The 72,089-nt window shown below is 43.5% G+C and overlaps 1 protein-coding gene across 1 annotated transcript; it reads right to left on the bottom strand.

Annotated features, from left to right (window-relative positions):
- Positions 1-15,564: 15,564 nt before the first annotated feature.
- Positions 15,565-61,384, bottom strand: LOC147445023 (uncharacterized). The gene is made up of 5 exons (XM_086527988.1): positions 61,003-61,384; positions 60,712-60,851; positions 60,028-60,339; positions 17,109-17,219; positions 15,565-16,314 (listed from the first exon to the last, which is right to left on the bottom strand). Exons 1-5 carry the CDS (start codon positions 61,244-61,246, stop codon positions 15,868-15,870), a joined length of 1,254 nt encoding a protein of 417 aa, XP_086384114.1. The 5' UTR covers positions 61,247-61,384; the 3' UTR covers positions 15,565-15,867.
- Positions 61,385-72,089: the final 10,705 nt, after the last annotated feature.

Here is a 72,089-nt window from a genome sequence, read left to right as displayed (position 1 = left end):
AAATCCTGGAGAGAGAGATCAATTCAAATGACTAGACGTCCAGAGGAACCATCTGACTCCAAAGAGGTATATTCAGATTCTAGTATACCAGCGCACACTAAAGAGGTCACTGGAGTTCAAAATGACAATTTAGAACTAACAAATCCGTCCTGGGATTATGCTGCGAAGTCAACCAAAAGGAAGGGAGGTGGCCCGAATTGGCTGCTTCCAGATGATCAAGAGATTCAAAGAGTGGAATTTGGGTTCTGAAGAAAGTCCTTGATTAATCAAGGTGAATAAGAATCTGAACCCAAAAATGAAGAAAAAGCCAGACTTATGTTCCAAAAATACAAAGGTGTATTTGCATGGTAACATACTGATTTGAAAGGTGTAGATCCAAAGGTTTGCCATCATAGAATACCTCTGAAGCCAGATGCCAGACCAGTACGTCTGCAGAGGTACAAAATGAATCTGAACTATGCTAAGAAGGTCAAAGAGGAAATTGACAACCTTCTAAAAGCCAAATTCATCACAGAAGTCGCCAACAGTGATTGGATATTCCCTATACTGGTCATACCAAAGAACAATGGAAAACTCAGAGTCTGTGTGGACTATCGAAAATTGAATGCTCAGATCATCAAAGATCCCTTTCCATTACCCTTTATTGATATGCTTCTTGATGAGATTGCACAGCATGATATGTATAGTTTTATGGATGGCTACAGTGGTTACAACCAGTTAAAGATTGCTCCTAAAGATAGGAGAAAAACCACTTTTATTACTGAATGGGGTGCATTCATGTATTTAGTCATGCCATTTGGTCTCTGCAATGCTACAGCAACATTCCAACGTTGCATGATGGAGATATTCAGTGAATTCTTGCACATATTTCTAGCTATATTTATGGATGACTTCACTGTATTCGCAACCAGGAGAAGCATCTACTATTTTTGGAGAAGTTTTTCAATGATGTCACGAGAAGAGGATCTGCTTGAATCCATTCAAGTCTATTTTTTTGTTCTGGAAGGGACAATTATTGGGACATATAGTGTCCAAAAATGGCATAGAGATGGCCAATGATAAAGTCCAGTGTGTCCAACAGGCCAAGGCACCCCGCACAGCGTCTGAATTGAGTTCATTCTTGGGGTTTGTTAATTTTTACAGAAGACTTATTCGCATGTTTGCTACAAAGACATTGACACCCTTCAGAATGGTGTATGGTACTAAAGTTGTGGTGCCTATTGAATTTGTCATTCCCAGTCTCAGAATGGCAGTTGAATATGGATTAGATTTTAATCATAATCCCAAACAAAGACTGGAGGAATTATTGCAGCTAGATGAGTTACGACAAAGAGCCATGCTAGAACAGGAGATTGTTCAGCAACACAAAAAGCACTGGTATGATAAAGGATAAAGGTTAGGGAGTTTCAGAAGGGTGATTTAGTTTTGCTATATCAGTCAAACCTGGGCCCTAAGAAACCAAATTTGAAGATCTCTTGGGTTGGTCCATTTGAAGTGGATTGGGTATTTTCAAATGGCACAGTGAGGCTGAAAGACTTATCTGGATTACTGCTACCAGGTGTTTATAATGGGGCCAAGATTAAGTTATATGATTCTAATGACAAGGAGACTTCTCAAGGTGATGATACTGGTATTCCAGGTACTGATGACCAGTAATTGTCAGATTCGATTGTTCTAAATCTTTTCCATGTCAACCCAGTATCAGAACCAGTAATGTCCCAGTATGACAAACCAATGCTAGTAACAGAGCCAGTGGAGTTTCAGAATCAGTACCAGTTTCTATGGGAAAAGGGTCAACTGGAATAAATGTGGTAATCATTAAGGCAATTATTGAACAGCATGGCCAATGTATGTGTGCCACGTCACCATCGGTGCACATAACTCTAGGAACGGTAAGTAGTCGAGATTTTATGGCATGTATCGTATAACAATGAGGCCTATGGACACTCTTCCTCACAAGTCTCTTGCACGACGACTACCTGTTGCCACGCACTCGCCATCGCCAAGCTCCGAGAACTCTTCACTCCAACCTGAAACCTCCTCGTCTCGACAGCTTCTATCGGTCCCTATCTGACACTACCTGATACACCTCGATGCGGGTTAGCATACACAAGTAAGTCTTCTTCCTCTACAGCTTCACAGTCATCGTAGAGTATGGGTCCCAAGAAAGTGTCAGAGAAGATACAGGACACAATGGGTGAGACTGCAGCAGTCATCGCTTCTATTCAGTCCTCCTTTACCACTCATTCCACACAACAAAATACACAGATATGTGTTTAATGATGAGCAGGCAGAATCGTTGTTGCAATTATGGGGTCTGCATATGGTAGTACAGGCTATGCGGTTTGACTTTGATGCAGATATTATTAAATAGGTCGTTGATTCTTTTGATGCTGATAAAGGCAGTGTCACTATTAACGGAATCAAAATAACAGTGACACTTGAAGCTGTTGCTAATGCCTTTAGATTACCTAATGAGAAAAAGCCCAGCACAGCATCTGCAGAACAGATCAGTCATGCTCTTAAGGAAGATGAGGAAGCTAAGAAGAAAAGGAAGGCTGGTGGGCAAGAGATTCCAGTAGCCGCACCTGGATGTTCCCTCAAACTACAGATTTATTGTAGAAGCTGTTAGCTTAAAAAACAATCCAACATATGTGTCTTAGAAATTGTTTGCAAGGCTGTTGGCAAAAGGCTAGATGATAAAGCCAAAATCAATCTTTGCCAAAATTTATCTCACAATGTTTTACAGTAGAGTGCCAAGCTGAAGTCATAGAGTGTATTCAAAGCTTGGTATGTCTGGCAGTTTTTGTACCGGGCTACTGCTCCAGAGGCCTTTCCCCAGGTGAAGCGGGCTTGAAGTTCTAGGCCTATTTCATTAACTGACAATGTGGAGTTATCTTCAGATGAAGAGGACCAAGGTAATCAATTGGCCGTCACTAGACAAAAAAGGAAGGTTGCACTCGCTGAGGCCAGTAGTTCAAAGAAACCCAAGATACTATAGAAAAGAATACTGCTCTACTGAAGAAACTTGAGATTCAAGTCCAGCCCCTGGCCACTGAAAAATCTTTCAAAGACCAGACTTCAGTGATGCCCAAAGAGCAGACTCAAACAGTAGTCAGCATTGAAACAAGCCAGCAGAAAGCAAGCACCGAACAGGTGGCAGCTAATACTGGCAACGGAAAGGGCCCAGCACTTGCCAACCCGGTCACCAAAACTCTTTTCAGTGAACTGGCTTTATCAGTAGCCAAAAAGGATCGGTTGTAACAATTGCAAAATAACCCTCTTAAGGGTAGATTGGTACTTCAAAAACCAGATTTGGCAGCGTTACCATATGTGGCTCCAGTCATGGTTTATGAGCCAGTTGAATCTAATGCAGCTACAGTAGTTGATGGCTGCTCAACGATCATCCAAGCATCATGGAACACTATTATGCATTCCTTAGGACAGATGATGGATGTATCAGCTTCCAGTGAAGAAGTGGCTAGGCTGAAAGCAGAACTAGAAAGCAATCGACATCAGGCTCACGAACTTCAGCAAAAAATGGCTGATCAATCTGTTAAGCATGCTATTGCTGAGAATCAGTCAACTCAAACAATTAAGGAGTTGCAAACAAAGATGCTGAAGCTGGAAACGAAAAATAGGTGAATGAATGAAGAGAAGGGGGCTGCCTTGAGAGATTCTGACGGATTGCAAACCATGTTATGAATGAAGCATGCAAAGTTCAAAGAACTGCTCAACACCCATAATGTGTTAAAGGATTCCATTGCAGAGAGATATATATACAATAACCTTGCTGATATCCTGAATCCTCAAGGAAATGTAACAATGAATATGGATAATTTGAAGGCACTCATTGAGACTATTCAGAGTGATTTGCAAGATAAGATAACGGGATATAATACAGCCTTGGTAAATTAGGCCATTATGGATTATATCAGTAAGCAAGATGATATTGAAGAGGAGTCTGAGCAGGAAGAAGAGCATGAGGAGGAAGAGGATGACAAGTCGGACGACAAGCGTGATGATGATGATTCTCCTCCTTCCCCACCCTCAGGCTCTAGAGCTGGAGGATCAACTGCAACTGGGGGAAGTGGACCCAAAAAAGGTAATCCGGGTACTGATCAGGACCAGCAAGACCAGTTGTCAGATGATCAGCAGTAGCAAGAAAGTGACCAGCACAATAAGGATGACTCTGGAGAACCTCTAGTACATCAGTCACAATATATTCCAGACAACAAAGGAAAAGCCAAAGCTGTCACTGAATCTTTTGAAGCTGATGCACACCACTCTTTATAGCTCATCACACTGAATAAGAGATTACGGCATCAACATGCTCATCACACTGAATAAGAGATTACGGCATCAACATGCTCATATTACTAGACAATACGTTGAGGATGACATGTTGATCTCTGATTTGGAATGCTTCCAAAGGCTATATGTAGGAGCCAGGGAGAATGGTTCAGCACTGGAAGTTGATTTCTTTTTATGATCAAGAGCTATGCCAACTACCTATTCATCCCAGCAATATTCAGCTACTAGAAAGGGTGTCTAAGTGGACATTGACTTCTGATGATATGATAGTCAATTCACATTGGTAGAGACAGTCTACTGCAGATCACCACTCTATAGCTATTGAATTGGATTTGCTGCTAGGAAACAGACCTACATACAGATGTATGAAGGAGGCCAGGAGTTAATTAAAATAACTATTGCTTCAGATGCAGATTGCCAGAGGTGTCTTGGATCAGAGGGTGTAGGCCATCATTGAAGATCGGCCTTCAAGTAGTAAAGGACCCCAAACCCAAATGTCAGTAGGAGAACAAGCAACTGCTCTCTGAAAAATCTTTCAGTTGGTCCGGATTACTAGAAAGATGATGATGCAGGAGAATCAAACTGCTCTCAATTTTTTGGAGTTTGTACCTGATTCTCTAGTACTCTTGTATGCTTTACCTGCCAAGGAGGTGGAACTGCCAAGATTCTTCCCATCCTTGTATCCTCAACATCCGGAACCTATAGATCGGCTCACTTATCTTAGCATCACTGATGGACTCCGTGTGAGCGGGTCACTATGGAATGGAAAGCCTGGCAATCACTTGTCAATAATGCCCTCAAAATGGACACAGTCATGGATCTACAAGGAGAAATGCAAAAGTTCAACCTCTGTATGGGTCAGTGGAAGATCCAGCTACGTGGATTAACGAAGATCACAAATCTGTTACTTCAACTAACTGTTGAGTCCTCCAAGATTCTTGAAAAGGATATCACTGCCAAACCAAGACTGGGACCACAATACAGAGAAATGGCAAAGATTCTCTTTGAAGCTAGAATGAAGACAAATCATCCACTCCCTCAAGGATGGATTCACACAACCTCGCATTGTCATAAACTGGCCAGAACCCGTCTAACTAAGGACAAACGCAGTTTATATGATCTCGACACCAAAACTTACAATGCCCTCACAACAATTTGAGATAACCACCAAAAGTGAGATCAACTTGATCAGGAGGCCATTTACAAACTTATTTAGAAGGACAATGATGAGGCAGCAAAGAAGAAGGGCAAGAGGAAGCAGGTTCAGTGGAAGGATACTGGGTAGTTCCATCTCACAATCAGATGATGGATTTTCCCAGCTATTCAGTAGGCATTGGAATCTCCTTGGATGGGTACCCTTGGAATTACAACTATATGGGTGTCAAGCACTCAACAAGCATGAAGTATGGTATAAAGCTAGCAATGCCAAAAGAGTACTATCATGAGGAACATCGGCCAACTCAGAAAACCAGAGGGGTTTTCTCACCAACAAATTAGAATCAGGCGGTGGATTTTTTTCTAGTCAGAAGGAAATTTTGGGTTATACCAAAATTCAAGAAAGGAGGGAAGGAGGTAGAAGGCAAGGATAGTCCCAGCAAGCAAGAATTTCTCCTTAGAAGGCCGACCAGCGGGAATTGCTACACCGACAGTAATTTGACAGTAATTTGGCAATAATTATAGTAGTTACTATAGTAACTCTATAAGCCTATAAATAGGACCCACACGGTGTGTCTCGGGGGCTTTTTGTCTTTTGGAAGTCATTTTAACTTTTGGATTACGAGCTCTTGCTTCTAGAATTATAGCTTCATAAGCTTTTGGCTTTCAACTCTGTAATCACTTACTCCTGTAATCAATTCTCAGACTTCATCTAAGTTTAAGCCTATTGTACACTGTACTGATTGTCTTACTACTCATCTGAACCTATAACACCATTCCCAGTCTTCCAGTCTGTGTCTTCCATTTCATTATATTTTTCCAGTTCAGTTCTATGTTCTAGTCCAAAACTTAATTCTAGTCCTTAATAATTGAACCCCCTAGATAATAAGTAGCTTTGAACTCTAACACTGGAATAGCTGTCTGAAGAGACCAGCTCCCATTCCACATCCACTTAGAGAACAACAATGAGAAGTACATCACCCTCATGCTTTACAAAGAATAACAATATGATACATAAGATGCATGGCAAGAACATGAACGAGTACGACTAGAAAAAGGTGCATCCAATTTACTGTCATGCAAAGTATGCACCAGTCATTTTGGCATACCTCTAGCCTGCTCATTCTCATCCCTTTCCTCATCAAGTACATCATGTACATTTGCATCATTAATAGGATGAACTGTAACATTTTCACAAACCCCCATAGACTGTACATTTGCCTCATTGAAATTTACATTCGTGATTCCACCACTGAAAACAGGCAACAAAGTGTCATAAATGTCATGAGCTTAGATTATTGTCTCTAGTACATGACAGCAAGGACTAAATAGAATCTTTCACAAACACACATCTCATGAGACCAAGAAATGCTTTGTTTGCGGATGATCCAACCTGTAACCTTTTCTTTTAGGACTATAACCAACAAAAATACATTTGAGAGCCTTATCATCCAATTTTCAGTGCATATGCCAAACAGTCAAAAAGACGCATGTGCTCAATAGAAGCCTTTCTATCATGCCATGTTTCATATGGATTCATAGATTGCAAAGCTTTTGTAGGACACCTGTTAAGTACATAAGTGGCACACATGATGGCCTCAAGCCAAAACGAATGCGGCAAAGCTTGACTTTTGACCATACATCGTGCCATTTCTGTAAGTGATCTATTTTTCCTCTCAGTAACACCATTTTGATGAAGTGTTTACGGCATTGTGCATTGGTGTTTTATCCCATGACTAGCCAAAAATACATTAAATTCATGATACATATACTCCCCCCCTCGATATGAATGGAGAGTGCCCAAAGTACATTTTGAGACATTTTCAGCCATAGCCAGAAAATGTTTGAAGCACATAAACACTTTGGACTTTGCTTTAAGCAAATACACCAATGCATGTTTGGAGTAATCATCCATGAAATTCATGATGTAAAGGTAATTTCCCAAGGACGGAGTTTGCATGGGCCCACAAACATCACTATGCACAAGCTGCAACCTGCATGTGGCCATAATTGAACCATCCTTTGGAAACTTTGAACACTGCATCTTACCCAAAATATAGCCTTCACAAACATGTTTAACATGTGCTTCAAGAGGCGGCAAAGAAGCAACCATATCAGATTTCTGCAAACGTAGCAAACTGGCAAAATTCATATGCCCAAAACATGCATGCAAAAGTTTTTCATCTAAAACATTCTTTGAATCCACAAGAGCATTTGCAAAATTCTACCCACCTTACATCCCACGACATAAAATGCCAGATGCAACAATTTCATCATCGAAACTGACATCATGTATTGTACATCTGTCATCCACAAATTTGACTACAAGACCAAGTCTAGCAAGTGCAGATATAGAAAAAAGATTCTTCTTGATCCTAGGTACATACTATGTATCAACAAGTGTGAAAGAACTGCCATTTGCAGTAGTAAGCATAATCTTTCCAAGTCCCTAGACCGGATAAGAGGCATTGTTGTCACAAGTGACACTATTCCCATGAAGAAGAAGAAGAAGAGAATTTTTAACGTCGTGGAAAACTATCCCAAGAGACCTCAAAGATCTATCCATGAGGGATAGACTCAAGAGAGGTAAACAAATCACAATGTGAGGTAATGTGCTTTGTAACACCACTATCAAAATACCACACATGTGAATCTATAGCAACTCACATGCATGCATCATGGACAGCAGGATCATAAGTACACTCTGCACTAAAATCCCACATTGCATCTACATCAACATCACAAGCTCCTTTCACAGAAGACTCTACAATAGTTGCACTTGTATTGGACACTGTACTTGATCCAGCCTCTTTCGCCTTCTATTTTGGACACTGCTTGATTAAGTGATCATTAGCTTTACAATAATGGCAACCAACATCTTCTTTTTGCCCTTATCACCAAAATTCCAAACGAAGTGCTGCCAGAAGCATTAGGTGTTGTTACCACCTTTTCTTTGAGCAGCAATAAAAGCCTATTCAACTGTTTAGCCATGTTTTCTCTAGAAAGTGACTCTTGCAATAGCAATTTGCATAATGCATCAATTTTAACAACCTCTGGATTTCCTTGGCTCATAAGTCTCCAAGTACTAGAAAAAGTCTGGTAAGAATCTGGTAAAGCATCAAGAATAGTCTGCACAAGGGAGCTCTCAAAAATGGCTTCCCCTACAAAAATAAGTTGCTCTTTTATATCCTTGACACCAGCAAGGAAAGTATCCATTTCATCTTCCTCATGCATAATTTTTTATTGCAACTCTTTACGCAGAAATGCAATTTTTGCTTCATTGCGACTTGCATAAAGACCAGCAATAATATCCCAAGCATGTTTTGTAGATTTTGCTAAACGAATATGAGAAGTAATTGTGCGCTTCACGAACAACACAATCAAAGCATGAGCCTGCACATCTTTTACATCCCAACGAGTTTGCTCAGCCCGCCGCCGCAGGCAAAACAGCTCTAGCAGCAGCAATCCTGCCACCAAATCTTGTAACGTCCTCAACATCGCCTACATCCCCAAAACCAGGGCGTACATCAATGCTCTGCACAATATTCCAAACGCCCTTTTCTACAAGGACATGCTGCATCCTATAAGCCCACATAGGGTAATTGTCCCCATCCATTCTATCCTCAACAGCACAAACATCTTAAACGCATCTATGTTGTCAGCCATGGCAAATGTTGCACCTGATGTGAAAAGTGCTCAAAAAGAGGAGAAACAAAGTGGGAACAACATGTGCTATATAGCACAAACCGTAGAATACTGTAAGGAACCTGTTATGCAAAAAATGACACTGAAAAAAATTATGCACAAAATGAGGAAATAGCCTGTGCAGTACTACCTGTAGTGGAAATGGAAGCCGAAATGAGCCCAAATAAAAATTTTGAGCAAACCATGCTCCATGAGCTCCCCCAAAGTATTTTTCAACCTGTTGATGCTTGCCAAAGCTCGCAAAAATTGAAGAAAGTGAGCACGCGTATGTTGGAGCTGTTGGCGATTAAGCCAGGGAGGATGCAACCTGCTCAAATACCAATTGTTGGAATTAGGGGGCAGGAAAACACACACAGCTTGGAGAAGACGAAGGAAGCTCAAGGCACACAACAGAGAGTTTTTCACTTAGTGTGCAATGGAAAGATAAGATAGCCCTAGAGTGATGGGCGTATATAGAATGCACTAGGGAAAAAACCTCCTAGTGAGGGAAAAAATTCCCTGGCGGTCCTAAATGTGTTCACACACATCACTACCACGTGTATATGGTAATGGTTGAGATTATGAAAGCTTGGGAGTGGTCATGTGGTTCAAGATCCTTCAAGAATATTATTTCTTATTCTTGTATTCATTGATATCAATATAAGAAAGCTTCTCCTTCTCCCATGTCTTCCACATTCTCTCTCTCTTCTTTCTGCGTTAGGAAATTCTCTATATTCTTATTTATTCACTATGAAGGTCGTGAGTTACATTTTAGAGAACCACATGTGTGCTACACTTAAAACCTAAAACAATTAAAAGGAGGCATCAATCCTAGCTTTCCAGAGGTTGTTGTGGAGATGGCCACACACTCGTTATCTTTGATTTTTCTATGTTGTATGCTTCAGATTGCTTCAGATTGCTTCCTCTTGGTTGCCTCTTTGTTGATGTTTTGTGCCCGCTACCTCTAATGCTAGCTTTGCTATCATAAGAGGTTTTGGGTGAGTTCTCATGAAGGTTTGACCTTCAATCACAAGAAGAGGGCTTGGAAATTGCAAAGAGGTGTGTGAACAACACCAACAAGCCATTCACATTTCCTTGTAAACTTGTTGATTTCTTGGAACGTCCATTCTCTTTATAATTGCCATGAATGACACAACTCTCCATGAGTTCCAAGAGCTCCGATGAGGAAAGGGCATTACTTCGACAATTGAAGGAGCAAGTTGAAGACTGCATCGAGAAGCGTGACATCTGCTAATCTTTGTGTGTGTGTGTGTGTGTGTGTGTGTGAGAGAGAGAGAGAGAGAGAGAATCTCATGAGGCGTCGTTTGAGTGTGTGTGTGTGTGTGAGAGAGAGAGAGAGAGAGAGAGAGAGAATCTCATGAGGCGTCATTTGAGACAAAGAAAGAGAGATAGATAGATTTTATTATCGTCCTCAAAGGTCAAATATGACCTGTGGGACCAAAGTTACATGTGATGTAGTATGTGTGTGGCTGATGAGTGGCTCTTGATGCTCCAAAATTGTGGCGATGAGAGTCGCAATGGAGAGCCCACATTGTGGTTTGGAGAGGAATGTGTTTAGGTCCAAGTCATGGCTAAAAATGTGAGGCAAGCAAGTTCGAATGTGACCAAAAGTTGAGCGCTCTAGTAGTGTGTGGTACTCATACTCTCGAACTTGTAGTGAGCATAATGTGCACATTCAATTTGACTCTTCTCCATTGCCCCAACACCGTGTCTCACATCGAAGGGAGTGGGAGCTAAGCTGAATGGCTGTGATAGTGCGTATCGCTGACATGGGGATAGGCTCAAGCATGTAAGTGTGAGTACGGTTTCCCCTTTCAGCCGAAGAACATGGTTTTGTAGTTGGGGGCAATATGGGTGGTGTAATGTATGAAGCATGACCCACCGCATTCCTCCCAAACCATAGTACATTGGCGTTGTAGAAAAGCTTCATTCACTTGAGGCATCATGTAGCAAGTGTAATGCATCCCATCTCTTAAACCACTTCTTTATGTCTTGCATCCATCACCTGCTCAAGATTTTCTTTTATGCGTCTTTTGAAATTTTTTGCTTGCTTTCCATGCAATTGTAGGAAGTCGATGTGAGGGGTTTTGACGCACACATCGACTTTATTAAAACTATTATTCTCTCTCTCTCTCTCTCTCTCTCTCTCTCTCTCTCTCTCTCTCTCTCTCTCTCTCTCTCTCTCCCCAAAAAAATGTGTTGATTTTTATCATTGTAAAATTCCTCAAGATGTACCGCAAGCTTGAAGCCCGAAAGGCAAGGGGGTAAAAAACTCCTCCTAAAAGTTAAATAAGGGGAGAAGAACAGCCTCTAAGAGTGGGACTTCTAAGCAAGTATCTCCTTTGGTGATAACAAAACAAAAGACAAGCAAGACCCAGTAGCATCTACAAGGAGATGCGGGCAAAGACAACTCTAGAGTAGGATTGAGTGTAAAGAGGCCACCATCCGACACCCTCTAGAAGAGAACCAACAAGGTAAGGTGTCACATCATCTATAGCATCAGGACCACAAAGCACATATGGCACCATGGACAGGTGTGTAGAACACATTGTATGCAGAGCTTGAGGGGGTGGAGACCATGCAGGATTTGAGAAAGCCTAGAGGACCTACCTCCCTCGCTTGTGTATACTCAAATGGTGAAATCGGTCCCCTAAAAGTTTTGTTAAGTATAATTGACCAAAAAAGGTATTTAACACACATGTATATGTTACAATACTTATAAGATTAGCGATTTGGATAGTAGTCGTACTAAATAAGAATCTATAGTTCTTAAAGACAATGTCAAAAATGTTGAACTTGAATAAACCCATATGGTATGGAATGCATGGCTTCATCTAAAAACACTTTGTATATGTTTTTGTGCTCAGCTTCTAATAGAGAGGTATAAAATCAAGTTTAGGAAGTTGTTACACCTGACATTAAAGTTTTAATTAAGGATAGATTAAGTCCTTTAGGCAGGAGAAAGTAAGGGACATTTGTTACCCTTACAAAATCATGTGTATAGAAACTCATGGTTATTGAATGGAAAACAAGTAAGATCTCAATGTAAGTCCCAACAGAAAGAGGTCACTTTACCTAGTGACACACTGTAAGGTGACATACAGAGCCTCTTCACTTGTTGATGAATTGGTGATAACCCAAAAGAAATTGGTACCATATGATTATGGAGTAAAGGAAGTTTTTTGGTTTGGAAACAAGTTAATGGGTAGAAGGCCAATGATGCCAAGCCAACAATAAATCAACCTTATGAGAAAATGTTCTAAATCTTTGAGGTCTCACTTGGAAAATGGTTTAAAGCTCTTTAAAGATAAGTAGACAACAATTACCTAAGAGGGGACATCATATTGTCCAACCAAGTAGTATGGGATACTTGGTTTATGTATTTTAGACACTAAGGTACCACACGTAATTGTTGTCACGAAGAAATCTTAAAGGTTAGAGACTGCCATTCAAAATATGACTAGAGTTCACAACAAGGAACTCAATAAAGAAACAAGGAGTTTGCGCTAGTAAACTCATGAGGGAACAAAGAGTTCTAATTGAGTTCAATGAAAGAGAGTTTTTCACCTTCTGATTTTTGCTTTTTAGGGGTCCAAGGATATTTATGAAGACGTAAACTTTTCTTCAAAGGGAGGCAATGTCACGTCATCTATTACATCGGGACCACAGAGAACATATGGCATGCACGAATAGGTGTGCAAAGCTCATTGTGCATGCAGAGTTTAAGGGTGGAGTACATGCGAGATTTGAGAAGGCCTAGACAGCCACAAAGATGTGTAGAGCACACCGTAGGCTGGGTCATGTCCGTCCAAGTGTGAACGACGAGGTCATGATTATAAGCATGGAACTCCTAAGGTTGGCTAAATAGTTTTAGGTGACGCTCCTATGTAGAGAGCTCCTCTAATAGCGCTCACATGAGAGCGTACGATGCATATGTATAAGAAGGAGACCAAAGCTGTCTAATTTTAAAAAGATGTGTCACTTTTACTTAACACTAGTCATGTAATTGGACATTCGTGTCATGAGACACTAAAGTGTCTTGTTTTCTTACCAAGTTCTGGCAAATTATTTGTCAAGCTAGAAACAAGGTTTTACACCTTGCTTCTACCATAGGTTGGTCATGAGGAAAAGAAAACATTGGACTTTTATCCATGTCAAAATACAAGCTCTATGGAGAAAATTATATAATTTTTAAGTTGTAAATTTTAAGAAATTTTTCAAGTTGTTTTGCCAAAAAAAGTCGTAAAATGCTTATATCTTTGTGTGGAGATCACCTTTTTTATGTTTGTAAAAGGCAAGTGTTAGTATTTAGTGTTACAAAACAACGAAATGCCCTTCAAGGGCTAGTTTCCAAGTCACTTGCAAGTTATAGACATAATTGCATACTAAAGCATGCGCTGAATGGAATTGGGGCTATTCTATTGCAGTTTGACAACTACAAATGACTTTATATGTTGAAACCAAGAAACTATATATTTTTTTGGCTCCCTAACTCAATTCAATTTCTTGCTTGAACCTTCCACAATAACATTGAAACCAGGTTTTAGGTGTTCTAATTGTGTTTGTACCATATACTTTTACACATTTAGTTAACCTATGTGAAAGTTTGACGCTATTTAAGTTTTTGAATACTTATGTCACAAGAATGAAAATATCAAAGTCTTCTCATGTGCAGTTCTGAATATTTGAAATGATCCAACATGCTACCTTGAGTCCTCAATGGAGAGGGTAAAAAATGTATCACATTCTTAAATTCGCAAATATATCAAAAACCAATTTTTCTTTGTATACAATGATATGCTTGACATGGCCATATCAAACACATAGAACTTCCCATTATTTTATATACTCTCAAGTAAAAAAAATTGCACTTGAAACTTACAATTATCTATAGCACAATTATGAAAAAATCACATACAATTTTCTACAAGGTCTCTTCATTTTTTCTTAAGCTTATAAAATCAATTTCTTCAAAGCATCAATTTGCAGTCTTACGTGGGTCCACTTGATGTGTGTAGTTCTTGATCATGCTAGCTTCTAGAATGCAAGGTTATATTTTTAAAAGACCCTGTGGATGACATAATTAAGCATATCAAAAGGGTTTTTTTAAATACACCGTCTGATGCAAGTAGCATTTAATAGTGTCCTGTTTTGGTACCAACTAGTGTTAAAAGGAAGAGTAGTTGCACTTGACAAGTGCTAATGCTTTTTGTGACATGAATACCAATTAATTAACTTGTTATGAAGAGGAAGCTAAGTTACATATAGCAAAGAGCTATTGGTAGCTTTGCTTTAATGGAAGGTGGGTAGAAAATCAACAAATTCATCAAGAAAAAAAACTTTATGTACGAACATAGAACACTTTAGCACACAAACTCCTCGAACTTAGGTAAAGATGAAATTAGAGGATGATTTTGTGATGTTAAAGAAAATCGGTCCATCGCAAAGCTAATATAATCCTTATCTATACTTTTCTTTTTCAAATCAAAGTACATAACCATGATTATCTCCCACTTTTCATACCGAAGGCCATGTATGAACTCAAATTGATTAACACAGATGTGTCCATTGCAACAGTTAAAAGTAGCCGACTGCACACTGGTTCAGAATTCAACAAAAGCATAGATTATGCTACCGAAGTGCAAATCCTCCTCCATTTAACAATCTATACAGTGGTTTGCACGGATGCTTACCGTACTCCACAGCTATTATTTCCATGGTGTTCTCCAATTTGAACTCCTATATGCAATGTTTCATTTCTCTCAATCTCAAGCATTGCTTTATGGATGCCACATTGGTTGCTTTGTCTTGTGCTTGTAATGCTTTAGTCGAGGCATCAAGAACGTTTGTAGGTCAAACCCGTCTTCTGCTGGTTGTGAAAATTGCAATTATCACCAAGACAATGGCAAGAAGACTATCTCTTTGAACACTAATAATCCTCCATGGGGGAAGTGTCGATCAACGAAGACGAACCAATATAAAGCTGTTACACGTTCACAACAACCAATAGTTTGCCTTGCAGCGAGTCACCCTTCCCTTCAATTCACATTAACAATCTGGCTTGCAACAAAAATGATTTGCACTATCATCATAAGATCCAGTAAGCTAAAGAGAATAATTTCCAATATTGCATCGCGACTTCAAAGACACCCTAACAAAACTGTGGCCCAAGGCAAATCTTCAGGAAGAAGAACAGAAGAAACTATAACCTTCGAAGTCGCAATTTCCCTTGAAGCTTAATATCAAATCACTCTCTTCAAAACTTCTTACATCTATAACCCTATTCCTAAAGTAAGGCGAGGCGCCAAAAACATTTCAAGGGTAAAAAGCCCTCCCAAAAAGTCTTTAGGCAGAGAGCTAGCCTTAAGGAATCCAAAAAAAAAAAACATATATGGTTGTGAAACAATTCCCTATAAAATAATATATATGGCCCACTTGCAGTGAAACTCGCTTCTTTTGAGGCTTAGAAGAAAACTACAGAAGCATATCACTCTCCTCATATTTCCGATGTACTATAGCCATTCTCGCCCACATTATTGTCATTTATACAGCTTTTGTGCCTCTCAAGTAATATTTCTACATGTATGAATTTACCCATTGAGCACAGACTCATCCTGATATTAAGTGATCGCAATATCAACTTTTGAGAGGTTTTACACATTTTGCTCTTGAATTTTTACCCCTGACGTATAATCAATCCAAAAATGCTGCTCTAGGTTTACCATCATTCAATGCATGGCTCTTTACATTGGTATCACTAACAGATTCTTCCATTTGAGTGGAACTTGACACTGGACTGCTGAGCCAGAAGTCCACTCTATGAGAGTCTCGATCTAAACTATTTGGCACAGAAGGGCTGGATTGAGTATTCGTTTGCCTTCTTGATTGTGCCAAGGACGTGTCCGAACGTTTAGTCTCCAAGCTGCTTCTTTCTGCACTGCCACTCCTTATACCCGTAACTTTATGTTGCAAGTTGCCATTGCTGTCCTTGGCCACCCTCTCTTGTCCACCCTGCTGTAATCCTACTCCTAGTAACTTACTTAAACCTGCTTTGCTGATCTTTTCCACTTTGTTTCTTGGTTTTTCTTTGACTAGTTTTCCAAGAGTCGAGATAAGCTCTAGCTGTTTGGTTTGATTTTCCTGAAAAATAACAAAATCCACAAAGCTGCAATGATTATCAATTATGTTACACTATTAAAGCAACACGACTGCAAACAAGGTTCTTTCTTCCTCGTTGTTTCCCAAAAAAGTAACCAGTGCCTCCCTTGATGATTGCTGATAAATTTCAAGGTTCTCTTGACCCTCTCAAGGAAAGTAGTAGTTTAAGATGAGGGCAAAGAAGAGGGGGGTGTTATGGAGGTAAATCAAGTGCATATAAAAATATGTTGTACTTGATAACCTTAAACCATCTCTTGCCTGCTTTGCATAGATCATGAATCGAAGGAGTCCCATTACAAATAGGCTATGGTAAAGAAAAGCCAGGCAAGGGTTTAAAGAACATTGCTGTTGAGCTCATAGTCAGAGTTACCAAAAGGAAAACTTCCCTAACAGCAAGCAAATCTCACGACAAGTATACGGGCCAGAAAGTCTCCGTTGCAGGAAGCCACCACAAGGCTAGAATACTTCGTTTCCGTTTTTTCTAAGACCATCCTGTTTCCTTTGTTTGAAGCGCCTAGTTTTAAGGCCCTTTAAGAAGGATGGGCTGGAGCTATTCTAACACCGCCTCTTTTGTTACATACTTTCATTTGTTACCAAGTGTAAATATGTTTACATATACATGGGTCATAATTTTCCTACAAGTGTTGTACTCTAAATTTGACCCCATCCCCAGCGTTTCTAGCAATGCAGTTACATGCATTTCTTTAGGCACACCCTTTACTTGGCAGAAACATTTCATGCCAAAGTCTTAGATTGGACTTTGCAATTAGTATTACCTGCATTCTGAGTAAAACATGATGCATCTCCTCCAGATTCTTTTCCAAAGAATCTTCTCGTGCAGCCAGAATGTTGACAGTTTCCGATGTCCTTTGAGCAAGTCCAGCTGTCTGCAGAAAATTCACCCAACCCGATGCTTAGCAATCCACATATAAAAAATCCTAGCACAGTTGCATAACATACTCCTTATGAAGAGATGGACGCAAAAAATTTGCATCTCTCTTGGAACTCAGTGCTCACCTATTGAAAGACACCTGAAGTAGCTGAAATTCAGAGAGAGATTTTTGTGCCAGCTTACATGCAACAAAGTTTTTTCCGAGAAAAAGATCCTTCTATTAGTTAATGAGACTGCCCATAGGGCTACAACCTCCTCTACAAGAGAGGACTACAACAATCATGATGGGGAGACTCTCCCAATGAAAAAACAACATATGTACAAGGAGGCTAGATCAGGGGATGGGAGGGAAGAGCCACACAGGTGGACGGTAGTGCCATCTGAGCACACCCTGGACCATGGTGAAAGTTGCTAAACTTGGAGAGCACAACAGAAGTTCACCTTTAACTGTAACCAGGCTCTAGGCGCACTGCATACCAGAACTGCACAACTGAAACTTGAACTGGGCAGAATAAATCGTGTGTGCATGCATTTTTGTGTTTGAATGCGTCCATGTGGTGGTTGGCGAAGCTATTTGTCTGATGTGAACACTCACTCATTGGACTCAATTAATTTTAGGGATTTTCCAATACTAATTGTTGTATGTCTTTCAAGTAGCCTTGGGAAGAATTACTAGAGAAGCATACAAAGCACTATGGCTGTCACTTTTGTATCCATCCAATCAGAGTTATTGATGCAATCTCAAGCTTGCTTTGTCAAACCACGGCATCTCTCATGCTGTATGTAATCGGAAGTGTACGCTTTCCACGTTGTGTTCTCGCCTAGCATCGGATGTAGATGGGGTATTATCCTGGCAAAGAGAAGGCGACCTCAAAGTAACGACGACACTGGCTAGGAATGTACCCTTTTCTACGACAAAGATCAAGATGTCGAAGTTTTCCTTGTTTCAAAGGTTCAAGATAAACTTGTCAGGACTCTGATGTTACTGTTTTCTCTTAAGATTCGGGATGTACGATTTTTTGAAGACCTTGTATTAGTCCCCCTAACACCAAGCAGCTGTAGAGACAAAGAGACAGGTGTGGCTGGACTGTAGGACGAGACAAATTGCCAAAGAAGAGAAATGCAATGCATGAATGTCAAAGCCATCGCTATCTTTTTCAAGTGTCGAGACTTCACACGTAGCGTTTTTCATGGTTTGATCTTTGAGAATCTGTTTGCAGGTGTACAAGGGAGTAGGAACAACAGCACGCATGAGCCTCTACAGGAGAAAAGCACTCTGAGACCGAGTTGTGTTCCAAGTCTCGAGACTTCACACGTAGCGTTTTTCATGGTTTGATCTTTGAGAATTTGTTTGCAGGTGTACAAGGGAGTAGGAGCAAACAGCAGGCATGAGCCTCTACAAGAGAAAAGCACTCTGAGGAACTAGAGCTAAATCAGTCCAAGGGTTTTGCACCCAAAGTTTGGGAGATCCACTGATCTGAGAATGGTAAGACTCTCGAGATTGGGATCAGGGAGCTGAGATTCCCAAGAAAGGATGTCAGGTGCAACGGAAGAGGGATTTTGCTCGGATCTAGTACTCCGCACACAAACACAAGGGACACTTTACTTCACTTGAAAGAACTGAACTGAACTGAAAGAAAGAGAGATGACGAGAGAGAGAAAAGAGACGACACAAGGATGTCGGGTCCCAACCCTCAAGGGCCCCCTTGCTCTGTTGCCAAAGCAAGTACTTTCTTTATTCTTGCACAATGTTGCTACAATGACTAAATCCTGAGATGCTGATGCTAATGGGTACTGACACTACTGATGCTAGGTATTGGGTACTAAGGTACTGAAGGGGTACTACGGGTTCTATGACTAAGACGGGGAGGTCGACGACGAGGTCTATGTCGAAGATGATGAAGTCGATGACGAGGTACTAAGGGTCTTTGTCGATGACGATGAAGTCGATGACGATGAAGTCGACGACGGTACTGTGTCGAAGACGGTGAAGTCGACGACAGTTCTGTGTCGAAGACGGTGATGTCGACGACGGGGTCTATGTCGAAGACGATGATGTCGATGACGGGTACTACTGGTCTATGTCGACGACGTTGATGTCGACGACGACGATGGTGACTGTGACGATGACAACGATGGTGTCGTCGTCAAGTCTGGGACTGCGATGACGATGACGAAGGTGTTGTCGTCAAGATAGGGATCTGCGATGACGATGACGAAGGTGTGGTCATCAAGATAGGGACTGCGATGACAATGACGATGTCAATGATGACGATGGTGTCGACGATGACGGCGTCAAGGCTGAAAACTGAAAGCGCTGGGCTGTCTGCTGAAAACTGAAAGCACCGGGCTGATATGGGCCTCCTTCTTCTTGAGAAAACGCTAGGGCTCCTACTGAGGCGTTGTCTGCTTGCTGGGGGCCTGCCTCCTTGTATCCTTGCTTCTTCAGCTTCTATTGAGTGCCCAATGGGTTTCTTTTATAGATCTTTAGCAATTTGCCCTACCTACTTTTCCAACAAACTTACAAAAAGAATTCCAAAAGTCACTTTTAATAAAATGACTTATAAGAGGTGGTTCACGCGGTAAAATGCCTGCAGGATGAAATGATTGTTCTTGTGCAAGAGAGGGTATGCTAGTGTGACTGGCCTGGACATGCACGTCCTGCTAGAGGCTCACAAAGGTGCCAGGCTCAATCCTAAGCTAAGACTCATGCTAGAATTTGGCAGAAGCGTGTCCACGTGGCGCAAGTGAAGTGCGCACATGACATCCCCCCCTGTTAAAAGTGAGGCACAACTGCCGAACTTCTATCTGTACTTTTGATGCTGACTGATGAATGCTTCTGATGCTGTGGACGCACAAACCAATGCAGATTCCTCCGAAACCAGGGACTGATGGTACTGTGGGTGATGTGGGTACTGCTGGCAATGCAAACACCGTGTAAGGGTCATTGTCTAGCCTTACTACGATTGCCGAATATCAGCCTGGGCTCTATACCAGATAGTGCTGACTCTACCTGCTGTAGCAAGAGCTGTTCCCCGAACACTGACTGTGGTGAAAACACTATCGGTGCTGATGGACGGAGGTGTGGTTCCGGAGTCCTTTCCAAAGGTTCAATGACGAGGGAAACGGATGCACGCTACATGCGATTGCGAATGCAAAAGAGGTTAGGGATCCTGTCTCCAACTCCTTCCATATCCGCATACAAGGCTAGGAGATCTTGGTACTCAAGATCTGGGTTCTCGTGTATCCGATGTCGATCTTCCTTCAAAGACATGGCAATGAAGATGGGATCTTGTAAGTCCATGGTCAGGACTCAAAGATTCTTCGGGGAAAAAAAACTGAGAGAGGTTCCTTGGGTTCTTTGGTTCAACATGGGTTCTTGAGGTTCTTGATTCTTCTAGGGTTCTTGAGTTCTTGAGGTTCTTGGTACTTGGGGTTCTTCTTTAGGTTCTTGATGGTTCTTCCCTTGAGTTCGCGAAGCCGAAGCACGCACAAAGCTCTCATACCAATGTCAGGTGCAGCGGAAGAGAATAAGGATTTTGCTCGGATCTAGTACTACGCACACAAACACAAGGGACGCTTTACTTCACTTGAAAGAATTGAACTAAACTGAAAGAAAGAGAGACGAAGAGAGAGAGAAAAGAGACGACACAAGGATGTCGGGTCCCAACCCTCAAGGGCCCCCCTTGCCAAAGCAAGTACTTTCTTTATTCTTGCACAATGCTGCTACAATGACTAAATGCTGAGATGCTGATGCTAATGGGTACTGACACTACTGAGTCTGGAGGTGAGATCCAGAGGCAAGAACCTTGGTTCTTGAAGATTTTGAGAAGGAACGAAGGTTCCTCGGAATAGGTTTTATGCCCTAGGAATAGGAAGTTGAGGCTTCTGAGTACCATCGAGTCTGATCTAGAACGAACGTGGTAATACGTTTGGTTCAAGTGCTTGTATAGACTTCTCCCCAATAATGAAGATACTTTTACCAGGGGGGGGGGGGGGGGAAGAGACCAGCCCATCTCCTGGTCTTAGTGCTCTCTCTCTCTCTCTCTCTCTCTCTCTCTCTCTCTCTCTCTCTCTCTCTCTCTCTCTCTCTCTCTCTCTCTCTCTCTCTCTCTCTCTCTCTCTCTCTCTCTCGTATATTTTATATATATATATATATATAAATATATTACTTGGCTTCCGTATAAAGCGATAAATTCTTTTATCGGAGTATATTACATATTGTTATGCGCTCCCATTTATGACAGGCTTCAAGCTTACAACTAAACGCTCCCCAGACCCCCGGTTTGCGTCGTTCACAGGTTCTATAACTAACATGAACACTCCTCTCAAGAAAGCCCAAGCCGAACATATTTAGACATTATTGAAAGCAATATCAAAACCAAGCAATCTCAAATCGGCACCAAACAAGTTCAAAACAAATCATTTCTATCTCAACCAACTTTTCAAACCGTAATGTCAAACAAGAGTATCTTAGAAGTTAATACAACTCAAACTTAAAATCATTCGAGGTTTGTTTCTATCACTCAAACTTTAAGGACGGCTGGCTTGTGGTTCTGCTACAAAGTGATGGTGCGATTCTGAATCTAGATGGTTACATCGTTCTTGTCGCGCCAAGGCATGGCCAAAAGAACGTCACAGTTGCCTAACTGCATGATGTAAAAATCCGCTTTGCCATGGTACCCTTGGATAGTGATTGGAAGAGCACCAATGAGAGGTACAACTTTTTGAGTTTGCCATGTGGTTAGCTCAACTTCAAGTTCTCCAACGAGTTGATCGTACTTAAAATTCATCTATTTCAAGAATTTTGGATGGATGAAATTCTCCATGGCTCTTGGTCAAAGAAGATAAGTTCCTTGAAGCCATTTATCTTTCCATAGGCTCTGCTAACTTCATTGGAACCTTCAAGAGCGATGCCATAAATGTCAGGAACAAGTCCCACCTCAGTTTTGGCTCTTTTTGCATGTGGTTGTGCCGGAGGCGTATCCCCTTTAGTAGGATACTTATTGTAAATGTGTCTCATCTAGAAACATTCAAAGCATCGGCCTTCTTGTAGTAGGGTGTCTTGTTGTGGCGCTGAGTCTTGCCGATTGAGTCGAGTTGTCACGAGAATCCCGAGAATTTGTTCGTTGTGGTCGAGGATTCTAAGTGTTAGTCGTTTGCTCTTCCGTAACAAACTCCAATTTTCTTTCATAAATTTGTAACCAACCGCAGCATGGTCCATCACTTCTTGTATAGTAGATACTTGTTTAGATAGACAATATTCCTGTAGGGGTGATGGCAGCCCCATTTCAATATTTCTTTATTATTTCACTTCGCAAAGTACAACTCCCAAGGGCTCCACTCTCTCTGAGACTTTGGGGATGAGATGGCTAGATTGAATGATTGAAGCACAGTGTTCAATGTGAACTAAGTGTGATTTTGTGAACTCGATGCTCTCTGAATGTACTATCTTGTGGGGATGGTCAAGGGCATGGTTTGCTTGAAATGTGAAAGAAAATGATATGAAATCTGATAGTAACCAGATTTAGTAGATCGAGACATCCGTGGAAAGATCAACACGGTCTAGATGATATTAGTAAATAGTTACAATGATCATGATTTGTATCTAAGATTGTAATAGACTTGGACACTCCAAGCCCGAAATCTACACCAACACACGTGAGAGAAACTGGAACAACTAAACAGAACAAAAATTTGAGGGAGAAAGAAGAGGAGAGACGACACGGCAAGGCAGAGTTCCGCACCCAGACGCACTCGCCCCAAAGATTAGCGCCACTTCTCGGTTTTTCTTTATCATATGCTTCTCAAAGTACAATATCGGAGTGTCCTCTTGTCAGCGCTCCCGCGCAAAACTGAGCAAAAGTGAGGCCATGGGCAGACTTATAAAGGCCCTTGGCCAAACACAAAAACAGTTACATTAAAAGTTGTAGTTCTAAAAGCATCTCGTTCCCAAAAGCAAGCGCCCCATGGACTGTCCGTACGGTCTGCCGCAACAGCAGCCCTCGACAAATTGCGTCGCAGATCACACGTCCGTACAGCATGCCACATCATCAATGCTACGCAAATTTGGAGCCCTGCTTTTATTTTAAAAGTTTTTAGGCCCCTCAATCGAGTTATATAAGTTGGGATGGGCTAGGTTTTTAAACCTGACCCCTTCTGGGCCACTTGGCCATGATCTGTACTTCCGTACAACTTCTTCTGCTTCTTTCCCTAGGGTTTTGGCCCCTTTTGTCTGGGCTCAATCCTTCAAGCCATGACACGTCATCACTTTGTGAAAGAGACCCTTGATAGAAATGTGATTGATCAATGACTGAAATCTTTGTAGAAGTGTTGGATTTGTGGATCTGTAAGTCCGTACAACTTCTTCTGCTTCTTTCCCTAGGGTTTTGGCCCCTTTTGTCTGGGATCAATCCTTCAAGCCATGACACGTCATCACTTTGTGAAAGAGACCCTTGATAGAAATGTGATTGATCAATGACTGAAATCTTTGTAGAAGTGCTGGATTTGTGGAGTCTAGTGCATGGGTACATAATTTCAATGTCTACTATAAGAAAGTTTCTTTCCTTTGGCTCCTTCTGCAAACGTAATCGAGGGCGATTACAATTCTTTAAGGTGGGGGGAATGTCACAAGTTGGTGATGCGGCATGCCCAATCTGAGGGAAGGGCCAAGAGGACAAGAAGTTAAGAGTTTAAAAACTCTTAACCCAGAAGATGTGGCCGAGAGGCCTAAGGGGTTAGGTTTTAAAAGCCTAACCCGCTACCAACTTAAGGAGCATCAGCCGAGGGACATAAACCCTAATTACAAAAAGCGTAAAGACAATAGGCCACTAGGCAAGACTTTGCAAGTTGGAAAAAATTCTTCTGTTGCTTTTGCTACCTCTAGGGCTCTTTTTGAAGTCACAAATGGCCGGACATTGTATGGCCAGTGTGAAATGGCCAACGGCCGAGAGTTTCACCCGCAACAGTGGAGGGCAAGTCGCCACGAGATGGTCGGGCCAGTCGGCACTACAATGCAAGCAATAAAAGTATGTCTAGCCTCAGTTCAAACACTTATAAGTTGGCGGGTACTAGGAAATTAACTCAAAAGAGGCATAAGGGACACATGGGGGCTCCATGTGAAATTGCCAACCTCGTTGCAAGAGGGGGCACCCAATTTGAGAGTGGAGGCTGATTTTTGGAATTCGTTGTGATTACAATGTGTGTGTGTGTGTGTGTGTGTGTGTGTGTGTGTGTGTGTGTGTGTGTGTGTGTGTGTGTCTGTGAGTAGTGGGTGTAGGTGATTACAGCTTTAATGGAAAGCTTGCCCTCTTCCTTGTCTCATGTAGCGCTCTCGTGCATCTCTCTCTCCCCTTTGCACACATGGTAATGCCCCACTAGTTGGGCTTCTCAGATGACCATGTACAATTCTAGGGGTTTTATGTGTGCTTGCCAAGGTAAGAGGCCTTCTGCACAAGAACCGGATTAGCTAATTGCTAATCCCCCACAAGTACGCACAGTTCCATTTTGAAGGATTGCGAAATCGGAGAGTTTGCTTGCGTGAAAACTCGTCCGATTCAAAGGGGAATTGTCCCATTGCGTGCAGGAGCACCTGAGACACGCGTAGACCTATTCGCTCCGCCCAGAACAATCCAACGCAGAAAATTACAGCCTGCTGTATTTTTCTGCAAGCTTAGGGTTTCGTACCTAAACTGCAGGACATCGCCAGGGGAGCCTTGAGAAAGCCTTGGGATACTTAAACAGGGCTTTGGGCACCTAGCAAAATAAAACAGGGAATTACAGCATGCTTAAATTGACCTACAACTCACTGGAAAGCTTCCAAATTGCAAGGGAAAGTGTCCTTGACGTGTACTTCTTACCTACAAGGGTTTTTGCGCCGTTATGCTCGCAAAATTGGGTCAAAAACCTGCGATTACAGCCATGGACAGGTTTGGACAGCTTGGTGAGAGTTAGGTGAAAGTATTCACATCGTCTATTTGCAATAAGAATAAAGAAATACCGAAAGGGACGCTAGTCTTTGGGGCCTACAGGGTGTCGCTATCTGCTTGGCACTATAGCTCCCAGGCCGTGTTTTGTTTGAAGTGTGATTTTCAATCACAAGCTTATTCATGAAGTTTCTCTCTGTTGTAAAGTTCAAGTACAGTTTGTCAACTTCAAAATCAGGTGAAAGCTAAAGTCTACCGCCCTACGGGCTGGTTTCATGGTTCCATTGCCCGGGACAGAATCACTTGTACCTTAAACAGTGAGCCTTGGTTGGTTGGCGGCTGTCACAACTCGGTGACGTGGCTGCCCAGTACACACACACACCCTCTGGCAAGGACTCCCAGATGACGTGGCTGCCCTGTACGGACACTGAAATGCTGACGTGGCAAGGCTGTACGGCAGCCCCTGGAAAACCCAGAACTGCTGACACGTGGCAGGCTATACGCACATCCGCTTTTTGCGGCGCTTTTTACGGAAATTCGCTGGCAGCTTTTGGCTACGTAGAACCTACGCCATGCTTAAGTGAGAGGGAGCTTTATTCATTTAAATCTTTGTTTATTTCTTCCCAAGGCTTGTGAGAGAATATGCTTTATTTTAAAAGCTTTTAATTCTCAGCTTTTGGGGCTCTACTTTTGGCATCCCTTGTAAACCCTTTAAATACATGGGCAGGCTTCCCACTTCTCAGAGCATCTGGACGCAGAGTCTGAGAGTGAGAGCCTCCCACTCGCTTGTACTTTTGCAACAGATTAATACAAAAAGAAATACCGAAAGGGGCGCCAGTCTTTGGGGGCAATATCTATGGGCATGGAACTCCCCCGGGCCAGTGTCGAATCAATTGTGAACTGTGAATTGTTTTGAAGTGTATTCTTGTGGTGTCGCGGTAGAATCTCGACTTGGAGTGTCCAAGTCTATTACAGTGGTATCAAAGCACGGTCGATTTCTCTTCTACGGGAAATCTGATCCTTTTTCCGTGGCACTTATGGCTTCAGACAGAGATCAGCCGACTTCCTCTGCATCCGGAGATGCAGGAAGAGATCACAACGAGGATTCACGCGACGAGTACGGCCCGCCTCGGCCTACTCAGGCGGAGATCGAAGAGATGAAGCATCGACAATTGATCGGCGATGCAACAAAGATGATGCTAAATTTTGCGAAGGACCCCAAGTTTGCAAAATTTATGAGCCAGACCTCCTTCGACGAGGTGCATGCACAATGGCGGCAGACCACAGAACCACCCCTCAAACCGGCCCTGAAAAAACCTCCTACTCCAAGGATGTATACAGAGCAAGAATGAGAAGAGGTGGGCGATGCATGAATCGCTCAGCTTTTAGACGCGCAGAACAAAGCAAAAAAGCACGACAAAAAGCAGAAGAAGGGCTTTGACTTCCCGGGGTATTTGGGTCGTTAGTCTACATTTGCGTCGGTAGGAAAACAGAAGAAACGTGTTCAATTTGAAGGAGTACCCAGTTCTTCTTCTTCTTCTTCTGACGGTTCTTCTAGCTCCTCTGACTCAAGCGAAGAAGACAGAAAAGACAAAAAGCGAAGCAAAAAGCAAAGCTTCGGAAAGGGCAAGAAAAAGGCAAAAAGCCTAAATCTCGCCCAGTGATTGACAGTTCTACATAGGACTCGTCTTCAGATAGTTCGGACTCTGACGACAGTAGCTTCTATGCAAATAAAAAGAATTTTATAAAGCCAACCAGTATGACTTTCTGGAAGATAAAAGCAAGAAAGTCCGAGAGTTCAAAGAAGGTGGACAGTCAATTAAATTTGACACGTTTTCTGGCTATAGAGATGCTTCGAAGGCTTTGTCTTTCATACAGCAGTTTGACATAGCTTTCTCAAGAGGGCATTACTCAAAGCACTCCAAGATTCGGAGGGCTGCCTCTTATTGCTCGAACTTGGTGGTCCACGCTTCTATTAAACAAGACAGCGCCAGTTAAATGGCTGAAATTCAAAAGGCTTTTATAGAGATGCTTCGAAGGCTTTGTCTTTCATACAGCAGTTTGACATAGCTTTCTCAGGAGGGCATAACTCAAAGCACTCCAAGATTCGGAGGGCTGCCTCTTATTTTAAGGGAAATGCTCGAACTTGGTGGTCCACGCTTATATTAAACAAGACAACGCCAGTTAAATGGCTGAAATTCAAAAGGCTTTTTATTTCTTCTTGGCTGACTCGAGAGTATGAACGTGACATACGAACTGCTTGGAACCATCTTCGGATGACCAAGAAGGATACAGTGGACGCTTATTGCGAGAGATTCTGGAGCTCTTTTCTACCCGCCTCTTCATTTAAGAAGATCTCGTTCAAAGAACAGATTGAGCGGTTTACCTTGGGTCTTCCTACAGAGATCCGAGATCACTGCTTAGAACAAAAGTCAGCTTCCATTCAGGAACTGATGAGTCATGCGAAACGGGGTTTTGCCATTCACTCAAGCAGTTTGACCTACGCCACAGATGAAATCATGACGCAAAGGGCCGAACAGACGTCGAAAAATGAAAGTAGAAAGAGGAGAGCAACCCAGAAAAAAAAGAAAAGGATGCACGACCCAAACTCACTCCTCAAGAGAGAGCTCTCTACATCAAGGAGGGGAAGCGCTTTGCATGCGGGGAAACTGGGCATATCTCCGCGAAGTGCCCTAAAAAGGCACCAAGAGAACAGAACGACAAGGACGATGGAAGGCCTCAGAGTTCGAGAGCAGCTGAGGAACGTGGAGCAAAAGGCAAGATGAAAACAGGACTAGTTCCAGATTGCGTGGGTACTGACCCCAGCACAATGGACGAGAGTACATAACTTTGTCGAGCTTGGGGGCAAAGTAAAAGACCAAGAAGCCCTGATCTTCTTTGATGGAGGAGCCAAGGCAAAACTTCATTTCACCTAAATTGGCGACGCGGCTCGAGAACACATCCGATCGGATGGGACCACTAGCAGAGGCAGTTCTAGCGGCACCCGGCAGGGACGTAGCCATTACACCTATCATTGGCAAACTTCAGTTGCATTGTGAGGGGTATTTGGGGCATGAGGACTTCTACATAATGCCTTTGGAAGGTTGTGATGTCCTCTTGGGAATTACCTGGTACCACAAGAACAACGCCGTGGTCGGGGCGAGTCTGTCCCTATTGTATCGGCTTCGGCCATTTCAAAATTAATGAAATCCAGTCTGTTTGTTTACTCGATCTTCTTGAGAGAGATGGATGATGAGAATAAGACAAATATGTCTGAACTTGATAAAGAACGCCAAGATTTTCTCCACACTCATGTCGATTGCTTCTCAGAGGGTCTGCCAGGCGAGTTACACCCGCTCGTCCTGAAGATCATACTATTGATCTGATAATTGGAAGCACACCACCGAACCGGCCACCTTACCGTGTGAGCCGAGCCCAAAACGAAGAAATTATGAACCAAGTAAAAGACCTCTTGGAAAAGGGTCTTGTCCAACCTAGTACTTCACCAAACTACTCTCCAGTATTGTTGGTTTTGAAGAAAGACGGATCTTGGAGAATGTGTATCGATTATAGAGCTCTCAACAAAATCACCATCAAGAACAGATTCCCGATTCCTAGAATCGATGATATACTTGACAAACTTCAGGGATCCTCGTGCTTTAGCGGGATCGACTTGAAAAGTCGATATCATCATATCCGAATCGCGCCGGGAGATGTCTACAAGACAGCCTTTTGAACGACTTTTGGGTTATTTGAGTTTTTGGTAATGCCTTTTGGCCTAACCAATGCTCCTGCGACATTTAACCGGATGATAGACACGATTTTTTGAGAGTGTAGACTATTTGTTGGCACTTTCTTTGACGACATCATTGTTTTCTCCAAGGATGAGGCAGAACATAGAGAACATCTGCTTCAGGTCTTTCAGGCATTACGAGATCACAAGTTGGTGATTAATGCGAAGAAAAGTGAATTTTTCCTACCAGAGATACACTTTTTGGGACACATTGTCTCAACTGCAGGAGTGCAGATGGATCTGGCCAAGATAGAGACTATCCGTGATTGGCCCGATTTGAAGAATGTCCATGAAGTTAGAAGCTTCTTGGGATTGTGTTCGTACTACAGACGGTTCATTAGAAATTTTGCAGAGGTTGCTTCCCCTTTGCATATCTTGACACAGAAAGGAGTCCCTATCTCGTAGGGACCCACAGAGGTGACTCCCTTTCAGACATTGAAAGAGAAATTGACTACGGGACCAGTTTTGACTTTGTCGGACTTGCAAAAGTCATTTGAAGTATATTGTGATGCTTGTGGTCGTAGTCTGGGTGCGGTCTTAATGCAGAAGGCCATGTCATTGCCTACGAGAGCCAATTGTTCTCAAGGCCGGAATTGACAGCACAGATTTATGAGAAAGAGCTTTTGGCGGTTATCCATGCTCTTACTCAGTGGCGACATTACCTGCTCATAGCGGATTTTACTGTCTTTACAGACCATCAGAGTTTACGCTATTTCTTGTCATAGAAGCAGCTATCGGAAAAGCAGATGCGGTGGGCAAACATCTTGTCACGGTTTCACTTCCAGATTGTCCATGTGCAAGGACAGAAGAATTTGGTGGCAGGTGCTTTGTCTCGGAAGCCGTTGGTTCTGACTATTTCCACGATACATCCGAGGATATGGTCGATCAGCAGGCCACGGATACAGATTTTCAAGACATTTACACACGGATACGGGATGGGGAGACAGTAGCGGGATATTCCATTCGGGATGGCTACTTGATGAGGAAAACCATGTTGTGTGTTACACAGTCGTTGAGGGAAAAGGTTATGACCGAATGCCATTGTCCGCCTTTTAAGGGTCACCGCGGCATTGCCACCACCTTGAAAGGGGTAGAGATATACTTCTTTTGGCCGAGACTCAAAAAGGATGTGGACGAGTTTGTGCGCAGTTGCTTGGTATGCCAGAAGGTCAAGTTTGACAGGCATAAAGCACAGGGATTGTTACAGCCTTTGCCCATACCCACCCGCCCCTGGGAAAGTATTGCAATGGATTTCATTTTTGATCTCCCGAGAACACAGAGTGGTCACGATGGTATCTGGACTGTTATTGACAGATTTAGCAAGCAGGCTCATTTAGCAACCGGATCACTTGGCGAGACTTTTTGTGGCCCAGCTCTTCAAATTACATGGCATGCCCGAGAAGATTGTCTCCAACGGGAACCCCAGATTACGAGTTTGTTTTGGCAGGCAATTTGAAAGAACATTGGCACGCGGTTGCGGTTCTCGTCATCTTTCCACCGGCAGACTGACGGGCAATCTGAGATTGCCAATTCAGTGGTTTTAGATTTATTGAAATCTTACATCTCGGATCAGAAGACTCAATAGGAAAAGTATCTACCTTTGGTGGAATTTACCTACAATAACACGATACACTCTTCGACGGGGAAGGCGCCATTTGAGATTATTGAAGGTGCTACGAAGGTTCCACCCTTCTTAAGCACGTAAGCTAAGATTTCTGAAGCCAATGAGTACACGCACGACTTGGACACGGCTTTTGCCAAGGTCCGCAAGGCTTTGCAGAAATCTCAGGAAAGAGTGAAAAAGGCAGCAGATCGCCATCGTCGCGATTTGAAATTGAAGGAGAATGATTGGATGCTCTTACGTTTTGAGAAGGTACGCCTGAGAAAGAAAAAGGAAAAGGAGAGACTTTTTCCAAAGCTTAGTATGTGATACTACGGACCTTTCCAGATCTTCGAAAAGATAAATGATGTCTCCTTCCGACTGAAGCTCCACAGAACTTGGAGGATTCACAATGCTTTTCATGTGAGTCTCCTGAAGCCTTTTAAAGGTGATGTGCCTGAAGATGGGGAGCCTGATGAGCAACCCGAAGTGGAAGAAAACGAGAAGATCCTTGTTCCAGAACAGATATTGGCACATAAGGACAGAAAGATTAAGGGTAAAGTGAGAAGGTGGTTCTTGGTTAAATTCAAGAACTATCCTGCATTGGATGCGAAGTGGATGGAGGAGGAGGACCTAGCAGATACTCCTCAGATTGTGAAACTTTACCTTTAAGTTTTTGGTTTAGCATAGTCTATTCCAAATGGAACCCCGAATTCAACTTGGTCGGATATCTGATACAGTGGGTATGCACAAGAGGAGAGTTACTCTGCTCCTTTGTCAACAGATACCTCGATTTTTGAATACTAGTCACTGATGTCTCTTTGAGCTTAAGGGATACTGAGAGCTGACAGTATTCTGCTGTACGACTTTATGAAATGGAATTCCGGAAAATATGAAACTTGGTTGACTTGTTTAAGTGCAGGAACTGATAGACGAAATGACTGCAGCATTTTGGTTTAAATGATCTCGATAGACATGGTTGCAATAGGGATTAGTCAATAGGGCATCTATGAGGTCCTGAGTGGATCTAGATGTGGTTGCTAATTGCATTGCCAATAAATCATGGTCTAAGATCCGAATGAATGTTGAATGTGATTTGTCATGTGATGTCAAGTGATATTGTCACGAGGACGTGACAATTGCTAACCTCAGCTGTTGGTTTCTTTCCAATGATTTTTGTTTAATTTTTGAGACCCTCTTTTTGAAGTTGCAAATGGTTGGACATTGTATGGCCAATCTGAACGGTAGTTTCACCCGCAGACAGGAAGTTGGTCGACACTGGAACTCGTAAAGTAAAAGGATGTCTAGGCTCAGTTCAAGATCATGTAGGTCCCCCCGTCGCACTTAGCAAGTTGGTGGATACTAGGAAGTGAACTCAATAAAGGCATAAAGTCAAGGTGGGATCACCAACAGAAAGTATCCGACAGTTGAGCCACATTGCACTTTTGGATGCGGTCCCAATGAGGATAGATGGCCAGATGACCAGTGGGAGCCCAACGGAAGCATCTCCTAAAAATTAGGGAACTACTATTTTGGGCCGTGAAATGTGTTCACGTCATTACCTTCGATATGATTAGGGGAACATTTTATTACTCTGCTGCAAAGTCAATTGATGCACCAGTTGAGAGATTTTTAAGCAGGAAGCCCGATGCGGGGAAATTGCATGTATGAGTGCCAAGTGGCACTTTTTGGTCAATTTACCAAGTCTGGGAGAACAAAACTCGTAACTGACTTTTTGGAGCAGTTTTGGAGGCTAATAACTTTGATTTTCAGCCATTTCTCTCCATTTTTGAGCTTCCCATGACTTTATCTAGGACCAAGGAGCTCATTTTCAGCATTGGAAGGCATCAGATGCGTGTTTAGAGGGCTGTTCTGCTGCGTTTTTCAGCGATACGCAGGTTTTGGCAGCCATGGAAATCTTCCCCTTTTGCATCTATTTGTTCACAGATGATTACAGGTCAAGGGCAAAAGAGGGGACACTCGATTTATGCTGGGGGGATACTTCATTGAGAACCTGTCACAAGTTAAGAGCTATGGAGTGCTTTCCTTCCCTACCATGTACAGTGTGGTGCTAGGAGTGATGCCCTGCACGCTACACACTGCTCTCTTTCTCTCCCCTATGTGCAGTTATGTGATGCCCCACAAGAGGGCTCTTCATTTGACTGATGTACAACTGTGTGGTTTCATGCTTTTGTGCTGAGGCAAGAGCCTCCTTGAGCAGGAAACAGGGGTAGCTAGCTGCTACTCCAAAGCAAGCCCCCGTGAGGGTCATAACCTCACCGTACACGTCAAATTCAGCGTTGTGTATGCCCACAAAATTGACTATTTTTCAGCCATACGGACGCCAGAACCTTTGGGAATCGTGCCCCACTGGCAGAGAACAGTTCAGGGACTGTTTAGGGCTGGAAACAGGGCAAAAACCAGTAAATACAGCGAGCTGAATTTACTGTTTTTGGGCAGGAATCAGAGGGTTTACGAGTGCAAGTGAGATCCAGCAGGGGAATTGATTTCGCGCAAGTTTTGGGGCTGTTATGCTGCCGAAATTTGGCCGAAATTTGGCCAAATCAGGTAGTATCTAGTGTGATATAGGTAAAGGATTCCCAGGACCTTACTTTGTAATTTTTCCTCTCAAAGAATAAAGAAATACCAAAAGGGATGCCAATTTTGGGACCTACAGGTTGTCGGCGTCTGCTCGGGGCATTCTAGCTTCCGAGCCGTGTGTGTATTCAAGTGTTAATTTCCGTCGCAGGTTCTCTTTGCAAAGTGCTCTGTGTGTGTCTCTAAAGTAAAGAATTTCGGGTGAAAGCCAAAGCCTACCGCCCGGCGGGCCGGTTTCAAATATCCTATGATGTGTGATGTGACTGTCGATTGGTACATATGCTAGATGTGTGTTCCTAGTGCGTCGGTACTAACAGTCGGTGTCTGCTAAGACAGTTTATGGTTGCTGTCTATTTTGCAGGCATAATCGAGGGCGATTACAATGCTTTCAAGAGGGGGGTATGTCACAACTCGGTGACATGGCTGTCTAGTACACACACACACCCTCTGGCAAGGACTCCCGGATGACGTGGCTGCCCTGTACGGACGCTAAAATGCTGACGTGGCAAGGCTATACGATAGCCCCCAAAAAACACGGAACTGCTGACATTGCAAGCTTTACGCACGTCCGCTTTTTGCGGCGCCTTTTACAGAAATTTGCTGGCAGCTTTTGGCTACGTACAACCTACGCCATGCTTGAGAGAGAGGGAGCTTTATTCATTTAAAGCTTTGCTTAGTTCTTCCCAAGGCTTGTGAGAGAATATGCTTTATTTTAAAAGCTTTTAATTCTCAGCTTTTGGGGCTCTGCTTTTGGCATCCCTTGTAAACCCTTTAAATACGTGGGCAGGCTTCCCACTTCTCAGAGCATCTGGACGCAGAGTCAGAGAGTGAGAGCCTCCCACTCGCTTGTACTTTTGCAACAGATTAATACAAAAAGAAATACCGAGAGGGGCGCCAGTCTTTGGGGCCAATATCTCTGGGCACGGAAGGGCCAGTGTCGAATCAACTGTGAACTGTGAACTGTTTGAAGTCTATTCTTGTGGTGTCACGGTAGAATCTCGACTTGGAGTGTCCAAGTCTGTTATAGCGGCGAATGTCATAAGACAGGCACCACGTGCCAATGCAAAAGAACAGACTGAACAAACTTTTGGCACTTCAATGAGGACTGAAACTGAAAGAGAGAGAGCACACGCGACACGAAGTGGCGGAACTTCCCCCCAAAGAGTATTGGCCCCAAACCTTGGCGCCCCTTTCGGTATTTTTTTATATTGCATCAATCGGCTTCTAAGGATAGCCCTCGAGCTCTCGTACATGTAGGGTCACTTGCCCCTTGAATTAGTAGAAAATCCTCGCGGGGAATCTCTCTAAATTGTCCTGTACAAGCACCCAATGCTTTCTAAGGCTCCCATGGCACATAAACGATCCGAACGCTTCCACCTAACCCTCACCAATCTGTCCAAACCTGTCCATGGCTGCAATTGCATGTTTTTGACCCGATTTCGCCAACATAACGGCGCAGAAATTCCTGCAGGTCAAAAGTACACGTCAAGGAAACTTTCCCTTGCGGTATGGAAGCTTTATAGTGAGCTGCAGGTCAATTTCAGCATGCTGTAATTCCCTGTTCTGTCATTGTCGGGTGCCCAAAGCCCTATTTAAAAATCCCACGGCTATCCCGAGGCTCCCCTGGCAATGTCCTACAATTTAGGTGCAAAACCCTAAACCTGCAGAAAAACACAGGAGGCTATAATTTTCTATTTTGGATTGTTTTGGGCGGAGCGAACACGTCTACCGGTGTGTCAGACGCTCCCGCACACAGTGAAACAGTTTTCCTAAAAATCGGACGAGTTTTCACGCGGGAAAACTCTCCATTTTCGCATTCCTTCGCGATGGAACCGTGTGTACCTAAAGGGGATTAGCTAATTGCGTACCTAAAGGGGATTAGCAATTAGCTAATCCAGTTCTTGTACAGAAGGCTCAAGAGCCTTGGCAAACGTGCATAAAACCCCCAGAATTGTACATGGTCATATGAGAAGCCCAACTAGTGGGGTATTACCATATGTGCAAAGGGGGGGGGAGAGAGAGAGAGAGAGAGAGAGAGAGAGAGAGAGGTGCGAGAGGAAATCGTCGCACTACATAGAGCAAGGGAGAAGGCAAGCTTTCCATTATAGCTGTGAAGACCTACACCCACTACTCACACACACAGTGTACCACACTATGGAGGAGGAGAAATCAGCCCCCTCTCAAAATGGGCACCCGCAGCAGGAATGAGCTTGGCAAGTGCACCTGGAGCCGCCAAGTGTCCACTTTGCCTCCTTTGAGTTAATTTCCTAGTACCCACCAACTTATAAGTGTAGCGAGGGGCCTATATTACTTTGAACTAAGCCTAGACACCCTTTTATTGCTCGAACTCCAGTGCCGACTAGCCCGACCATCTCATAGCGACCTGCCCTTCCCGACTGCGGGTGAAACTCTTGGCCGTCGGCCATTTCACACTAGCCACACAATGTCCAACCATTTGTGACTTCAAAAAGAGGGTCCCAAAAATTAAATAAAAATCAAGGGAAAGAACCAACAACTAAGGTTAGTGGTTGCCACAGCCTCGTGACATACCCCTTCTTGAAATCGCAAACGTCCTCGATTGCATGCCAAATATACATGCCATAGATGATTTAGTGTGAATGCCATAGATGATTTGGTGTGATTAGCACCCTTTTATCATCACATGTATCCGCAGGAAAGGTCATGAAACATAGATACAAATGACTTAATGAGACCTTCATACTTTTGTCATTTCATCTACGATAGAAATGAGCATAATACCTTTAGCATTTATAGAGCAGTGTCCACTTCTATTGCACTGAATCCGTATGTACATTTGGTGTGCTAGCTCCATCATTATCCCTCTGGCGAACACGTTGGGTTGGGGCATACGTAGGTTGTAACCTAAAGGCCTCAAGGTAAAGCTGCAATGGATTTGGTGATTGTACATGCCATAGATGATTTAGTGTGGTAAGCACCCTTTTATCATCGCACGTATAAAAATTGTCAAACATGTGTACAAATGACTTAATGAGACCTTCATACTTTTGTCAAACGATGTATACTTCTATTGCATTAAAACCCTGGGTAGATGCCAATGTTACCATACGTATGGTTTGGCATCATGCCCTGAATACCCCCAAAGACTGTTTCGGGCATATATTGCTCATTTCCAGACGCATAACCAGCCATGCTCTAAAACATTGATCCACCCCCAAAATATCCACGATGTAGCGTGGGTGGTGGAAAAACCTAATGCATAGCCTGAAAATTGGTTCCTTGTCTATTTAAACCAACATTTGGACTCCATAAGGTGGCTGGCTGAACTGGTAAAGCCTGTGGAACTGGCGTCCTAACCACTTGTTAGTGGACAAAAGGAATTTGCCTTGGAGCCCCAATTGACTCCGCAACATGCAAGTGCTCCCTGCCCTGCTAGGGCACACAAGGGACCTGGGCTTGAGCCTCAACATGCCCTACTGCATGAGACAGTTGCCTTGTCTGATGTGACAGTCTACGCGTGTGTTAGACGCTCCCACACGCAATGGGACAATTCCCCTATACATCGAACGAGTTTTCACACGGGAAAACTCTCCGTTTTCGCACTCCTTTGCGATGGAACTGTGCGTACCCGAAGGGGATTAGCAATTAGATAATCAGGTTCTTGTACAGAAGGCTCTTGCCTTGGCAAACGTGCAAAAAAACCCAGAATTGTACATGGTCATCTGAGAAGCCCAACTAGTGGGATATTACCATATGTGCAAAGGGGAGAGAGAGAGAGAGAGAGAGAGAGAGAGAGAGAGAGAGAGGTGCAAGAGGAAATCGTCGCACTACATAGAGCGAGGGAGAAGGCAAGCTTTCCACCCACTACTCACACACACACTGCACCACACTATGGAGCAAAAATCAGCCCCCTCTCTCAAAATGGGCACCCCCAGCTGGGATGAGCTTGGCAAGTGCACCTCGTGCCGCCAAGTGTCCACTTTACCTCTTTTGAGTTAATTTCCTAGTACCCACCATCTTATAAGTGTAGCGAGGGGCCTAAATGACTTTGAACTGAGCCTGGACACCCTTTTACTTCTCAGATTCCAGTGTCGACTGGCCCGACAATCTCATGGCGACCTGCCCTTCCAGACTGCGGGTGAAACTCTCAGCCGTCGGCCGTTTCACACTGGCCACACAATGTCCAACCATTTGTGGCTTCAATAAGAGGGTCCCAAAAATTAAATAAAAAATCAAGGGAAAGAACCAACAACTAAGGTTAGTGGTTCCCACAGCCTCGTGACAACAGGCGGTCCCACCTCGCAAGGAGAAGTTAGTACCTAGTTGGCTGTATTTCTTCCTCTAGAGTCACGGAGTTACCAACACCGCCAAAGCCTAGATAGCCTTGACGTTCTGCACACCTCAAGGAGAGGCAAGTTTTTGTGAGCTTTGCGCTCATGTCCCAGATTTAGGCTTCACTAGTTGAGCCTTCCTCAGTGGACGAAGCACTCCAACATTATTGTTGGTTCGTTGGAAGTGTGCCATGCAGACAGAGCTGGACGCTATCGAGCCAAATAAAACCTAGACCTTAGTTCCCACGCCCAACAAGTAGAAGGTGGTTTCACAAAATGGATTTTCAAGACAAAGTACAAGGCAGATGGTTCCCTCAACAAACACAAGGCGAGACTTGTTGCTCGAGGCTTCACATAGAGACCAGGCGTGGACTTTGACGAGACCTTTGCTCCCACCGCTCGCATGACTACCATACGCACGGTGTTTACACTCGCAGCCAACTTTGGTTGGCCTATCTGCCAGATGGATGTCAAAGTGCGTTTCTGAACGGAGATCTGGATAAAGAAGTTTATGTGGAGCAACCTCCTGGCTTTTGTCTACCAAGCAAGGAGGACTAGGTTTATCAGTTGTGGAAAGCATTGTATGGACTGAAGCAGGCTAGACGACAGTGGTAGCTGGACGACAATGGTACCTCACACTAGACCAGTTTCTTGTGAAGCTAGGGTTACGGTGTACCTCATCACATTCCAACTGTTATGTTGACTCTGATGACTCTTTGATTGCAATAGCAATTGTCTATGTGGATGATCGCATTTTCACAGGCTCATGGACCAGCAAGATCAAGTCAATCATGCAAGCTATGGAGACACGTTTCGAGATAACTGATCTTGGGCTTCTTCACTATTTTCTAGGATTCGAGATCTACCAACACTAGATGGTATCTTCTTTTCTAAGCGGAAGTATGTGAAGGCTATCCTGGAGAGATTCCATATGACAGGCTGCAAACCTAAGGGCACTCCTCTTGAGCTCGGGGAGAACATACCGATTGATGATCCTTCGCCACGGATTGACCTGGAGTAGTACAGGAATGTTGTTGGCCGCCTCGTTTGGCTGACTTATTCCCGACCAAACATCTGCTACACAGTCTCTGTCCTCAGTTCTTTCAACACCCATCCTCGTCAGCGACATAGGCAATGCGCCCAGCGTACTTTGCGGTACATCAGCGGCACCTTGGACCATGGTGTGTTCTATGGCCGCTCCAAGGTTGCACCCTGCTTGGTTGGTGTGATTCAAATTGGGCAAGAAATCCAGACTCTCGGCGCTCTACTACAAGAGTAGTTTTCACCCTTGGCTCGGGACCTATATCATGGGGCAGTAAGCGGCAACCCATCGTTGCGCTATCTTCCACAGAGGCGGAGTACAGAGCAGCTTGCTTTGCTGCTTGTGAGGCCATATGGCTACGGAGATTACTATGAGAGTTGTAACAGACTTAAACACCCCAAGTCTAGGATCTATCGTGACACGAGAGAAAGGTTCACTAAGAATACTTCACAACTTTAAATCACAGTTCCATTCGAGACGACCCAGCCCGGCGTAGTTCAGTGTCCAAAAGTATTGGCTCCAAAAGCTGGCTCCCCTTTCGGTATTTCTTTTTATTTTAAACCTTGAGCAAAGTACAACTCCCGTAGGTGACCTTCGCCCTCAGACTCTATGTCCAGATGCTCTAAGAAGTGAGGCCCCTAAGGGTCCTTTTATTCTTACAAGGGATGCCAAAAGCAGAGCCCAAAAGCAATTAAACTCAAAAGCAATGAGTCCCAAAACAATTGGTCCTCAAAAGCTGCCAAAAGCATCCACGCAGTTAGCAGAAATTCATATTGTCATGCCACGTCAGCACTGAGCAGCCAACGTGAAACACGAAAGTCCGTACATTTTGCCACGTCCAACGTCCGTACAGCCAACGTGAATTTTGAAAAAATTGCCACATCAACATCTCCGCCAATTCAATCAGCCACGTCAACAGGGTAGCCACGTCATCATTTTGTGACATACGGGGGCCCCCTCTTAAAAGAATTGTGATCGCCCTTACTCCTGCAAAACAAACAACGACCATAAACCATTTCAATAGACACTGACTAAGTATCGACGCACTAGACACGACACATCCAGCACTTGTACAAAGACGACAGTTGTCACAAAGTGATGACGTGGCTATCGACAGCAGAAACCCTAATTTCTGCCAGAAACCCTAATTTCTGCCATAAACCCTAATTTGCAGAAACCCTAATTTCTGGAAACCCTAACCCTAACTGCTGGCTGAAACCCTAAAGTGGCTGGAAACCCTATAACAGGCGGCAAATGCCATGTGGCGGACTTTTCCGGAATTGGCGGGCTGAAATTCCAGCTTTTGAGCGACACAAAAGGGCTGCTTTTCTGTACCCTGGGCCAAGAGAGAGAGAGAGAGAGAGAGAGAGAGAGAGAGAGAGAGAGAGAGAGAGAGAGAGTTGATTGCTTTATTATTACTCTCCTGAGAGAGAGAGAGAGAGAGAGAGAGAGAGAGAGAGAGAGAGAGAATTTTGCTTTTATTTTTGAAAGCTTTTGGGGCTCTGGTTTTGGGCATCCCTTGTAATCTTTAAGTAAATGGTTTAGGGCTCACTCTGCAGAGCATCTGGACGCAGAGTCTGAGAGTGAAACCCTAACCACTCTCTTGTACTTTGACATTGATTTAATACATAAAGAAATACCGAAAGGGGCGCCAATCTTTGGGGCCAATATCTCTAGGCACGGAACTCCGCCGGGCCAGTGCAAATCTATTGTGATCTGTGAATTGTTTGAAGTGGTTATTTGGTGCTGTGGTGATTGATTCTTGACTTGGAGTGTCCAAGTATGTTACAGTGGTATCAGAGCACGGCCGATTTCTCTTCTACGAGAAATCCGATCTACAATTTTTTTTTCCGCGGCACCTATGGCTTCACGCAAGGATCAATCGGCTCCCTCTGCATCTGGAGATGCGAACAGGGATCACAACGAAGATTCCGGTAGAGAGTATGGCCCGCCTCGGCCTACTCAGGCGGAGTGGCGAGAGATGGAGCGTCGTCAATTGATTGGCGATGCAACAAAGATGATGCTCAATTTTGCAAAGGACCCAAAATTTGCTAAGTATATAAGCGAGACTTCTTTTCAGGAAGTGCACGAACAGTGGCAGAAAACCACAACACCACCCCCAAAACCCGCTCTCAAGAAACCTTCTGCTCACAAGACATATTCAGAGAAGGAATTAGAAGAGGTGGTTGATGCACGGATTGCTCAGCTTTTTGACGCGCAAAAGAAAGCCAAAAAGCATGGCAAAAAGCAAAAGAAAGGCACTGACTTCCCGGGTTATTTGCGTCGTCAGTCGACATTTGACAAAGCAAAGAAACAGAAGAAGCGTGTTCACTTTGAAGGAGTACCCAGTTCTTCTTCTTCTTCTTCTTCTTCTTCTTCTAACAGTTCTTCTGGCTCTTCAGATTCGAGAGAAGAAGACTGAAAAGGTAAAAAGCGAAGCAAGAAACAACGCTTCTGAAAGGGCAAGAAAAAGGCAAAGAGGTCTAAATCTTGCCCAGTGGTGACTGACAGTTCTACTGAGGACTCGTCTACAGACAGTTCAGATTCCGATGACGAAAAACTTTTATGCGAACAAGCAGAATTTTTATAAAGCCAGCCAATATGACTTTCTAAAAGATAAAAGCAAGAAAGTCCGAGAGTTTAAGAAAGGTGGACACTCGATCAAATTTGATATTTTTTCAAGCTACTCAGATGCTTCGAAGGCTTTGTCTTTTATACAGCAGTTTGACATCGCTTTCGCGGGAGGACGCTACTCAGAGCACTCCAAGATTCGGAGAGCTGCCTCTTACTTTAAGGGAAAGCTCGCACTTGGTGGTCCACGCTTCTTTTAAACAAGACTGCGCCAGTTAAATGGCTGAAATTTAAGAAGCTTTTTATTTCTTCTTGGTTGACGCAAGAGTATGAACGAGATATACGAGCTGCTTGGAACCATCTTCGGATGACCAAGAAAGATACAATAAATGCTTACTGTGAGAGATTCTGGAGCTCTTTTCTACCCGCCTCTTCATTCAAGAAGATATATACCTAGATGAATCCAGGATATACCTAGATTCACCCTTGAAGGAAAGTGCAAGGTATAGCCTCATGGTAGTCACCCACGAGACAATATAACCATCAGCTCCATCATGCATAGTATTGACTAAATACCACGACATCCCCACTAACGTCGTCAATGCCCAATAGTGGGTGTAGAACTAGGTACAAACATATGCTCCCAAACACAACACACAACACACGCACACGCACATGAGCATACATCAACACAAAGTTCAACGTGCTGAGTTTCTGTCATGACTCCGGAGATCAAGGGCAGACTCAGCCATAATGAAGCCTAGCACTAAGAGAAGCGTTAAATTGGAAAAATTAGCACAAAAGAAAAGGTAGTTGATAGGGCATACGCACCACAAAAGATAGAAAGAATTAGCACAATATCAACTGGTCGTAACTCGGACGAAAACTTCACAATGTGAGGTATGCATGTCCGCTATACGACTAAAAAATATACCTAGATGAATCCAGGATATACCTAGATTCACCCTTGAAGGAAAGTGCAAGGTATAGCCTCATGGTAGTCACCCACGAGACAATATAACCATCAGCTCCATCATGCATAGTATTGACTAAATACCACGACATCCCCACTAACGTCGTCAGTGCCCAATAGTGGGTGTAGAACTAGGTACAAACATATGCTCCCAAACACAACACACACCACACGCACACGCACATGAGCATACATCAACACAAAGTTCAACGTGCTGAGTTTCTGTCATGACTCCGGAGATCTCGTTCAGAGAACAGATTGAGCGGTTCACCTTGGGTCTACCTATAGAGATCCGAGATCACTGCTTGGAACAGAAGTCAGCTTCTATTCAGAAGTTGATGAGTCATGCGAAGCGGGGCTTTGCCATTCACTCTGGCAATCTGACCTACCCCACAGATGAGGCCATCACACAACGCACTTCTGGGAATAAAAGTAGAAAGAAAAAGAGCAACCTAGAGAAAAAGGATGCACAACCCAAGCTTACCCCTGAGGAGAGAGCTCGCTTCATCAGAGAGGGGAAGTGCTTTGGATGCGGGGAACATGGACATATCTCCGCGAAGTGCCCTAAAAAGGCACCGAAAGAACAAAATGATAAGGACGACGACAGGCCTGAGAGTTCGAGAGCAGCTAAGGATCGTGGCAGAAAAGGCAGATAGAAAAGCAGAACTGGTACCACATGGCGTGGAACCTGCACCGAATCAAATGAATGAAAGTACAAACTTTGCCGCTTTTTGGGGCAAAGTGAAGGATGAGAAAGCTCTTTTGAAGGAGCCAAGGCCAACTTCTTTTCACTTGGAATTGGCGGCTCGATTTGGATTTACGCCCGACAGACTGACGCCACAGGCGGAGGTAGTTCGATTGGCACCAGGACGGGATGTTGTCGTTACACCGAGCATTGGCAAACTCGTTTGCAATGACAGGGGTGTTTAGGGCACGTGAGTGACGTTCTACTTGGAATCCCTTGGTACCATAAGAACTACACTGTGGTTGACTACCGAGCCGAGAAAGCGACTTTGACAAATGAAGGGCTCAGAGATTGTACTTGATGAACTTCAGTTTCTTTATTCATTCTTTTGGGAGAGAACTAAACGATGGATAAACGTCGAATATGTTTTGACATGAACAAAAGAACGCCAAGATTTTTTTCTCCACACTCATGCCGATTGATTTTAAGAGGGCCTGAAGATCATACCATTGATCTATCATCTGATACCTGGAAGCACACCACCGAACCGGCCACCTTACCATGTGAGTCGAGCATAGAATGAAGAGATTATGAACCAAGTGAAAAACCTCTTGGAAAAGGGTCTTGTCCAGCCTAATACTTCACCGTATTGCTCTCCAGTGTTGTTGGTTTCGAAAAAAGACAGATCTTGGAGAATGTGCATCGATTATAGAGCTCTCAACAAAATCACCATCAAGAACAGATTTTTGGTTCCTAGGATCGATGATATACTCGACGGGTTACAGGGATCCTCGTGCTTTAGCAGGATTGATCTGAAGAGTGGATATCATCAGATCCGAATCGCGCTGGGAGACGTCTATAAGACAGCCTTCCGCACTACTTTTGGGTTATTTGAGTTTTTGGTGATGCCTTTTGGCCTAACCAATGCTCCTGCGACATTTAACCGGATGATGGACAGGATTTTTCGAGGTACAAGCTATTTGTTGGCACTTTCTTTGACGACATCATTGTTTTCTCCAAGAATGAGGCAGAACACAGAGATCATCTGCTTCAGGTCTTTCAGGCATTACGAGATCACAGAAAAGTGAATTTTTCCTACCAGAGATACACTTTTTGGGACACATTTTGTCTTAGCAGCAACAGGAGTGCAAATGGATCCGGCCAAGATAGAGACTATACGTGATTGGCCCAATTTGAAGAATGTCCATGAAGTTAGAAGCTTCTTGGGACTGTGTTCGTACTACAGGCGGTTCATACGAAAGTTTGCAGAGGTTGCTTCCCCTTTGCATATCTTGACTCAGAAAGGAGTCCCTTTCTCGTGGGGACCCACAGAGGTGACTGCCTTTCAGACATTGAAAGAGAAATTGACTACGGGACCAGTTTTGACTTTGCCGGACTTGCAGAAGTCATTTGAAGTATATTGTGATGCTTGTGGTCGTAGTCTGGGTGCGGTCTTAATGCAAGAAGGCCATGTCATTGCTTACGAGAGCCGATTGTTCTCAAGGCCGGAGATGACAGCACAGATTTATGAGAAAGAGATTTTGGCAGTTATCCATGCTCTTACTTAGTGGCGGCATTACCTACTCGAAGCGGATTTTACTGTCTTTACAGACCATCAGAGTTTGCGCTACTTCTTGTCACAGAAGCAGCTTTCGAAAAAGCACATGCGGTGGGCGAACATCTTGTCACAGTTTCACTTCCAGGTTGTCCATGTGCAGGGACAGAAGAATGTGGTGGCAGATGCTTTGTCTCGAAAGCCGTTGGTTCTGGCTATTTCCGCGATACATCATAGGAGCTTCGAGGATATGGTCGACCAGTATGCCACAGACACAGATTTTGCAAATATTTTTACACGGATACGGGATGGGGAGAAAGTAGCAGGATACTCCATTCGGGAAGGCTACTTGATGAGAAAAACCATGTTGTGCGTTACACAGCCTTTGAGGGAAAAGGTTATTGACTGAATGCCACTGTCCACCTTTTACGGGTCACCGCGGCATTGCTACCACCATGAAGGGGGTAGAGAGAGACTTCTTTTGGTCGAGACTCAAAAAGGATGTGGAAGAGTTTGTGCGCACTTGCTTAGTATGCCAGAAGGTCAAGTTTGACATGCATAAGGTACAGGGATTGTTACAGCCTTTACCCATACCCACCCTACCCACCCGCCCCTGGGAAAGTATTGCAATGGATTTCATTTTTGATCTCCCGAAAACATAGAATGATCACGATGATTTTCCGATTACATGGCATGCCTGAGACGGTTGTCTCCAACAGAGACCCAGATTTACGAGTTTGTTTTGAAAGACAATTTGGGTGAACATGGGCACGCGGTTGCAGTCCTCGTCATCGTCCCACTTACAGACTGACGGGCAATCTAAGATTGCCAATTCAGTGGTTTTAGATTTATTGAAGTCTTGTATCTCGGATCAGTAGACTCAATGGGAAAAGTACTTACCTTTGGTGGAATTTGCCTACAATAACAGATTGTTAAAGGTGCTGCGAAGGTTCCACCCTTCCTAAGCACGAAAGATAATATTTTTGAAGCGGAAGAATATACACGAGATTTGGATACGGCTTTTGCCAAGGTTCGCGAGACTTTGCAGAAGTCTCAAGAACGACAGAAAAAGGCAGCAGATCGCCATCGTCGCGACTTGAAATTGAAGGAGGATGATTGGGTGCTCTTACTGAAACCGGCCTGTTCAATCCAAAAAGGGCGGTAGACTTTACTTCAAACCTTGATTTAGCTTTCACCCATTATTAGTCGTCTATTCTACCTGTACTTTCAAGACACAACAAAGGGGAGAGGGATACAGGCTGCTAGATTGCACCTGTATAAGTAGACCGACAACAGATTGGCCCCTAACTTAGGCGCCCCTTTCGGTATTTCTTTATTGTTAAAAAAGAGGGATAAAACGTTGTGGTTCCCTACAAGCTGCCCCGCACAAACTTGGCTGAATTTCAATTGTTCCGGCCCGATTTCGGCAACATGACTGTACTAGGACCCTTCACAGTCAGTATTCCCAAGCATGGAATGACTTTCCCGACGCATACGGGCACTTTGCAAAACCTGGCGAGAATCTGCAGCACGCTGAATTCTCTGTTTTCAGCCCCGAAAATGCGCCATATCACCTGTACAGCGGTCCCCTCGCGTCCCCGAACCTCCTGGGGGTATTAGGGACCGTTTAGGGCCAAAACCCTAAACCTGAAAAAATACACAGCAGGCTGTAATTTACTGTTTCAGGCTCCGTTTCGTGTGCCGGTCGCATCCGTAGCAAGTCCTCGAGCTCCCGCACCTGTAGGGCTACTTGCCCTTTGAATCGGACGAGATTTCTGGTGTGAAACCTCTCCGAATTCACCTGTACCAGCGGGGGATTAGCCGCTAGCTAATCCAATACCTGTGCAAGAGGCTCTTGCCTCGGCAGCGTGCAGGGCATCACTCCTGGCACCGCACTGTACATGCACTCCATAGCTCTTAACCTGTGACAAAATCTGCAAATGAGCCCTTCTCCTCTCTAAAATCAGCGCCCCCTACTCTTGCATGAGGAAAGTGCACCAGAAGGTGCCACTTGGCACATTTATAAGCATTTTCCCGTTTCGGGGTTGCCGCCTGAAAATCTCCCAACCGGTTGCCTTCACAACAGAGTAAGAAAATGTTCCCCTTGTCATTCCGGAGGTAATGACGCAAACACATTTTCAGGTCCCAAAATAGCAGTTCCCTAAATTTTAGGAGATGCTGCCATTGTATCTTTCTAGGTCATCTGACCCCCTTTGTACACTGCAGCCACACCCAGAACTAAAATGTAGGCTCTGTAGCAAAGGATTCCACTTTGGCTAGTCAATGACCCCACTTTGGCTAACCATAGTCTTTGTCCAACCTTAGTGCTCTCTTGCCCTCAAGCCTGGACTCCCTCTGGACAGTTCCACACTAGCTATGCAATGCAGGGCAATTAGATTTCCCAAGGGGTGTTTCAAAAGTGAAAGTAAATAAATAATAAGAAAGAAATCAACAAAAAGGATAGATAGTAGTCACACGCTGGTGACATACCCCCCTCTTGAAATCTCAAACGTCCTCGTTTGCATCTATGTCGTACATGCTCACAGTCAACACTGATGTATTCAACACTTGTCAACACATGTACGACACATACATGCTCATTGTCAACCCTGGTGTATTCAACACCTCGTCAACACATGTATTGCCTGCGTGTGAACCCTGTCCCAATGACATAGTGGTAGCTTCGCACTCTGCCATTGCTTTGAGTCACTAACTTTCCAATGACAAAATGGTAGCTACACATTTTGCCACTATCTTATAGTACACGTTGGGCCCAGTAACACTTTCGAGCATACCCAAACCGACAGTTCAAGAATGCAGTTACACATGTACCCTTTAATAGAAGCAATTACTGTATCCTTGACAAACTGACAAGAAATACTCACTTCTATAGCACTAAGCACACTTTTGGACATTCCATAAGAGCAATTACCAAACTGACAATCTGTACAGCTCTAACATTCATGTAACAGGTATTTCATTTGAGCTCACTTTAAATACCATGTACATCATTTGTTTCAGAAGCCATTGTCACACTGACAATCCATGTAGCTTTGAAACTCAAGGGGTCAAGGTAGCTTGCAAATCGAAGGCTTCAAGGTAAAGTGATAACACAGTTAGTGACTCTGCAAGTTCACCTTCTTCCATCCACTTAGCATCCATTGGTGGATAGTTTCTGAACTTTACCAAGTAGCGCCTAGCAACCTTGCCTTTCACTTTTCTTTCCTTATGTGCCAAAATCTGTTCGGGGACCAAGATCTCGTCAAGTTCCTTGACTTCCGGCTGATCTTCAACTGGCATATCTTCTGGCACATCACCCACATAGGGTCTGAGAAGACTCACATGAAACGCATTGTGAATCTTCCAACTGTCAGGCAATTTCAGCCTATGTGCAACATCACTGATTATGTCGCACACTTGAAAAGGCCCATAGTAACGCATGCTGAGCTTTGGAAACAGTCTTTCCTTGCCCTTCATCTTCTTTAACCTTGCCTTTTCAAAGCGTAAAAGCACCCAATCACCAAGTGAATATACCACTTCACAACGGTGACGATCAGCTGCTTTCTTTTGCTTTGCCTGAGTCTTTTCTAAGGCCACTTTGACCTTCTTGTACATTTCATCCATGTCCTGAACATACTTATCTGCTTCAAATATCTTGTCCTTTGTATACAGTATGGGAGGAACTTTCTTGCCACCTTCAACCTCAAAAGGTGCCTTGCCAGTTGATGAATGCACTGTATTATTGTATGCATACTCCACCAATGGCAGATACTGCTCCCACTTTCCTTTATGCTCTGACACATAGCACTTCAGCAGATCTAGGACAGTCGAATTTGCCTCTTCTGACTGCCCATCTATTTGAGGATGAAATAACGAAGAGAATTTGAGCGTGGTGCCCATATTCTCAAACAAGCCTCTCCAGAACAAACTTGTCATGCGTGGATCATGGTCGCTAACAATCGACTGTGGCATGCCATGATACTTGAAATTATTGCTCATAAACAAGCGTGCCATCTGATATGGCTTTATCTTCTTCCTGACAGGAATAAAATGAGCCTGCTTGCTGAATTTGCAAATGATGGTCCAAATACCATCATTTCCTATCTGCGTTCTCGGAAGATCAAAGATAAAATCCATAGCAATACTTTCCCATGGTTTATCTGGAATAGGTAGTGGTTGCAATAACCCTGGTGCCTTTTGCCTGTCAAACTTGACCTTCTGGCAAATTAGGCATTCTCGCACGAAGGCATCCACATCTCTTCTCAATGTAAGCCAATAGAAGAATGTCTCAACCGCTTTAACTATAGCATCGATACCACGATGCCTTGCATACGGTGGGACATGACTCTCTTCTATAACTTTGCGTTGCAATGGCTTTGTGACACACAATCTACCAAGCATCATCATGAACCCATCTTTGAGAAGATAGTGTTCATGACGTTGTCCATCCATTAGTTGCTCGAAGACCCTTGCAAAATCTTCATCATTTGCATATTGTTCTCTCATATCATCAAGTTCATGATGATAAGGAATTGACACAGCTGAAATTTGTGGCTTCCTTGACAAGGCATCAGCCACAACATTCTTCTTGCCTTCCACATGCACAATCTGAAAATGGAACATGGACAAGATATTTGCCCATCGCATATGCTTCTCAAATAACTTTGTCTCTGTCAAGAAGTATCGCAAGGTCTGATGGTCCGTTTGGACAACGAAATCTGCACCTAGCAGGTAGTGTTTCCAACTTAAGAGCGCATGAATCACAGCCGGTAACTCTTTCTCATAGACCTGCATGGTCATCTCTGGCCCTTGCAAAATTCTGCTCTCATAGGCTACTACCCTGCCATCTTGCATTAGCACTGCACCAATGCTACTACCACAGGCGTCACACTGGACCACAAATGACTTCCTAAGATCTGGCAACACAATGACTGGATCTGAAGTCATCTTTTCCTTTAAGAGATTAAAAGTTGAAATCTCTTTCTGTGTCCATTTAAAGGTGACTGCCTTCTTTTGAAGAGCATGTAAAGGTGAAGCAATCTCAGCGAAATTTCGGATAAACCTTCTGTAATAGGAGCATAGTCCCAAGAAACTTCGGACATCGTGCACCGTCTTCAAATCTGGCCATGACTTTATCGCTTCAACTTTTGCAGGATCCATTCTGACACCATCCTTTGAGACAATGTGTCCCAAAAAGTGAATCTCTTCCAGAAAAAACTCACTTTTCTTTGCATTGATGAGCAACCTATGACTGCGTAGCTCTTTGAACACAATGGCCAAGTGATGCCTATGCTCCTCTTCATTCTTTGAGTAGACTATCATGTCATCAAAGAATGTACCAACAAACTGCTGGTGTGGACGGAAAATTCTGTCCATCATCCTATTGAACGTAGCAGGAGCATTTGTGAGACCAAAGGGCATCACTAAAAATTCATAAAGGCCAAACGTCGTTCTAAAAGCAGTCTTGTGCACATCCTCTCATCTAATGCGGATCTGATGGTACCCACTCTTTAGATCTATCCTGCTAAACGTAGCTGCTGCTTCTAATTTGTCCAGAATATCATCAATTCTAGGTATAGGGAACCTATTCTTGATGGTATTCTTGTTCAGTGCCCGGTAGTCGATGCACATACGCCATGAGCCATCCTTTTTCTGCACCAACAACACTGGAGAACGGAATGGAGATGAACTAGGCTGAATCAGCCCCTTTTCTAACAGCTCCTGTACTTGGCCCATTATCTCTTTCTGCTGAGCCGCACTAACCCTGTACGGAGGCTTGTTTGGTGGGCTACTACCTGGCACCAAATCTATCGCATGGTCCTTGGGTCTCTCTGGCGGTAATTGAGACGGTAATGAATCGGAGAAACAGTCACTATACTGTTGTAAAAACATTGACCTTTCTTTATCTAACACAAATAAATTTGATTCATCACAATCTGATACTTCACGTGCAAAAACCAAGTACGCAGAAAGATGCTTTTTCATTACAAAAGTAATAGCAGAAGCTGATACAGTGGGAATAGACTCTTCTTTAAGCTTTACATCCAGAATGTGAGTCTTTCCCCTGCTCTGTACAGTGATCTTTTTGTTGTAGGCATCCATGATTCCCTGTACACAAAATAACCAAGGAATACCTAACAACACATCACATCCGTCCAGTGGCATGATGTAAAATTCTTCAGTATCTACATAGGACTGGATATGTAGGCGCAACTTTCCAATGATGGGTGTCACAGCTTCTGTATGGCCAGGACATGCCAAACCTACCTCTGCTGTATAGCCCATCTCTTCAGGTTTGATTCCCAACTTTGAAGCCAATTCTGGGGAAATGAAGTTGGCTTTGGCACCTGGATCAAAGAAGATGAGCATTGTTTGATCCCTGACCTTTCCCCATGCTCTGCAAAGCTCACTTGCATCTGAATTTGGCTTGTCGCCCACCATATATGGCACTAAACCAGCCATGGGCTTCTTTCCTTTCCTGTCCTCCTTGTCTTCAGAATCAGCTTGCCTTTTCTTTGTAGGACAGTTGTAAGCAATGTGGCCAGGTTGCTCACAAATAAAGCATTTGTTCTCTGACCTTAGGACTTTCTTTTGCTCTTCCGACTTGCGAGGAAAACGTCTTTTCCATTTCTTCGCTGGTCCCTTTTCTGATTCAGCCCAAGCTTTGCCTTTCCCTGCGTTGGCCGGCTCCTGAGCCTCCTTGGGAACATACTTCTTCGCTGAATTTTTCTTGGCTTATCCTTCCTTGACGCCAGTATTGAATTCACAATCTTCTCCCTTGAGCAAACCATTGCCAGTGTTTGCTACCTTGATGAGCTGCGTCAAAGTAGTGACTTTGGTCTTCGTGCAGTACTTTCTCAATCCTTTGGGTAGGCCACAACAGTATTTTTCAATCTGTTCTGTCAATGGCACAAACCTATAGGAAGTTACTGGAAGTAGAGCTTTCCAAAACTTCCGATTGTAGTCATCCAGATTCTTGCAAGTAGCAGCATTAAGCTGGTGCCATTCTGTCATGACATCTGCTTCAAAGTCATCAGATAACCATGCTGCTGCAAAAATCTGCTTGAAGTAAATCCATGTGGACGAAGCTTGCCCTTGAAGCAATAAAGTTGTCCACCATTGTCCCACATTCCCTGTCAAGAAAGTGGTTGCCTTGCGGACCTTTAAAGCATCTGTAAAGTTTCCCCCTGCATAGGCCTTGTCACACTGCTGGAGGAATGAGAGAGCCTTCTTCCTATCATCAAACCCTGTAAAGGTCGTGAAAGTCACACCTTTGCCACCTTCTTTGTACGGAGTTGGCCTCTCCAGCGGCGTTAAATTGTCATATGGAAGTGACTGAAACATGGGAACACTATTAGGGTTCATTTGTGTTCCCTGACCGCAATTAAGTTGACCTGGAAATGCCATATTTGGCTGCTGATTTGTAATTCCAGCCATACCAAAATTTGCCTGTGGCATCCCAAATTGGCCCTGAGTGCTTTGAAACCCTGGTAGCATGCTCGTGACACCATACATGGGGTTAGGCATCATCGTTTGAGCACCCCTGAACACTGTTCCTGGCCTGTAAAACTGATTTCCAGGTGCATGGCCAACCATGCTCTGGAATACCGATCCACCTCCAAAATAGCCAAGGTGTACTGAAGGTGGTGGGAAGACCTGTCATGCCTGTAGGTTGCTTCCCTGCCCATTAGAACCAGCTATAGGCTGCTGAAAAGTGGCTGGCTGAACTGGTACAGCTTGAAAGACTTGCATCTCAGCCACCTGTTCTTGCACCTTAGGCACAGGTTGTGGAGACTGCATGTTCTCCGTCAAGTGTACAGGTGCTTCCATTGACTGTGCAGTATGAATCACCTGTGCTCGAGCCTTAACAGGCTTTTGAATATGATCGAGTGACCCAACTTGCTGAAACGGAAGAGGAGATTGTAGAAAGGCTAAAAACCTCGGGTTCTGCATTACTTGTGTGAACATAGCCACAGCAGTAGCCAACTGGGTCCTGAATATATCATCGTCCGTCTGTGGTGGTCTTAAAGACTCACCCACTTCATGTGTCTGTTGACCCTGTGAAGAGGAAACCTCTTCAGTCACATCATCTGGCCTATCAGCCATAATTGCAATTCCCTATGTCTGGTTTATGATCCCCTGTGTCTTCAAGCCCAAACTGACCAAGGCTCACTTCTATGGGAAAAAGTGATTTAATCCCGTCGATGGAACCATGAAACCGGCCTGTTCAATCCAAAAAAGGGCGGTAGACTTTACTTCAAACCTTGATTTAGCTTTCACCCATTATTAGTCGTCTATTCTACCTGTACTTTCAAGACACAACAAAGGGGAGAGTGATACAGGCTACTAGATTGCACCTGTATGAGTAGACCGACACCAGATCGGCCCCTAACTTAGGCGCCCCTTTCGGTATTTCTTTATTGTTAAAAAAGAGGGAATAAACGTTGTGGTTCCCTACAAGCTGCCCCGCACAAACTTGGCTGAATTTCAACTGTTCCGGCCCGATTTCGGCAACATAACTGTACTAGGACCCTTCACAGTCAGTATTCCCACGCATGGAATGACTTTCCTGACGCATACGGGCACTTTGCAAAACCTGGCGAGAATCTGCAGCATGCTGAATTCTCTGTTTTCAGCCCCGAAAATGCGCCAGATCACTTGTACAACGGTCCCCTCGCGTCCCCGAACCTCCTGGGGGTATTAGGGACCGTTTAGGGGCAAAACCCTAAACCTGCAAAAATACACAGCAGGCTGTAATTTACTGTTTCGGGCTCCGTTTCGCGTGCCGGTCGCATCCGTAGCAAGTCCTCGAGCTCCCGCACCTGTAGGGCTACTTGCCCTTTGAATCGGACGAGATTTCTGGCGTGAAACCTCTCCGAATTCACCTGTACCTGTGGGGGATTAGCCACTAGCTACTCCAGTACCTGTGCAAGAGGCTCTTGCCTCGGCAATCACGCATAAACCCACACAACAGTACATTGGTCAAATGAAAAGCCCACTAGAGGGGCATAACATACTGCCATAGAGGAGAGAGAGGGCAGTGCGTAGAGTGCAGGGCATCACTCCTGGCACCGCATTGTACATAGGAGGGAAAGAATGCACTCCATAGCTCTTAACCTGTGACAAAATCTGCAAATGAGCCCTTCTCCTCTCTAAAATCAGCGCCCCCCTTCTCTTGCATGAGGAAAGTGCACTAGAAGGTGCCACTTGGCACATTTATAAGCATTTTCCCGTTTCAGGGTTGCCGCCTGAAAATCTCCCAACCGGTTGCCTTCACGGCAGAGTAAGAAAATGTTCCCCTTGTCATTCCGGAGGTAATGACGCAAACACATTTTCAGGTCCCAAAATAGCAGTTCCCTAAATTTTAGGAGATGCTGCCATTGTATCTTTCTAGGTCATCTGACCCCCTTTGTACACTGCAGCCACACCCAGAACTGAAATGTAGGCTCTGTAGCAAAGGATTCCACTTTGGCTAGTCAATGACCCCACTTTGGCTAACCATAGTCTTTGTCCAACCTTAGTGCTCTCTTGCCCTCAGGCCTGGACTCCCTCTGGACAGTTCCACACTAGCTATGCAATGCAGGGCAATTAGATTTCCCAAGGGGTGTTTCAAAAGTGAAAGTAAATAAATAATAAGAAAGAAATCAACAAAAAGGATAGATAGTAGTCACACGCTGGTGACACTTACGTTTTGAGAAGGCACACCTGAAAAAGAAAAAGGGAAAGGTGAAGCTTTTTCCAAAGCTTAGTATGCAATACTACGGACCTTCCCAGATCACTGAAAAGATAAATGATGTCTCCTTCCGATTGAAACAGCCAGATAGTTGGAGGATTCACAATGCATTTCATGTGAGTCTCTTGAAACCTTTTAAGGGTGATGTGCCTGATGATGGGGAGCCTGATGAGCAACCCGAAGTGGAAGAAAACGAGGAGATCCTTGTTCCTGACTTGGGCACCCCAAGTCTAGGATATGTCCGGCACGAGAGAAAGATTCACTGAAAATACTTCACAACTAAATGTACATTGATTGAGTCGTCTTTGTGCAAGTGTTAAATTTGTGTTAGTCTAGTGCGTCAGTACTTAGAGTCAGTGTCTACTGAATTGGTTAATGGCCTATGTCTGTTCTGCAAGCGTAATCGAGGGCGATTACAACTCGTTCAAGAGGGGGTATGTCACAAACTGATGATGTGGCATGACCATAAGTGTCCCCAACTTATAGGGCACCTGCCGACAGGGCCCTAGGGACACTAGAGTATAAAAAAAGAGCACCAACGACTGGCCGTACGAAAATTTCCGCAATTTGCGCCAATGGTGCTGACGTGTCTGATTGTACGGATTTCCGCTTTGTGCGCTGGCTGCTTTTGGAGAGCCTAGTGCTTTTGAGTTAAAAGCTTTTCATGTATTCCTTTTCACCTGGCCAAGGGCCTTTAAATAAGCCCCTTCGGCGCTCTCTAGCTCACTGTGTGCTGACGAGCCGGTGAGCAGAGGCGACCCAAGGGCAACTGTACTTTGCTCAATTATTAATACAAAAAGAAATACCAAAAGGGGCGCCGGTCTTTGGGGCCGCATGAACCTACAACCGAGTGTGGCCAGGTGGCTAAGCTGTGTAAAACTCCGAGAAGGCAAGATGTAGCAATCTGCGCCGTTAACGTCCTCCGAATCAAGGAAAGCCAGACTAAACAGTCTGCACTGTAGACGCTACCGTAAGCTGCAACAGTCACCGGAAAACCGCACGGACCACCACCGGATGGTGTCCTGTCAATAGGTAGGGTAATCAAGATGAGAGAAAAGCCAGACTCAATAGTCTGCGCTATGAAGGGCCTCTGAGAAGACGTGTGGTCACACCAAGCTGTCTGCACCGTAATCATCCTATATGAAGAAGGAAAGCCAGACTGAGAAGTCTGCGCTGTGAATAATCTCTGAGAAGAGAAAAGGCCAGACCAATCCGTCTGCACCATCTTGCCTGTATCTCTTGCCTCCAATCCTCCGGTGTCAACCAAAACAGGATCCGCGCCAACAACGATAGAAACCGCATCTCAGTGTGGCTCTCAATGTGAATGAGCTGGGAGTGGCCTACTGCCCAGGTTGGGGGATAAGTCTGTTGTAAGGTTACTGAGGGTGAGTGTAAGCAACTGTCAAGGTAGCAATCCAAATGATCAGGAGTGTAGAAGAGCAACTGCACTACCATCCAAGCCAAGCTCCGGGTGACTTCGGATGTAGTCGCGTAGTGATGCCTAATCTCCCGCATCTCGCAGGTAAACTCTCCAAGAGAGTCCAAAGCATTGAAGTCCCACTTCAGCCTGTAGATCCAAGCAATGAACCTGTCCAAGAAGAGATCTAAGATCCTCTCCCTAAGTCCATGTAGATGCTCATGTGTAAGAAAGTGATCTGACCTGTCGAGGTCAAGTGGTAAATGTCTGTCCACCCAAGATGGTGGTGTCTTCCCTGGGAATGTCGGAATCCCATATGCCATGTGCATGGCCATATCTCGTGTGAACTCCTCAGATGAGTGCATAGGTGTGTCCATAGCAAACCACAAGTCACCACACCCTCTGGAGTGCGCAACCGTCGAATGATGGTTGGAATGAATGGCTCTCCCGAGGATCGTACACCGGTAGATGATCAAGCCAATGTAGAAGATACCATGTACTGCAGCAATCGCTGAGAGACCGCACGGACCACCAACGGCTCCTGGCAGAAGGTAACTTCATCCTCTATAAAAAACACAAGCCAAGAGGCTGCTGTCCACCCAAAAACGCAACTGCGAGGTGATGAAAACGCCGCTGTCCAGCGATTTTCAACATGCTAATACGCTCCCACCAGGGTTCGGAGAGGTGCAACGGGTCTAGAGATGGTGGTGAATCAAAGTCACTGCCCCTGATGGGCTGTAAACAAAGAAAACAGCAGGTGTTTATGGTTGAAATCTGAAGGATTGAAGAGGATTGTGGCCGGCAAGGCACCGGATGCCAAGCCGGGTAGGAAGGCAAGATCCAAGTGGGTGTGGCTAGTGCTCCCCCTCTCTTGCAAAAACGCTGCCCTGCTGTCCAAAAGCGCGGGCATTTCAGCCCTGAAAACGCAGATCTGCCAAAAACACAAATTGCTGGCTGAAAACGCAGGTGGTAAAGAGAGGATTTTTGGCGAGGAAAGTGCCCAAAAGGGCCAGCGCTGGCTGCCAGAAGCAAAAACGCCAGGTGTGGAGACAAAAAACGCAAGTGGAGGGGGGTCCTCCGCGACTGGAAAACGCTGATTCCATCGCGTGCCTGGTTGTTTTGCAAAACGCTGGCTGATCTGATCGTCGCGAGGAGAACCTGATGCTGATGATGAAGCGCTAGTCCCATGGAGAATCTGTAGCTGCTGATACCATGTGAGTGCGCGTGTGCGGAAGAGAGAGAGAGAGAGAGAGAGAGAGAGAGAGACCACAAACGCTAGATATAGGAAGAGGGGGCGATCAATCCCCCCCCCGTGACCATCAAACTGAAAACGCCAATGAAAGGCTGTGTATAGATAATGGAAGTGGGTACCCCCCTGTCCCCATAAATAGGTGCCCAAGGGGAGGTAGGACAATGCCAGATAAAATCCCCCACGACCCAACAAGAAAAGAAATATATATGAGGGTGCCCGAACAAGGTGGGTGGCCGGCCCCAAACTTGAGCGGCTGGACCAGGTACAACCTGACTATGGATGGCCAACCCAGAGACATACTAGCCGTACAAGTATGCCCTAGACCTATGTGAAGCAGCAGAGTGGTGTGTAAGTCTTAACAATTTGTGAGGCATCGAGAATACCTTGAGAAAGGGTGGAAAAGAGTTTCTACTAGCTTCAGCTCAAAAAGGACGTGGACGAGTTTGTACGCACTTGCTTGGTGTGTCTAAAGGTAAAGTTTGACACACACAAATCGCAAGACTCCTTCAGCCTTTACCTATTCCGAACCAACCTTGGGAGAGTATAGCAATGGATTTCATCTTTGATCTTCTGAAGACTCAGAGTGGGCATGATGCTATTTGGGCAGTGATCGACAGATTCAACAAGCAAGCTCACTTCATACCGGTAAAGAAGATAGTGAAAGCAGATTATCTGGCCAAACTGTTTGTCTCACGGATTTTCAGACTATATGGCATGTCTCAAAATTTGTACTAATTTGTGTAGCTTTCATTATATATTTGAATTGAACTTCATTATTAGGCTTAGAAGAGTCACTAGAGAGCCCACATTCACCAGTTTCTTTGGAGAGCAATGTAAGAGAATATAGGCACTCGGCTTAAACTCTCGTCATCATTTCATCCACAAATAGATGGGCAATTGGAGATAGCCTACTCAGTGGTTTTAGACTTGTTGACATCTAATATCTCTTATCATAAGACTCGGTGGGAGAAGTATTTTGCCTCTAGTGGAGTTTGCTTACAACAACATTGTTCAAAAGCAAGCTCACTTCATACCAATAAAGTGAAAACTAATTATCTAGCCAAATTGTTTGTCTTGCGGATTTTCCGACTACATGGCATGTCTCAAAGTTGTACCATCTTGTGTAGTTTTCGTTATAAATCTGCATTGAACTTCACCATTAGGCTTAGAAGAGTCACTATTGAGCCCAGATTCACGAGTTTCTTTTGGAGAGCAATGTAAGAGAATAAAGGCACTCGGCTTAAATTCTCGTCGTCATTTCATCCACAAACAGATGGGCAGTCGCAGATAGCCAACTCAGTGGTTTTGGACTTGTTGAAGTCTAACATCTCTTTTCATAAGACTCGATGGGAGAAGTATTTTGCCTCTAGTGGAGCTTGCTTACAACAACATTGTTCACACGTCTACAGGGAAGGCGCCATTTGAGATTGTTGAGGGTGCCAAAAAAGGCTCTACCAATTTTGAGCACCAAGGATAAAATTTTTGAAGAAGTTCACTACACTAGACACTGCTTTTGCCAAGGTAAAGCAAGCTTTGCTGAAGTCTCAGGCACGGCATAACAAGGTAGCAGACAAGCATCGACACGACTTGCAGTTGAAGGAAAAATCACGACTTCGAAAGAGGAAGGGTAAGGAGAGGCTTTTCCCAAATCTTTGTACACGATACTATGGGCTCTTCCACATACAAGAAAAGATAAATGATGTATCCTTTCAACTGAAGTTGCAAGATACTTGGAAGATTCACAATGCTTTTCATCCGAGTCTCTTGAGACCTTTCAAAGGTGAAGTGCCAGAGGCCAGGAAGCCAAAGGAGCAACAAGGAGTGGAAGAGGCTGAAGAAATTCTCATTCTAGAACAAGTCCAAGCGCACAAGGAAAGGAAAGTGAAGGGTAAGCTGGTCCGCCGCGATATTTGGTCAAGTTCAGGAACTATCCGACTCTTGATGCAAAGTAAATGCAAGAGGAGGACTAGCAAATTCTCCTCGGATACTAGAGATGTACCTTCAGGCTTTTGGTTTGAACACCGACTATACCGAAAGTGCACGAATAAGCAAGTTGAATATGGTGCAATGCGAGTTGCACAAGAGGGGAGCCACTCCACTCCTTTGTCATGATTGCCTAGAATGGAATAAAGTCACCAATTTCTCCATGATTTTAGGGATACTGACAAGCACCTTGAGGCTTTTGGTTTATCACCGACTATTTCAAAAGTGCACATCAAATCAGCTCATAGAATCTGGTGCGGTGTGTGTTGCACAAGAGGGGAGCTACCCCTCTCTTTTGTCACACATTGCCTAGAACGTAATAAAGTCACTAATTTCTCCATGAAATTTTAGGGATACTAACAAGCTGACGGTATTTTGCTGAATGACGTTATGAAAAGATGTACAGTGAAATGGGATTCCTAAAATGAACTTGTTTTATGTGCTCTCTATGTGTGTATTGCTCGAGTACGAGTCAAATAGATCAAATGATTGCAACCTTTTATCTCTTTCACCTAATGGCTGATATGAATGTGATCGTAACGAGATTTAGTAGATCAAGACATGCGTGAAAAGATCAGCACGGTCTAGATGTGGTTGATAAATAAGTTACACTGATCATGATTCTCATCTAAGATCTCAACGAGTGATTTTTCGGTTATTGTCATCTTTGTGTTAGTGTTGAATGTTTGTAGTCTAGAGCATGGGTACATAGAGTCAATGTCTACTGAGCTAGTTTTTGTCCTTTGTCTGTTTTGCAACGTAATCAAGGGCGACTACTCTTCTTCAAGAGGGAGGTATGTCACAAGTGTGATGGCGTGGCACCCTACAGTGGCCTAGGCCACTAGAAGTAGACAAACATTAAAAAAATGAAAGCACGCAACAAATTGTGCAGACATTGCTGATGTGGCAGCGTACAAAACTCTTGAGGATTGTAGGCCCTGCTAGCCTAGCCGAAGAAAGAAATACCCAAAGAGGCACCAATCTTTGGGGCCAGTGTATCTGGAAGCGGAACCACCACACCAAACAAAATATCCTAGTAATCCAATAGAAAATATTCTCTTCTGAATATTGCCTCCATGTTAGTAGGGAGAGAGAGGAATCGAGGTATTTTTGTTTAGTCCCGTAAGATTTGCTCAACGCTTTGTAAAATTTGGTATACTTCTTTTCTCACATGCCTGTGACAACAGTATGTCACCACATTGTGTTTCAAACAAATTCAGCTTTAGAGTCAATCACACCAAGGACACAGATGTCATACTTAAAAATACATGTAATTTGTCCTTAAAACATTCTCTATGACTCATATTGCTCTTAAAATCTTTGCTCTTGCAAAGCAGCACGCAACAAAAGAATGATCTCAACTAACCTTTTGTATTGGATCTCGCAACGTTTGTCGGGTCACCCTGAACCTTACTGCCAGCTTCTCAAGCTGCTTGGAAAGGACCCGAATAATTGATACAGCACTGGCAATATCTTCCTCCAGTTTCTGCACCCGCCCTTCCACATTGGAATCTGCAACTACTTGCTTGCTTGTTGAATTTCTGGAATGGTCATTCCTCTGCCATTGCCTAGCTCTCAAAACGGAATTTATGACCAGTGCAGCTAGCAAGAAGAAGGTTTGCCACAAAGGAAGATCCGCTTTCCTTGGCATAATTGGCTCTAATAAAGATGAGCTGACCTGGAAAAGTAAAAAGACATTCAGATTTCCTTTTCAAGAATATAATCATAACACTTCATCATTAGCAAGCATGTGAAGAGCCACAAAAAGATGCTATCAGTTGAATTGAAACCGCTTTTTTGACCGTAATCAACTCAGAAAAATGTTCTGAAATGCTTATTGCACATAACTTCTCGGAATAACAGTACATGGATGTAACCAATAAATGCAAGTCATCAGTTGCCCCAATCACATATCCAGCTACAAAATCTAAAGTGTAAAGAAGCCAGATTAGAACCACCGTGATTTGAACCCTGTGCTCCCATAATGAATCGTTATACACAGACAAAACAAGCAAACAGCGAGGAAAGACGAAAGGGAAGGATTACCTACAAGACGGGAGTCCTGTGATCCATGCATGGTGAGAGACGCTAAGCAGGAAACAGAAGCAATTGAGATGCAGATGCCTTCCGACACAGCAAGGATAGCATCAGTATTCAGCTGCCTAGGCAACTTGTCTTTGAGCTGAGTGCCTGGCAAAAGAAAGCTATCCCAAATTCAAAAATTTACCATGTAATCTAGCATGGAGGACATAGTGATTACTACATGCGGCCGGGCAAAGGATCATCATTCCTCTTACACACACCGAAGAGATATTACAACCAGAAACACAGTCATGTCTACCTGATAGAAGGTCTTCATTAAGGTTGGCGCCAGAAGCACTGAGGATGATGTTCCGTAGATTGTTGAAGCGAGCAGCCTTGAGAATCCTCGCCCTGCTGGCTGGCATCCAGCTGAAAGGATGGCATGTTACCTTCAACCTGAATTGAGGGGAAGCCACAATGTGACTGCGATAAGGCGATGTAACGAACCCAGAACTGCGTGTGCTGGGTTGCAACGGAGGACGCGAGGCCATAGTGCTCCGCATGTGGAGAGAAAGAGAGAGAGAGAGAGAGAGTCTCGCTAATCTGAGTTTAATGACTCGCTAGGTAAGCGATACATGCAAGGTGTGCATTCCCGACGCTCTCACAACTTACAAGCCTTTGATTGTTTACTAGTGTGTGACCTGCGGGCTTCACTCTCTGAACTTTCCTCGAGTGCTAGACAAAAACCTACCTTAAGTGTAATCCCACTTGCAAGTATGTAGTATATGTATTTCACACACACACACAAACATATATACATATATATACATGTGTGTGTGTGTGTGTGTGTGTGTGGGGGGGGGGGGGGGGGGGGACTTTATATTAAAATATATTTTTCTTTAGTTAGTTATATAGGAACATACCCTCTCTCTCTCTCTCTCTCTCTCTCTCTCTCTCTCTCTCTCTCTCTCTCTCTCGCGTTCCTATTTTGCTTTAGTTGGTTATATAGGAACATACCCTCCCTCCCTCTCTCTCTCTCTCTCTCTCTCTCTCTCTCTCTCTAGTCTCACATCAGAGGCACACTAATCGACCAAGCGACTGAACTGGGGAAATCCAGGCGCCCACGACTGCGGAGGACTATACAGCATCGACGGAGGCTACGTCAGAAGATTCGGAACACTCTGGTCAGGCATGCACGACGCCCGGTCAAACTACTTGTAATGGAAATGTAATGGAATTTGCCTATTCAATTTGAGAATAGCGGAATTTAATGAGAGTACTTTCAAGAAATGATTTTGTGAGCATAGCGGGTATACATAATTGAAGATAGCAACATAATCATAGAAATTAGTTAACTTGGCATAGACAATACTTTTGCAAGAGAGAGAGTTTAGAGAACATGACAACAATTGAGGACCGGATTTATGTGGAGCCGGTCCCCCCTCCAATAGGCATTTGTATTATGATTTCTCCCATAAAGAGAGACTTGTTACAATACAGTCTTTGTGTTCCTTGTGACCTAGGTGATGCCATGAAGATGGAAGGCTTCATGCACCACAAACATAACATAAACTTGAAGAAAGCTTTAACTATCCCAAGCCTCAGTCCCAAGACCTCAAACACCTTCGAAGGTGGAGAGAGCTAGCAGGGAATGAGGGTAGGGAAGAGGAAGAAGAAACATTTCGTAGGAGAAAGAATTAGTTCCTCACTTATCATACTCTTGTTGCTAGCATACATAATAGCATAGTAATGAAGAAGAAGGAGATGGCAAGCTTAAGCATTGAAGCACGGCTCTTGGTTGGATTTGCACTCCATAGCCAAGAGTGTTGGTGTAGGCTCTCAACCTCTACTTGCTTGGAGAGGGAGCTCTTGCACTTTGCATATCACACAATGAGAGTGCTTGTGAGTGTGTGTGGGTGAGTATACCCCCTAGGCACCCCCCTAGCTTGCTTGGGTCGACCCCCCCTTGTAGCTCATGCCTGAAGCTCATTGGACCCTTCCAGGCCTAGCCAATCACAAGCAAGAGCCATTACAAGCAACATGGGTAGCCTTGGGACAAGTGTTCCCCTTTCCCCTTTGAGAGAGAGGACTTGATAAATGAAAAATCAATTAGATAATTCAAGTAATTTATCATTGGACCCCTTTGAAGCTTAGCCAATAGGCTTCAAGCAACACATGAAGGTAACATGGGTAGGGGCCTGACATGTGTCCTTGCTGCCTCTTCAAGTTGGGGCTTCCCTTGTGTGTGTGAGTGGGTGTTCTCTCTCTAGCTCCTAGGAAAAGGGCTCGCCCCCCCTCTTGTAGGAATGATTTTGACTTTAGGTGATCAAGCACCTTACTCATCAAGCATGACAAAGCACTTGAACTAGGGGGTGTTCCCACAAGCATCTCAAGCAAGCTTCTCAAGGCACCTCAAGTACTTTAATCATGCAGCAAGTCAAGCACCTCAAGCATGGAGCCAGTCAAGCACCTCAAGCATCTTAATCAAGCACCTCAAGCATGAAAAACACCTCAAGCATGACAAGCACCTCAAGCAGGACAAGCACCTCGAGCTTGGGCCGGGTTCCCACTTCAAGCTCAGCCCTATCTTACTTAAGGTCAAAAGGACTTTTACACACATTTATTGGAGGTCTTCAATGAAGCTAACCCTAAGGTCTTATGCTCCATTGGTTAGCCTTGCTCTTTGATAGACCATCTCCCTTTTGGGCCCCTTTACATTGGCCCCGTGTTGAGATAGATCTAAAAGCACATACCTATATCTTAACACTTGTTCCCGTTTATTCTCCCACATTAAGTGATCAATTTAATATGAGAAAATCATTTGGGTTAGTTAGATATTAGATTTTATGACAGAAATGGCCTATGAACTTAGAGAATAGCGAAATTAAGAGAATTAGAGTGAGCAACTTTGAGAGCATAGATGGTGAACTTAATTGGTAGTAGCAACTTAATCATAACACTTAATTAACTAGGCATGAGGAATACCTTTGCAAGAGAGAGAGAGAGAGAGAGAGAGAGAGATTTTAGAGAATATGACAACAGTTGAGGACCGGATTTATGTGGAGCCGGTCCCCCCTCCAAAAGGCATTTGTATTATAGATTCTCTCATTAAGAGAGACTTGGTACAATACAATCTTTGTGTTCCTTGAGACCTCTTTGGCAGTATGAAGGTGGAAGCTTCATATACCAAGCTTTTGCATAATATCAATAATAAATCTTAGCTTGAAAACAATCAAGAACTTGTGAACATCATTAGTCTTTGTGTTCCCTAAATCATTTGAGTGCACGAAGATGTATATTTTTATGCATCAACTTGTGCCTAAAGCAACAATTAATCTACCTTGCAATACTTGCATTAAGTAACTAATCTACTTGCAATAAACCATTAGCCTTCTTGCAATAAGCATAACATGCACTTTGTAGAAAGCGTTAACTATCCCAAGCCTCAATCCCAAGACCTCAAACACCTTCGAAGGTGGAGAGAGCTAGCAGGGAATGAGGGTAGGGAAGAGGAAGAAGAAGTATTCCATAGGAGAAAGACATAATTCCTCACTTATGATCACTCTTCTTGCTTAGCATACATAATAGCATAGTAATGAAGATGGAGAAGATGGAAAGCTTAAGCATTGAAGCATAGCTCTTGGTTGGATTTGCATTCCATAGCCAAGAGTGTTGGTGTAGGCTCTCAACTTCTCAAGGAGCTTGGAGAAGGAGAAGGAGATGGAGCTCTTGCACCTTGCATAGCACACAATGAGAGTCTGTGTGAGTGTGAGAGAGTGTGTATATCTTGCAAGCAACCCCCCTCCTTGCTAGGTCGACCCCCTCTTCTAGCTCATCATTGAAGCTCATTGGCTCATGCCAAGCCTAGCCAATCACAAGCTTGGGCCATTTCTAGCAATAGGTGTAGTCTTGGGACAAGTGTCCCCCTTTCCCCTTTGAGAGAGAGGACTTGATAAATGCAAAAACAATTAGATAATTGTTGTAAATTATCATTGGACCCCTTTTAATCCTAGCCAATAGGGTTCAAGCACCTCATGGAGGTAACATGGGTAGGGGCTTGCCATGTGTCCCTGCTGCCTCTTCAAGCTTGGGATTTCCTTGAGAGTGTGTGTGTGTTCTCTCTCTAACCCCTAAGAAAAGGGCTCGCCCCCCTCTTTGTAGGGATCTTTTTGCCCTTTGGTGCTCAAGCACCTTAGTCATCAAGCATGACTAAGCACTTGGACTAGGGGTGTTCCCACAAGCATCTCAGGCAAGCATGTCAAAGCACCTTAAGCACCTTAATCATGCACCAGGTCAAGCACCTCAAACACCTTAATCATGCAATAGGTCAAGTACCTCAAGCACCTTAATCAAGCACCTCAAGCATTTCAAGCACTTCAAGCAGGACAAGCACCTCGAGCTTGGGCCGGGTTCCCACCTCAAGCTCAGACCTAGCTTGACTATGGTCCTAGATCTAAGGACTTTTAACACTAACTTTTGGAGGTCTTAATGAAGCTAACCCTAAGATCTTTTAAGCTCCATTGGTAGCCTTGCTCTTTGACAGACTATCTCTCATTTGGACCCCTTTACCATTGGCCTCGTGTTGAGATAGATCTGTAAGCACATGACTATATTCTACCTCTTGTTTCCATTTATCTCTCCCATATTAAATGATCAGTTCAATATGAGAAAGTATTTTAGGAATAGGTAGATATTAGATTTTATGACATTACCTTCCTCTTGAAATCATAGTCGTCCTCGACTATGAGGTAGAGATGGTAAAGTGTCACCCATTAGTCCATTGGTCTTAGTAGGTAGAGGATCCATTTTTACCCTACGACATCATTCCAGAGTGGATGACTAATCCACTTGGTGCTTGAGAGACACTGTCTGCCGCAAGCATGTCTGCTCTTTAGTCCATATCATACTTCCAAAGTAGAGTGACAAGTTCTACTTGGTGTTTGGGAGGCGTAGCCACCACAAACATGATCCTAAGTATGCATACTTCTTAAAATTTGTGCACAAAACATTAAAAGAGAGTCTTGTAAGACAAAAACATGGATCATTTAAAATGCATTTCTTTTACATTTGCTTACTCTTCTGTGTCATTGTAAGCATCATTAACAAGGTTCATATTATCCTTAAGCTATGTTCTTTGCATGCATTTAGCATCTTTGAAAGGATAATTCTTAATTTAAATAAGATACTGTCAGTAATCTTACCATTTCTTAATACCTTGTGTTCGTATCGAAGGATGAACTTGGGTTGGAGCTCGTTTGCTTCATCGTCGATCTCTGGTGGGTCTTCATTTATAGCCTCTATTGGTGGATCTCCTTTAGGATCTCATGAAAAATGATATATATGAGCCAGTAGTAGTTGGGCAACTTTAATTGATAAGCCATCTGATGAATGGGCTTGAAATTTTAGAAAGAGCCATAGTATCTTTGTGCTGACCTAGCATAATACCTTTAATGGCCCGTAGGATTCTTGTGTGTAATTTGCCTTAGATGAGCCTTGGGGAAGTTTCTTTTTAGTAAGACCCAACTTTTTCTTCTTTTTCTTTAAAGGATAAGGCTCTTTTGTGCCTAATGTGGCATGAGCCTCTTTTGCCTAGCTAATAGATGAATATAACCTGTTTAATCTTCTAAAAAGATTCGTTTTGATCTCTGCTATACTCCTTTGCAATGAAGATCTTCCCAGGTACCTTAAGCTACAAGGGACTTTTGGATCTTCCGTCTTTAGCGGTACTTTCCCCTTAGAAGTATGTTCACGTTATTAGAGACATACTGTTGTTAGGGTAAGTACTTCTCCCATTTTGAGCATTGATCTACTTTGAATCACGGGCTTTTAGTAGATCAAGGATCATTAGTTTTGTGATTTTCCTTGGCCATCCGTTGGAATAGTAGGCCGACATAAGAGGGTTACTCTAGTTCTGATAGAGACTCTATCAGAAATTAGTGGTCATGGTAGGATTTCTATCCGACACAATTAGATGTTGGCATGCCATGGTCCTTCTATCATACTTCATCTTTTGGTATACCATACATTTTGAAACAAACTCTTGTATGTCCTTGTTTCTTGGTAAGCTAATACAAGTATGCTTTTACTCCTAGCAGAGTAAATTCGAATTCCTCTTTGCCCCACATATGGGAGGAGCATGGGAAGTGAGGAAGATATAGACTATTGAGGTATGGAAGATAACCATCCTCTAACGTGAGTGGTTCTTTTTCTTCCATTTGTAAATGCTATTATTATATCCCTAAAGCCTGGGTTAGAAGCATATTTAACTATCATAAAACATAGTTCATTGTAAGTTGCTATTGATACCCTATCTACCCTTGGCCATCAGGAAAGTGCATCGGCTACATGATTGTGCTTGCCAGCAATGTGAGCAATATAAAATTTAAATTGCAAAAAGAAATTTGCCCACCTCATTTGATTGTCGAAGAGCTTGGTTTGTATCATGGATGGAGTCCGCAAGAAGTACTTCCATGTGTCAACGGCATATAAAACAACTCGCGGTTCCTTCTGTATATGTCCATCATTCGCTCATTGGATTTGAGTCTTTGAATCTTGTATTCTATGGTATTCCCTTCTTGAAGCAAATTTTTGCTTGAAGGCATGCATCCAGGCATTACATTGGACCTCAAATAGCTTTGAGAGATCCCGTAGTGTAAGCATAAGTTGAGAGATAAGTTTCTCTTTGAACTTTTCAAAAGTATTTTTCTCTCTTTGTAGTCCATGTACACTTAACGTTCTTTTTTGTTAAGTCATGTATTGGACCTGCTATAAGCATGAATTTTTCCTATGAAGCATCTCTAATATGCACTCATACCTTTAGAGCTTCGCAACTCATGTAGACTTCTTGGATTAGGCCATCTTTTTATTACCTCTACCTTTTGTGGTTCCATACAAATACCACCTTTAGAGATAATGTGACCTAATTATTCAATCTCTTAAAAAAAAAAATCCACTTTTCTTTTGGTTAGAGGAAAGCCTAATCTACCAGTTCATGCTATTGCCTTTTGAACTCCTCTTGTGGAGCTTATAAAGCTCAATAAGGAGGCTTATTAGGCAGTGAGCTTTGTGGTAAAAGCTCCATTGCATGGTCATTGTCCCCTCATTGTGGAGATAGCTCACGAGGGTATCATCAATAAAAACACTTTGGAATCCATTTAGGAATGTAGAAAATTCTAATTCCTCTTGATTCCCGTCTTTTTCTTTTAAATCGTTATTGGTTGAAACATTGAATTCATTTACAGACTTTTCAACAAAAATCATGTATATGAATATATAGATTTTCATTAACTTACGAAAAGCATGCATATTTACATGGTATAGGATGCTACCCGACTCATAAACATGTATGTACATATCTCCTAGCTTAGGAACAACAAAAGCCTTTTGCTATGAGCATCCTCTTTTGGAGTTTCCAGCATAGAAACTCAAGGCGGCTTGTTGCATGCATTTCTTTGGGGACAAGCACGATAGACATGCCCTTGTTGTCCACACTTGTAGCATTTGTTATCCTTACGATAACACTCTAGCTCTGTTGGAGAGAGTCTATTCTTACCTTTGTAGACTCCTTTCTCCTTAGCTTTGTTATCGGTGTTGCTAGAGTTGCCTTTGGAGGAAGTTTGAGCATTATTCCTTCCTCTAGGCTCATTTTGATCCTTCACTTCCATGGGCTTAGAGTTTCTCTTAACCCCTTGTTGGAAATTGATTTGAGAGGCGACCATAGTATGGTGTATGACCGTCGATATGGCATTAGGCCTTTGTGAGTTAATATACTCGGCCATCTTGTCAAAAAGACCCGCACAAAATTGTTGCTTTTGCTCCTCAAAGCCTATCTTTTTGTAGAGGACTCCATAAAGTCCTCATCACCAAAGGCCACATCAAAATGTTGGATGAAGGCCAAGATCTTGTCCGTAGCACCAAAGGTGCCATCATAGGTAAGAAAAGTGGTGTCCTTTCCTCCCTCCTTGAACTTCTTCAGCTTCTTGGACCTTCTCCATACCGGATAGGACTTGCGATGGCCTTTCCTTTTGGGCTCTTTGAGAGAAGAGCCGCTACCTTCATTGGAATATGAGGAAGGTGATGAAGATGGAGAAGAGGGTGACCTCTTTCTCTCATTTTCCTTCTTTTGGTACCTCTCTTCCTTTTTGTGATAACGAGGAGGAGGACTTTCCGGAAATCTTTCTCTCTTGGGGGGAGTTGGAGATCGTTGAGGCTGCCGACTTCTTGGAGCCACATCTTCAAAAGTATTGGGAGACTCACTTCTTTCTCCTTCTCTTGGGGAAGGCTCTATAGTAGACACTTCACCTTTCTTCTTGGATGGAGGTAAGCCCGCTAGTAATCGTTTAAGCGCTTTATATGGTTTCTCCTCTTCTCTCACCGTAGAGAGCCCTCTCTTGGAAATCTCTTGAAGAGACTTCTCAGGTGCTCTCTCTTTTGGGGGAGTTTGGAGAATCCCATAACTATGAAGTTGTTGGAAAACTTCACCTTGTAGGGCTGGGTTTCCCATAGCTTGTTGCAGCTTAGAAACAAGACACTTGATAAACATGGGAGCATCATCATTAGCACCTTCATGTGCAAAATCAAAGTTATCAATACTCGTTCTACTCTCTTGATTATTGTCAGCCATGTTAACAAAATTTATGTATGTACTTAGTGTATGATTTGGCAATTCAAAACCTTAGTTGCCACTCCTCTTAGCCTTTGAAAATCGGCTCTTAAGTATCTACACCCATGGCTCAAAGTGGTTAATTATAGAGAGTAGAGAAGTAGGTCTAACATAGCAGAGTTGCCGAGGGTTATCTCCTTTCGGACTTCTTATGGCTCAATAATGGTAAAGCCGTAGGCAAGTCTAAAAAGACTCCATTATTAAGTCCAAAGCTCCCGAGGTGTGCACCATATTCCACATAGTGGGCTCAACAAAACCGATAATAGATCCCTGTTCCACTTACCCTAATATAATTAACAACATCAACCATTTATAGGCTACTTAAGGACCTCTCTTCTTAAGCAAGAAAAGAGAAACCAACTGCTCTGATACCAATGTAATGGAAATGGCCTATGAACTTACAGAATAGGGGAATTAAGAGAATTAGAGTGAGCAACTTTGAGAGCATAGATGGTGAACTTAATTGGTAGTAGCAACTTAATCATAACACTTAATTAACTAGGCATGAGCAATACCTTTGCGAGAGAGAGAGAGAGAGAGAGAGAGAGAGAGAGAGAGAGAGAGAGAGAGAGAGAGAGAGAGATTTTAGAGAATATGACAACAGTTGAGGACTGGATTTATGTGGAGCCGGTCCCCCCTCCAAAAGGCATTTGTATTATAGATTCTCTCATTAAGAGAGACTTGGTACAATACAATCTTTGTGTTCCTTGAGACCTCTTTGGCAGTATGAAGGTGGAAGCTTCATATACCAAGCTTTTGCATAATATCAATAATAAATCTTAGCTTGAAAACAATCAAGAACTTGTGAACATCATTAGTCTTTGTGTTCCCTAAATCATTTGAGTGCACGAAGATGTATATTTTTATGCATCAACTTGTGCCTAAAGCAACAATTAATCTACCTTGCAATACTTGCATTAAGTAACTAATCTACTTGCAATAAACCATTAGCCTTCTTGCAATAAGCATAACATGCACTTTGTAGAAAGCGTTAACTATCCCAAGCCTCAATCCCAAGACCTCAAACACCTTCGAAGGTGGAGAGAGCTAGCAGGGAATGAGGGTAGGGAAGAGGAAGAAGAAGTATTCCATAGGAGAAAGACATAATTCCTCACTTATGATCACTCTTCTTGCTTAGCATACATAATAGCATAGTAATGAAGATGGAGAAGATGGAAAGCTTAAGCATTGAAGCATAGCTCTTGGTTGGATTTGCATTCCATAGCCAAGAGTGTTGGTGTAGGCTCTCAACTTCTCAAGGAGCTTGGAGAAGGAGAAGGAGATGGAGCTCTTGCACCTTGCATAGCACACAATGAGAGTCTGTGTGAGTGTGAGAGAGTGTGTATATCTTGCAAGCAACCCCCCTCCTTGCTAGGTCGACCCCCTCTTCTAGCTCATCATTGAAGCTCATTGGCTCATGCCAAGCCTAGCCAATCACAAGCTTGGGCCATTTCTAGCAATAGGTGTAGTCTTGGGACAAGTGTCCCACTTTCCCCTTTGAGAGAGAGGACTTGATAAATGAAAAAAAAATTAGATAATTGTTGTAAATTATCATTGGACCCCTTTTAATCCTAGCCAATAGGGTTCAAGCACCTCATGGAGGTAACATGGGTAGGGGCTTGCCATGTGTCCCTGCTGCCTCTTTAAGCTTGGGATTTCCTTGAGAGTGTGTGTGTGTTCTCTCTCTAACCCCTAAGAAAAGGGCTCGCCCCCCTGTTTGTAGGGATCTTTTTGACCTTTGGTGCTCAAGCACCTTAGTCATCAAGCATGACTAAGCACTTGGACTAGGGGTGTTCCCACAAGCATCTCAGGCAAGCATGTCAAAGCACCTTAAGCACCTTAATCATGCACCAGGTCAAGCACCTCAAACACCTTAATCATGCAATAGGTCAAGTACCTCAAGCACCTTAATCAAGCACCTCAAGCATTTCAAGCACTTCAAGCAGGACAAGCACCTCGAGCTTGGGCCGGGTTCCCACCTCAAGCTCAGACCTAGCTTGACTATGGTCCTAGATCTAAGGACTTTTAACACTAACTTTTGGAGGTCTTAATGAAGCTAACCCTAAGATATTTTAAGCTCCATTGGTAGCCTTGCTCTTTGACAGACTATTTCTCATTTGGACCCCTTTACAATTGGCCTAGTGTTGAGATAGATCTGTAAGAACATGACTATATTCTATCTCTTGTTTCCATTTATCTCTCCCATATTAAATGATCAGTTCAATATGAAAAAGTCTTTTAGGAATAGGTAGATATTAGATTTTATGACACTACTAACCATGGAGGAGATTGATGAGATCCGCCAACGACCGATGCTAGATCTCCTGTGATTCAGCTATCCCAGCTAGCTGCTTATTTCACAGCTAGCAGTTTAGGATTCCTTAGTATTTTATTTTGTCATTTTGTCATCTTGTTACTCTGACTTTCTATCAGATCCACCACATTGTAACTCTCTGGTCTCATAGGTCACTTTGGCTTTTTTGAAGACGTTAATATAACATTTCATTTCATTTCTCTCTCTCTCTCTCTCTCTCTCTCTCTCTCTCTCTCTCTCTCTCTCTCTCTCTCTCTCTCTCTCTCTCTCTCGCTCCCTGCTCACCCATTTTGAGCCACAAATGTTGAGTTCAACTTGTAAGATAGATCTCTAAGATCCTTGGGGTTTTTTCCTACAATAGTAGAAATTCTCCTCAAGGATGTATGTGTTTATACATCTCTCTCTCTCTCTCTCTCTCTCTCTCTCTCTC

The sequence above is a fragment of the Adiantum capillus-veneris genome, chromosome 13 (genome assembly GCF_014529385.1).
Source record: "Adiantum capillus-veneris isolate H3 chromosome 13, ASM1452938v2, whole genome shotgun sequence".
In the NCBI taxonomy this organism is placed as follows: Eukaryota; Viridiplantae; Streptophyta; class Polypodiopsida; order Polypodiales; family Pteridaceae; genus Adiantum; species Adiantum capillus-veneris.
Note: the sequence above shows the minus strand (reverse complement) of the source record. Positions and strands in the feature narration are given on the sequence as shown.

Bases quoted from the DNA above. Each gene is read 5' to 3' on its own strand.
- LOC147445023 (XM_086527988.1), bottom strand. From the start codon at position 61,246: ATGCGGAGCACTATGGCCTCGCGTCCTCCGTTGCAACCCAGCACACGC. The intron at 17,220-60,027 runs GTTAGTTGAGAT...AATTTTCTGCAG, and splicing joins TGCGAGATCCAATACAAAAG to ACAGCTGGACTTGCTCAAAG. The intron at 16,315-17,108 runs GTAATACTAATT...GTTATTTTTCAG, and splicing joins ATGTTTTACTCAGAATGCAG to GAAAATCAAACCAAACAGCT.